Source organism: Silene latifolia, chromosome 7 (genome assembly GCF_048544455.1).
Source record: "Silene latifolia isolate original U9 population chromosome 7, ASM4854445v1, whole genome shotgun sequence".
Lineage (NCBI taxonomy): Eukaryota > Viridiplantae > Streptophyta > Magnoliopsida > Caryophyllales > Caryophyllaceae > Silene > Silene latifolia.
The window spans coordinates 24,388,020-24,460,108 of NC_133532.1; the positions used below are offsets into that span (position 1 = coordinate 24,388,020).

The window sequence follows — 72,089 nt, forward strand, 5'->3', positions numbered from 1 at the left end:
AAGGCAAGATTCGTTAGACTCACGAACAATCCACGCAAATGAGAGGGAGATTTGGAGAGGATTAGAGTTACGTTGTGTAGTTTAGGTTTTGTAAAATGTTTAGAAACTGTAAAATGCGTCTCAATATAACTCTAGTCCTTTCTAAATCAACCGCGGAAAATATTACCCTTCAAACCGGATACTCGGTCGAGTATAGAGTATACTCGGTCGAGTATCCTCTACTCGGTCGAGTATTACCCATACTCGGCCGAGTATTCCTGGGCAGTAGCCAAACAGAATACCCAACACACTTTGCTCGACCGAGTAGGCTATACTCGGTCGAGTACCAACCTATAAAATCCGTAGTGTTACATTTAATTCCCATGGAAATAGCGTGCCCTACATGCTTATGATAATTCAACGATTCAGTAGTAGAACCTGCTACAACACTCTGTCTGGAACTCTTCCAGCTGACCTCAGCACCATTAAGAGTGAAGACGAACCCGGACTGAGATTTTGAATCATCTCGATCCGTTTGGAAGCTAGCATCTGCGTAACCGATTGCGCATAGCTTAGTATCGCTTCCATAAGTCAATACCCTATCCTTAGTCCTCCGTAGGTACATGGATTCTTTTGGTACCGACTCGTCATACTCAATGTATATGCCACGTCTGGACGTGTGCATATCATGACATACATGATTGATTCTATTGCAGATGCATAAGGAACACGACTCATGCTCTCAATCCCTTCAGGCGTCGTGGGTGACTGAGACTTGCTCAAATAGATCCCAGACGTCATTGGAGTTGGTCATGCTGAATCTTATCCAAATAAGACTCCTGACTAAGTGATAACGTCCGTCGTGATCTATCTCGGTAGATACGGATTCCCAAAATGCATTGTGCCTCACCCAGATCTTTCATCTGGAAATGGTTCTTCAACCATTCTTTAACCGAAGATAGGAGAGGAATGTCATTCCCAATCAAGAGTATGTCATCGACATACAATATCAAGAATACAATCTTGCTCCCACTCGACTTGATATATAAGCATGGTTCTCCGACCGATCGTGTGAAACCATACACTTCTATCACCTGGTCGAAACGATGATTCCAACTCCGAGAAGCTTGCTTAAGTCCATAAATGGAGCGCTTAAGCTTGCATACTTTCTTAGGATGTTCAGGATCTATGAAACCTTCGGGTTGCACCATGTACAACTCTTCCTCCAAATAACCGTTTAAGAAGGCGGTTTTCACATCCATTTGCCAAATGTCATAGTCATGAAATGCGGCAATCACTAAGATTATCCGAATGGAACGTAGCATGACTACAGGTGCAAAAATCTCATCATAATGCAATCCGTGCACTTGAGTGAAACCTTTTGCCACTAGTCGTGCCTTATAGTTATCTGGTTGCGCGTCTACAGAACGCTTTATTTTGTAAAGCCATTTGCACTGTAGAGGTTTTATCTTATTAGGTAAATCAACAAGATCCCATACGTCATTCTCATACATGGAGTCCATCTCGGATTGCATGGCTTCGAGCCATAGCTTTTAGTCGGAACATGCCATAACACCTTTATAGGTAGCGGGTTCATTACTCTCTAGGAGTAAAACGTCATTCTCCTCGACCATACCAATGTATCTGTCCGGAGGATTAGAGACTCTACCCGACCTCCTAGGTTCCTCAGGAATACTAACCGTATCATCAGTTGGAGGAACAACTTCCTCCATCTGTTCCTCGGTTGTTGGTTCTGGAATCTCCGACAGCTCGAAGGTTCTATTACTTGTCTTGTTCTCGAGAAATTCTTTCTCTAAGAATGTCGCCCTAGCCGCAACAAAAACTCGATGTTCGGTAGGCGAATAGAATTAATGACCAAATGTTCCTTTTGGATAACCTATAAAGTATGTCTTGACCGATCGCGGGCCGAGCTTATCCTCGTGTCTCCACTTGACATAAGCCTCGCAGCCCCAAACCCGAATAAAGGACAAGTTAGGGACCGTTCCCTTCCACATTTCATATAGAGTCTCGTCGACAGCTTTAGTCGGACTTCGGTTAAGTATAAGAGCAGCTGACAAAAGAGCAAAACCCCATAATGAATCAGGCACTACCGTGTGACTCATCATGGATCGAACCATATCAAGTAAGGTTCAATTTCTCCGTTCGGACACACCATTTAATTGAGGTGTTCCAGGTTGAGTTAACTGCAAAACGATTCCACAGCTTTTAAGGTGTTGATCAAACTCATTTGAAAGATATTCGCCACCCCGATCTGAACGAAGAGCTTTAACCTTTCTACCCAGTTGGTTTTCAACCCTGTTCTGGTATTCCTTGAATTTCTCAAAGGACTCACTTTTATGCTTCATTAAATAGACATATCCATATCTACTCAAATCGTCCGTGAAAGTGATAAAATATCTATAGCCATCTCTAACAGTAATTGACATAGGTCCACAAACATCAGTATGTATGAGTCCTAATAGGTCACTAGCGCGCATTCCAACACCTTTGAAGGAAATTCGAGTCATTTTGCCAATGAGACATGATTCACACGTGCCATATGTAGAAAATTCGAATGCGGGAATAGTCCCATTATCGACGAGTTTCTTTACGCGTTTCTCATTTATGTGTCCCATTCGACAATGCCATAGATAGGTTTGATCTTTGTCACCAACCTTTAATTTCTTATTATCATGTGTAATACTTCCGTGATTTGATCTAAGATGTAAATTCCATTCATGGAAACTGCTTTGCCATAAATCATTTCATTGAAAGAGAAAATACAGCTATTATCCTTTATTAAAAATGAAAATCCGTCTTTATCAAGTACGAAAACTGAAATAATGTTCTTAAACAAACTGGGTACATAGTAACAGTTATTTAAAAATAACTCAAACCCACTAGGGAGCTGGATTACTTATGTTCCTTTGGAGACAGCAGCAACTCGTGCTCCATTTCCAACTCGCAGGTCCACATCACCCTTTCCGAGAGGTACGATGTTCTTTAGGCCCTGCAAATGATTACACAGATGAGAACCACAACCAGTATCAAGTACCCAAGTTCCGAAACTTGCATGGTTAATCTCAATCATATGAATATAAGATGACATACCAACAGGACCGACGCGGCCTGCTTTTATGTCCTCAGGGTACACGGGACAGTTCCTCTCCAATGTCCAGTCTTGTGACAATGGTGGCACTCAATGTCACCGCCCTTGCTCTTTGCCTTTCCCTGTGAGCCACTAGTCTCACCAGGCCCACTCTTACCGTTTCCTGGCTTTTTAACCTTTGTCTTACCTACAGTTAGGTCGCCTGGAGCTTTGGTCTTACCTTTACCCTTGTTGGAAATCGTGAGAACATCCTGCTTCATGCTCCCACTCAATTTCATATCCTTCTCGGTCTGTACGAGAAGGGAGTGTAGCTTATGAGGACTCTTTTTCAAGTCATTCATGTAGTAGTTCGCCTTGAAAAGGGCAAAACCACCGTGAAGAGAATGAAGCATTCAGTCAATGACAATGCTCTCACTGATTTTGCAATCAAGTGCCTCCAACTTCTCGACATTCTCAATCATGTTAAGAATGTGTGGGCTAACTGGTTGGCCCTTTTGGAGTTTCGCATCAAATAAGCGACAGGTATGCTCATAAGTAACGATCCTCGGTGCTTTTGAGAACTCGTTAGTGAGCGTGGCACTTGGCATTGGGATTTCGTTATTTCCAGCCATTTGTTGTAACAGTATTAAAAAATAATCGTGTTCTACACTGCGAAAAGAAGAATAAAAATAATAAGCATGTCCATCGTTTTGTTTTTAAGTCTAATGATCTAATGTCATAACGCGAAGACTCAAGCATTTATACAATTGACCTTCCTCAAGAATTATATAAATGATCCCAAGACTCAATTATCTGTAAATTGATAAGCCAACCTTTTGGCTAATTCTACTGTTAGAATTCTTGGTCGATAAATTTCTGTAAATTCTATCTTTAGTCCATCATAATCACGACAAACTCTTCGGACTATAATGTTAAGATAAACTAAGTCAACACAAACTACTTACCCAACGTAGAAGGGGTCATATTATGCCTACCGACGAAGAAGGGATTCATAGTTGTTTGCCCTTATAAAGACTAATCTCAATTTCCGTTTTAGAGGAAGATCCCATCAACTTTATTTTAATTCATTTTAAGTGAACTAATATCTAGCATGCGTGAATGATTAAACTAAGGTGATGGCTTAAAAAGCATGTGACATCTGTATGTCTATGAAAACTAACATACAACCTATATGTGTCAATTTTCATGCATTTTAGTAGTAGGTGGTTTGGTTTTAGGCGGAAAATGATCCATAAACTATCATGTGAACGAAAAGCAATAGGAATGAAAAACGTAAAAACAATAATAAAGTCCTAGTGTGGCCTATCCTATCAAAATGAATATTAAATACAAATTTGGAATCTATCCTTGGACCCGAGAAGCTTGTCTTGATGTTCCATCTTGATCCATGTAGCGGGAGTGAGCTCCAATCTTCATCTTTAGTCTTCTTTGAAAATTACAATAAATAAATTTACATATTAAACCTATTTTGTTACATTCTAATTTCAAAACCCAAAAACCAAAGAAAAATAAAGGAGATTCGAGATCTCATAATTACATAAAAATTATGTTTCCTTCATTACGAAAACATAATTAACTAAGGCCACACTAGGTATTACAAATTACAACCGATTGCAAAAATATGTAATTAAATTCATTCAACGATTCATTCAACAAAAGAAAAGCATCAACTAAATAAAATTAAACATGCAAGATATAATTCTTTAATTATGATGATTAATTTTCCAGATCACCTATTTAAATGATCAAATTAAGTGGCAATTCCTCAATTAATCACATTAATTTCAATCTTAATTCATATTAAACTTATAATATGAATTTAATCCATCAATATTTTAAACTGCTTTAAAATAATTAGATATCTTTTAATTATGAACCGCTTCACAATAATTAATTGGCCAAAATCAAACAAAAATTTTCTTTAAAAATTATCCCGGTAAAAACCGAAACAACCCAATAAAAAGATCTTTTCTCGGTTTTACAGCTAAAACCGAATTTTTTTTTTTTATTCTGTCTTGACGTGAACAGTAACCGAGACGTGAACAGTAACAAAAAATTTCCATGGCTAAAAAAAATTGACAGTCGTCCCAATTTTTTTTTTTTTTTTTTTAAAATCGGCATTATGCCCTAAATATCAAAAACATGATTATCGATGAACAAAATCGTTTATTGTTGCTATTAACAAGATTGGCATATTCATCTTATAATTTAAACATGTAAATTTATGAAACATGATTCTAAACAATAATCACAAAATCTCATTAGTGACGGCACGTATCCGTCACTTTGGAGTGACGGATACCATTTTCCCTCACAAATGACCCAAATAGAGGAGAGAGGGAAGCACATGGGGGTGCCCCCACCTTGTCCCCCCCTATCCGTTTTGTAAATGACATTATCCGTCACTTGCTTCGACCCGTCTTTAGCAAGACTAATTGAACAATAATTTAGAACATTTATGCCAAAAACAATACAGCAAAAAAAACAATTTATCATCAACAACTTAGCAATTCCATTTACATATCAATTTAATTTTTATTAAATCAACACATCTACAAATTCATTATATTATCATCTTAACCTATTAAAACAATAATATGAATAAATCAAATGGAATCATAACAACAAAACAAGAACAAACACGGCTGCACAAAAAAACTTCACGGCTCAAAAAAAATTTCCAACCGTTTTTTTTTTTTTTTTTTTTTTTTTCGGAAACCCTAAATGTTTACAAACAATTTTATGAGAATCATCAAAATTAAAATTCGTGGCCTTGTCTCTGATACCACTTGTGGGATTTATTTGTATGCATCCCTTTAAATTTAAGGATTATAACGAATTATAATGATAAATACTAGTCATAAAATTAAATTACATAAACAAAAAGGTAAAGAGATGAAGAATCAACCTTCGGTCCTAGCAAATTCGGCCTAAGAACAATAACGCAATGATATTCGCCTATTAGTTGCACCCAAGACGATATGAGATATGCCCTTCACTTGTTGCTAGAATCGATCCCTCAATTTTTGTAAATTAATTAGGGTTTTCGGTTTTTGTGTTGAGATGAGAGGCAAGAATGAGTTAGGAAAAGTTAGGTTAGAAAAATTCCTCCTTAATCTCCCTGTAAACCGATTATTAGGAGTAATTAGGGTAGATTTTTCTTCTTCTAATGTTTCGGCCCATTTCCGAAATTAGGAGAATAAATTTCTCTTTTTTTCGGTTTTTGTACTTACCCAAAATAAGGAGATTAAATCTTCTTATTTTGGTAGTATGCAAAATGTATAAAATGTATTATTTATAAATCTTCTTATTTTGGTAGTATGCAAAATGTATAAAATGTATTATTTATAAATTGTCATTTAGTGAGGATCGATCCCATAACCTCTTGGTTTGAATACCCTTACTATTACCACTATGACACATTCATCTTGTTGATTAAATATAACCGATTACATTTAATTACAAATTAACATATTAATTCGTCCAAGCTTAACATTATATACATTAATTGAATATAACATATTATATTCAATTTACGAATTGACAGTTAATTCGTCTCAGCTAATATTATTTAATCGACATTAAATAATCGTCTCATCAACACATTGACTAACTGTTTAGTCATATAAGGCATCAATGTGATTACATTTCCATAACCACATCTCTCAAACACATCCTTTAGGTGTGACCTTTAGGGACCAGTTGATCACCGCCATCTGTATGATAATAACGTCAAACTTTCTAGCAAGCCAACCGTTATTAGGTAATCGTTAATCAACTGATAAAATACGAAGTATACCCTTGTGAACCTGTAAGAGATTTACAAATGTTATCACACTAATTTGTGGAGGACACAAGCTCCAACAGATGGCCCTCGTTTTGGACTACATCTTAATGTCTCCAAGACGGAGGTCTTTTGGCTTGTTGAGGATCCTCGGAGTCAGCTTCCTGGGGTTTTCCCCCCCTTCTATTTCTCGGCCATTGCGTGGTGTTACAGTGATAAGTGCATATTTTATTCATTTTAACCCCTTATATTAGTTTGATTTTACATATCATTTAGCACTTATCAAAGTGTTTTTAAGCTAATATTGTGTTTCTAGTGCAATTGTGTGTTCAAGTGTGTTTTGTAGGAAAATGAGCTAAATGAGCTAAAGTACTATAAAATGTGCCAACACTAGAAGCAAGGCTAAGTATGAGAGCAAGATTGGACTAAGTGTTGGAAGTGCATGGATTTTGCAAGAAGAAAGTGTTGGATCAAAATGAAAATGCAAGCAAAGTCAATATGCAAGTCAAGCCCAAATTCAAGTCCAAATTATGGTGGAAAATATTGGATGCTAAGAAGCTTTGGATGCTAATATCACATTTAACCATGTGATTAAAGAGACATTAAGAATTTGCATGGGATTCCTTTTGGCAATTACTCAAGAATTGAAGGAAAATTAAGAGTGTGCTTAGGATACCATTTTGGGATTCCTCTTCAAAGTTTACTCTCTTAATTCCTATATAAGGATTGTTAATCACACACCTACACACCATCTTTTCTACACACTTTTACATAGAAATTCTCTCTAAATTTAGTAGTTAGTTTAGGTTAGCTCTTAGTTTAGATTTAATTTATGTTATTTACATTTCCTATTTACATTACAAGTTATAAAACAATTTACATTTACAAGTTATTTATATTACAAGTATTGTTCTTCCATTTTCATTTCCAATTTCAAGGTAATTTCTTATTCATGTTTTCATTTATCATTAGTTTAATTTACATTTCCACCATGTTAGAGTAGTATCTTTTGTCTAGGGAATGAAGGGAGTCATACATAAAAAGTATTTGTAAAATGTTAAATTAGGTTGATATAATATTGTCTAAATTGTTTCTATCACATATTTGCACCTTAATGTTTAATCTTTGTTTAAAGGCCTTATTCATTGATTAAGTTTGTTCATTCGTTCTAAAAGTCGAGAGGCACGGAATTGAATTAGACTAAACATGTGTAGTAGGACGACCTAGTCATGGACGAGAGTTTCTCTAGGACCCGGTCTATGGTTGACACTAATGCCGTAAGGTGGGTGTCTCTAAGCCTAAACAATTAACATTTATCAACTCCTATGTTTAATTTAAGCATTTACATAATTTGTATGTGTGACCCGAATTCCCTAGACTCCTTTTATCATTTATTTTATTATTTTCTAATCATCAAACCATCCAACAAATCAATCCAAAACGTAATCGACCTAAATAAAATTCACTTCATAACAACTAATTACCAACTCCCGTTTCTTTGTGGTTCGACCCCTAAGTACTACATTTATTTGTTGTCTAGGATATAAATATTATCTTTGCATAGGTGTGCGATAGCCTATCAAATTTTGGCGCCGTTGCCGGGGAGACGGTTTTGTTTGGTAATTAGTTGTTGAATTTTATCTTATTTTATTTTTTCTCGAGGAACACTTGTTCCTTGGGATCATCTCACGGTTTCTTTGTAGTTTTAGTGCCTATTTTTATAGGTGATAAAGCTATTGGCCTTACATAATGAGTTACGAATTCATCCCACAACTCCAAGATGAGCCTTTTCCTGACTATCTTGACCGATTCTACTATTTTTGCGATAGTCTCATCTCCTTTGGAAATGTCCTTGATGGGGATTACTTGGGTCATTTCGTGCTTGGCGGCATGGATTCCGAGACCCGTGGATTGGCTCTAAAATTGAGTAATGGGAGTCTCTACTACATGATTGGGCCGGAACTTTGGAATTTCTTAGATTTCATGGCTTCCGAATGTCGGGAATTAACACGCCAATTCTATTATTGGCGCATTGAAGAAGAGCTTAAAGTGTTACAGGCTCGTTTGGGAAGAAATTCTCAAGGGAAACCGAGATGACGTGAGCCTATCTTCTCTCATTTTGCTTTTCTACCTCCCCATTGTGAGTCTTTTGCTATTAACGATTTTGAGCTATTGGATGATGATGATGGTCCGATTTTATCTTTTAAAATCCCCCCTAGTGTCATTCAAATAGAAAATGTAGAGACTCATGTTGATGACATTAACCCCATAGTAGATGAGTCACCTTCTATAAATGAATTTGTCGAGATTCTTTGTAATTCTAACGAGGTTTCTCCCGAGTCTTTTGACCCCATTGACAATTTATTTGTAGAAGATATTGTTGATCCATTTGAGGAGGATAGAGGTCTAAGCACTTTCGACTTAGAAATTAAGTGGGATAAACCTCCCATTTTAGATGATCCTCTCCTCTTTCATTCTACTTACCACCCATTTGAGACCATTTATGATTATAATTTGTGCTCTAACGATTTATTTTATGGTCTTAAGCATGATGATCCATCTCTTACTGACGAGTGGAGTGATACGGTGGTAATATTTGAAGTCTCTCTTGCGCCCATCGATAAGATTTATAAATTTTTACCCTTGCTCTTTCATGTTTTAATCTTATCAATTGCGTACATATGTTTTCATGTTGCTCATGCACAGGTATATGATTTACTTCTAAGGGCATTGACGTGCTTTTTAGAGGACGATGGAGGATCCATTAGAAAAAAATTGTTTGTTTTTATTTCACTTTTTACGCAATTTCATGTTTGATTAGAATTAGGAATAAATATTAGACTAATTAGCTATTTTGAGTTGTGATTTGTAGGTGTTGGAAGAGGAGAAGAGGCCTTTTGAAGAATAGCATACTACCCCTTGTTGTAACCCCTTTCGGGGTCGTAACATTTTCGTTTTCAAAAAAAAAAATATTAAAAAAAAAGTCAACGGTCGGGGTTGACCACCCCGATCGGGGTCGTGACTTTCTTTCTTATTACGCGTTTTTAATAAAAAGACGGGATATGCTAATCTTTTCCATATGCTTCAAAAGCAAAGGTCGGTACTCCTTCTCTCTATTTTTCTTCATTTCTCAATCAAATCACCTCCGAAAACCTCTATTAGCATCAAGGACAAAGTACCCACCGGAATTTTGACCCCTTTCTTGATGAGATGCTCAGTGGAGGAATCCCCCAATGTTTATGCTAGCTTGGGGGAGGCTCGTTAGTCTAGTAAGTTTTCTTTCCTTTGCATTTTAGTTTAATTTCTCGCAACCCATTCGACATAACCTCCAGTCCTTCTTGTTTTATGCTTTGAGCCATTTTTATGGTTTCGTTGGGTAGTTAAATTGTGGCACATTGAGGACAATGTTATGTTTAGCTTGGGGGGAGATTGCATTTGCATATTAGTTAGTTTGCATTTAGTTAGTATAGATTTAGTGAGAATTTTTGAAAATTTGTGTTGCTTTTTGCTCTAATCTTTTGCTCGTCCTACTTGTGCTCCTTTGTTTATCCCATGTTTAGCTTGATAGCTTTTGATTCACTATGTTCGACGGGATTTAGCATGCATGGGGATGTTTTGACATAGTAGGTGGAAGATGGATTTTGGACGAATTAAGCTTGATCTTGACTTTTGGCAAGCCACAAGATGGTAAGGTAGAACCTCGTTTGACCGACGCATCCATATCCGGTCTCTCTTAGGTGAGTGTAGGTGTCTCCTTATGATGTGTGTTTCATCAAAACGCACAAATATGGTTTTCTTTTCATCTCCTTTAAGCATTACTTTCATTTTGTTATGCATTTTTGAAGCCAAATTCACATTGATAAATTTGCCCATTTTCTAGCCCCTTTCACATGTTCTTATTCCCTAGCTACATATAAATTGCCTACCCTTGTTAAGCTAGTAGCTAAGTTCTTTTGGTGACGGGATGCTCAAAATTGGGATGATCTTTAAAATCTATATCATTGTGAAATTGATTTGCCGGATTTGTCATTGTTTTCCGGAGTTATGAAAGAAAGAATTGGAGCAAGAAAAGAAAAAAAAGAAAGAAAAAAAAAAGTCCGAAAAGAATGAAAAAAAAGGAAAAAGAATAAAAATGAAAAAGAATAAAGTATTGTAATTTGGAAGAAAGGAAGAAGAGGTTGTGTTATTAAGAATTCTCATGTGTTTATCAATATCTTATGGAGAATTTTTCATGATGAGTAATGTAAGAAATCATTTGTCAATTTGATTTCTATTTGGGTTATTTGGGTTGGATTGAGCATCTTTTTATGGTTGTTGCTAGCGTAACATTAGCTCCACATTCCATAATTCTTTTGTCCCCTCTTATTTTCCATGTCACAAAAAGCCTTCTTCTTACCCTTTGGCTTCACATTTTGCTTGCATTTGATTGTTTTGGCTTATGATTTGATTGTTTACCATATTAGATTGCGGGCACATTCTCATGAGTCGAGGATAGCTTGAGTGATTATTCACAAAAATATCTTTTACACAAAATTGATTTATGAGTGGATCGTGAGAGTCCGAAAGTCAAAAAATCATGCAAGAGCTGAAAAGTTTACTTGAAGTCATCCATGATACGCCGCCATGTAAATCTCATCCATGATTTTGCTTATCCTTATGCCCATGTTGTTTCGGGATTTGAATCAATTGCTTGTTAGCTATTTGGGATTTGCAATGTTGGGATAATCTTGCTTGAGGACAAGCAGGGCTTAGCTTGGGGGAGTTTGATAAGTGCATATTTTATACATTTTAACCCCTTATATTAGTTTGATTTTACATATCATTTAGCACTTATCAAAGTGTTTTTAAGCTAATATTGTGTTTCTAGTGCAATTGTGTGTTCAAGTGTGTTTTGTAGGAAAATGAGCTAAATGAGCTAAAGTACTATAAAATGTGCCAACACTAGAAGCAAGGCTAAGTATGAGAGCAAGATTGTACTAAGTGTTGGAAGTGCATGGATTTTGCAAGAAGAAAGTGTTGGATCAAAATGAAAATGCAAGCAAAGTCAATATGCAAGTCAAGCCCAAATTCAAGTCCAAATTATGGTGGAAAATATTGGATGCTAAGAAGCTTTGGATGCTAATATCACATTTAACCATGTGATTAGAGACATTAAGAATTTGCATGGGATTCCTTTTGGCAATTACTCAAGAATTGAAGGAAAATTAAGAGTGTGCTTAGGATACCATTTTGGGATTCCTCTTCAAAGTTTACTCTCTTAATTCCTATATAAGGATTGTTAATCACACACCTACACACCATCTTTTCTACACACTTTTACATAGAAATTCTCTCTAAATTTAGTAGTTAGTTTAGGTTAGCTCTTAGTTTAGATTTAATTTATGTTATTTACATTTCCTATTTACATTACAAGTTATAAAACAATTTACATTTACAAGTTATTTATATTACAAGTATTGTTCTTCCATTTTCATTTCCAATTTCAAGGTAATTTCTTATTCATGTTTTCATTTATCATTAGTTTAATTTACATTTCCACCATGTTAGAGTAGTATCTTTTGTCTAGGGAATGAAGGGAGTCATGCATAAAAAGTATTTGTAAAATGTTAAATTAGGTTGATATAATATTGTCTAAATTGTTTCTATCACATGTTTGCACCTTAATGTTTAATCTTTGTTTAAAGGCCTTATTCATTGATTAAGTTTGTTCATTCGTTCTAAAAGTCGAGAGGCACGGAATTGAATTAGACTAAACATGTGTAGTAGGACGACCTAGTCATGGACGAGAGTTTCTCTAGGACCCGGTCTATGGTTGACACTAATGCCGTAAGGTGGGTGTCTCTAAGCCTAAACAATTAACATTTTTTAACTCCTATGTTTAATTTAAGCATTTACATAATTTGTATGTGTGACCCGAATTCCCTAGACTCCTTTTATCATTTATTTTATTATTTTCTAATCATCAAACCATCCAACAAATCAATCCAAAACGTAATCGACCTAGATAAAATTCACTCCATAACAACTAATTACCAACTCCCGTTTCTTTGTGGTTCGACCCCTAAGTACTACATTTATTTGTTGTCTAGGGTATAAATATTATCTTTGCATAGGTGTGCGATAGCCTATCATACAGTTTTGGGTGGACCTGTCACTACTTGTCCTGGTTTTAGCAGTGAGATTGTGGCGAAGAGAGTAACTAAGACCATTGAGCTAATGGACTTGGTTGCGAGGATTGAGGACCCGCAGTGTGAGTTGCTTCTACTTCGAGCTTGTACTGGTATTTCTAAGCTCTATTTCTCACTTCGTACTTGCTCCCCTAGTGTTTTTGGGTCAGTCCATCTTCCTTTTGATGTCGCTCTTCGTTCCAGCTTGAACGTATTGTTATTCGGTAAGTGGGCCGGGTTTTGGGGATTGGCAGTGGTGCCTTGCTACGTTCCCTTTTCACCTCGGTGGTCTTGGTGTCTATGCGGCGGGAGATGTTTTATTCTATGCTTTTATTGCGTCCCGATTGTTGTCTGCTGGTTTCCAAGCTAAGCTCCTCGGCCCTTCTGGTATTGTAGCTGCTGGCCCTGCTTTTGATGATGTCGCGCGAGTGTTTACTGCGACTACATGTTCTGGTATCTTAGGTAACCCTAGTGAAATTGTTGCCCCCAAACTCATGAAGAAATTGGCAGACATTTATTTCGCGACGGTTGCTGCTGCCTTAGAGTCTGTTTTCTCTTTGACACCACGCCTTGACTTGCTTTATGGCAGTCTCAGCAGAGGTCTCACTCCTCTGATTGGTTACGTGCGGTTCCTATCTCGGGGTTGGCTCAGACTATGAACGGGAGGACTTACTGTAGTGTGCTTGGGTATCGTCTGGGTGTTCCGTTATTCACGGTATCTAGGCCCTGTCCTGCTTGCTCTCGGATTTTTGCTGAGGATGTTTTTGGGGACCACACTTTGTTTCTTATCTTTGTCTTGTGGGCGTTAAACATCGGTATAACCTCGTCCGGGACACTCTTTTCGATATCTGTTATAGATCTGGTATTACTGCGAGAAAGGAGGTTGATATCGGTTTGGTTGATGGGCATGGTGGCTCTCTTCGTCCTGCGGATTTGCTGCTTTATTCTTGGGACAGAGGGCGGGATGTGTGCGTTAACTTGACAGGGTGTTCTCCTTTGACTCGATCGGGATGACGGATTTTGTGCTGGCCGGGTTGTCGGCGATCTTTGCTCGGCGTAAGTGTGCTAAGTACGAGAATTTGTGCGCGGCAGCGGGTTATGGTTTCTTTCCTTTATCTTTCTCTTCACTTGGGGAGCTGGGTTCGGATGCTGTTGCCTTGCTCAAGCGGATCCAAAAATTCTCGGTATCTCAGGATGTAGGGGCTCGGGTGGCCGCTTACATTTTTACTAGACTTAGCTTTGCTGTTGCTAAGGGTGTGGGAGCCCAGATTGTCTCTCGGCTCCCCACCAATTTCATGTCAATTTTTATTTTTATTTTATAATAATAATAATAATAATAATAATAAAAAATAATAATAATAATAATAATTAATAATTAATAATAATAATAATAATAATTAATAATTAATAATAATAATAATAATAATAATAATAATAATAATAATAAAACCGTTTAGAGAGAAGAACTTTCTCTCTCTAAAACAGATTCTCTGAAATTCCCCGCCATTTTTACGCTTTCAAGCTTCTTCAGCTCTCTCCATGGCTCGAGGCCGAGGTCGTCCACCAAAAGGAAGACCACCAATGGCTTCTCCATCTCTTTCCGCACTGTACATCATTTGTTCCCAATTCTTCTACTTTGGATTCTTCTAGTGAAGATTTGATTTCTCCACCGCGTCAACCTGTGATCTTGAATGATTATCTTGTTGGTGCTGTTCGATCAACCCCCAAGCGTAATTATCCTGTGACATCCATTGTTTCTTCCTCGAATCTGGACAATCCTGTGCCCAATTGTGAAAACCCTACCGCCATTGTTGTCCCTGTTTCTGAAACTGTTTTGGTCTATCTGGTTACTGAAAATGCTTCTGATGAAACGCCTAGTACAATTGTCTCTGAAATCCCTGTGTTGGAGACTCCTTCTTTTATACAAGAGGTCCCTTCAGTTGCTCAGGAAGTTCCATCTGCTGCTCATGAGGTTCCTACTGCAGTTATACCAGACTCAGAAGGGCCAACTAAGGCTAAACCCACTTGGTCTGACATTGCTAAGCCAAAGAATCCTGTTGGAATGAGCTTGTTCATGCATCATGAGAGTAAACATGCTTTTGAAATTGATGTTGGCCTTGAGGACATTGCTGATGAATTGAAGTTCTGGCAATTTACCTTAATGGGTCACTTGATTGGATCTGGGCCTACCCTAACTCAGGTTTTTGATTTTGTGTCTAAGCATTGGGCATCTATAGCTTCACCAGTGGTTCAATACTATATAAAAGGATGGTTTAGTTTCAGATTCTCCTCTGAGGTTGAAATGAATACAGTCCTTCAGAAGGGTCTCTGGAAAATTGGCTCATCTTCTTTAATCCTGAAGCATTGGTCTCCCTCCTTCTCCTTTGAAATGGAAAGGGTTTCCTGGGTTCCTGTCTGGGTCCTCTTTCATGATCTAGATCCCTATCTTTGGTCTAATACCGTGTTAAGCAAGATGGCTAGTAAAATAGGTAAACCCTTGTTTACTGATGTCCTTACCACTTGTAAAGCTAAGCTCTCTTTTGCCAGGGTCTTGATTGAGGTTGATATTTCTTCTTCTCTACCAGTGAAAATTTCTCTGAACACACCCTTTGGTCCTTCCACCCAGAGGATAGAATATGAATGGCTTCCTTTCTATTGCTCTGATTGTGGCAAGATGGGGCACAAATCAAGTTCCTGTAAACTTCACAAAAAGAAATCTAGTGCCAAGCCTTCCACTTCTGGTTTGCTAGGTAGTACCTCAGGTTCAAAGAAGCAAGTGCCTACTCCCCAGAACCAGGTACAATCTGACCCCCTGGTTCCACGGACTAGCTCTTCTTCTCTGAATACTGTAATGCACTCAGAAAGCAACCAGAAGGAGAGTATGAATAACCCTCAAATAGCCTTCAAGAGAGGGTGTTCATCTCTAGCTACTATGGATATTCCTATGGCCAACACTTTTGCTTCTCTTGCTCCTATGGAGGAGGATGAGCCCCTCCCTATTCTCCCTTCTGAATATGACCTTGTTCTATATGTTCAGGAGTCCACCTCTGTGCCGGATCCTAACACCCCTTTACCTTGTTTGCTAGGTGGTACCTCAGATTCTCAGAAGTTGCATTCTGATTCACAGTGTCTGGTGCAGAGCTCAGAATGCTTGCTGCTAGGCTCTTCTCACCAGGCCTCTGAATCTGAATCTTCTTCTTTGAATGCTGAAATGCACTCAGAATGCAACAAGATGGACAAAGTAGATCAGCCTCAAATAGCCATGAAGAGAGGGGATCTAACTAAGTTTGCTCCCTTGGACAATCTTACTAGTTCTGTAATGCAAGGGCATAGCTCTGATACTCACTGTTTGGTGGAGGATACCTCTGGTGGCACTCAGATGGTTCTCAACTTGGCTGCTACTCCCATAGCTACTGACATTCTGCCCTCCCACACTTTGTTGGTTGGGCAAATAGGGGATGCTCATCCTTTTGATACTGGTGGTCAATAAAAGTCTCTTCTTGGAATTGATACCGTCGTCAGGTACCAAAAATAAATACCTAAGTACAACTAACAGAAGTCAGCGGTAAGTAGGGTCGATCTCCACTGGGAGGCGGTCACTATCTACTTGTCAACTCGGTCTGTCTAAGGTCAAAATCGGGGGTTTGAAATGTTTGAACTAAACTAAATAAGATAAAGGTAAGAGAAATATGGATAACAGAAATTAGCAAGAGAAAGAGGAAACTAGGATGTCGGTTCATCAATGAACGTCAGTCAATTGCAGTTAAAGTCACAGATTAGTCGATGTGTCGGTCTAAGGGGCAACGAATATCTCCTTCCGGTCTCAATTCGCCCTAAAATACTATTAGCTTAGCTTCCGCCCTCACTAAAGCATTCTATTGTTCACTGCGGGTCTCACCCTTCCAACCTTCCGGTCTAGGTCAAGGTTTACCAAAATTAAAAGGCTAATTGCATCGATTCAATCAGCAAGATACAATTATAAGCAGTGATTAACAACATAGACATAACAACAACAATCTATAAACTAATTAGCAATTAACATTCATTCATCGAATCCCCTAGTCCTAGCAGGGAGAATTAACTAGACATAATGAAGGGAAGAACAAAAACAAAGAGAGAAATAAACATAAGCATAAATAAAGGGAAAGAGAAAAAGTTACAGTAGATCCGGGAAAAGAGAGGGAAGAACAAAGTAGCAGCAATAACAGGGAAAAAGTATTGTAAAGTAGTGTATGAGATAGAGAAGATATCAGAGAGAGGAGGAGAGTTACAAATGACGTCCCTCTTCCTTTTTATAAGAAAATAAAACTTTTATTTAACCTAATGACGGATTAAAGCTAAAAAGGCCCGAGCCCAATATAAACCACTCGATCGAGCTCTTTTAAACTACTCGATCAAGTAAAATAAAGCTCAGAGCACTCGATCGAATAAAAACTATACTCGATCGAGTAAACCCTAAAATGAATTTGTTCGATCGAGTAAAGAAAGCACTCGATCGACTTCTTATTCCATCCAAAACCACTCGATTGACTAGTAAAGCACTCGATCGAGTGAAATATGACTCCAGCAGCTACTTGTCCGTTAGTTTCAACTTTTGACTTGTCTCTTAGCTCCCGAAATAGCATCACGCATCCCAAGACAGCTACATTTCCGCTCCAAATTCACTCTTCCTCCAAATGCATGTAAAACGGACGGTAAAAGGCTTGATTTCACTATTTGCTGGTCCATTCCTGCAAATAGAACAAAACAAACCAAAGTAGCATATTCGGGGCATTTCGTAGCATAAAACTACAATAATAGCATAGAAATACGTGCATAAAAAGGCCAAAAAGGACTATATAAAATGCACGTATCAGGAATATTAGAGGGTGTAATGACCCTCTGAAGTTGCAGGAAATCAAAGACTTCCTATGGGTTAATAAGCTGGATATTTTGGGTGTTCTGGAAACCAAAATAAAGAGGAAGAATTATGGTAGGGTTATTAACTCTTACTTTAGTAATTTGGGATCTTGTTGCAATCTTGATACCCATTCTAATGGTAGAATCTTGTTGCTTTGGAATGTTTCTACTGTTGTTGTTACTCTCATTCAAGTTCACTCACAATTTATACATTGTGAGGTCTTTCACAATGCTACTTCCAGCACTTTTACATTACTTTTGTTTATGCTAGCAATGATGCCAGAGAAAGAGATGGCCTTTGGGCACATTTATCTAGTATAAAGCCTGTGGTTGATAAATGGTTACTTTTGGGTGATTTCAATGTTATTAGGGATGTCACTGAGAAGATTGGTGGTACTCTCCCTGATTTAGCTGATATTATGGACTTTAACTATTGTCTATATCACTGTGAATTGAAGGATCTTAATAGCACATGATGTGTTTTTACTTGGAATAACAAGCAGCATACTGATTCTAGAGTCTGGACTAAGCTTGATAGAGTTATGGCTAATGTTCAGTGGCTCACTCAATTCCCTGCTTCTTCTGCTAATTTTCTTGAACCTGGTGTGTCTGACCACTCTCCTGTGGTGGTTACTATCTTTTAGGATCAATGCAGAAGGCCTAGATTTAGTTTCTTAAACTGTTGGCTTGATCACCCTGATTATGATAGCATTGTTCAGGAAGCTTGGAATGTTCCAGTTTATGCATGGTTCTTCCACTTACAAGCTGTTTGCTAAGTTGAAAAATGTTAGGAAAAGTCTCAGACTTATGCATAAGGAGAATTTTAATAGCATCTCTCTTAAGGTTCAGGGATTGAAGCAAGAGCTTAAGGGCTGTCAACTGGCTTTGCAAGATGATATTCTTTCACCTGAACTTATTTCCAAGGAAAAAGAGCTATTGTCTCTTTACTGAAAATTCAAGCATATTGAGAAAAGCATATCTCAACAACAAGCTAAGGTTCATAATATCATTCATGATGACTGCTCTTCAAAATTCTTTTATGCTAAAATTCAAGAACGAAAGCAACAACAAATTATTGGTCAGATCAAAGATAGGCATGGCACTGATAGAATTAGCTTGGACAATGTTGCTGCTGGCTTTGTGGACTACTATCAAAGTCTTCTTGGTGACAGTTCTCCTGTCTCCCCCTTGGATAAAGAATTCATTCAACTGAGTCCTATTGTTTCTAGTCAAGCTGTTGCTACTTTGATTCTTCCTATCACTAATAAAGAAATTAAAGCTGCTCTTTTTACTATTGGTTCTGATAAAAGTCCAGGACATGATGGATTTTCCTCTGCCTTCTTTAAACACAGTTGGCCTCTTCTTGGGGAGACTTTTTGTAAAGCTGTACACTCCTTCTTCTATACTGGTAGGATGAGTAAGCAGGCCAATTCTACCTTGCTTACTCTTATTCCTAAAAAGAAGGTAAGCTCCACTGTCATGGATTTTCGTCCAATCTCTTGTTGTACTACCTTTTACAAGACTATATCCAAAATTATTTCTACCAGACTCAGCACTGTGCTCCCTCAGTTAGTAGGACCTGAGCAGGCAGCTTTTGTGAAAGGGAGAAGCATTCATGAAAATATTTTGCTGTCTCAATCTTTAGTTAAAGGATATGGCCGTAAATATCTTACTCCTAGGTGCTTGATTAAAGTGGACATTAGGAAAGCCTTTGACTCTCTTCAGTGGTCCTTTATTCAGAATATGATGACTGTTCTGAATTTTCCCCAGCAATTCATTTGCTGTATTATGGGATGCCACTCTAGCTCCTGGTTTTCTATTAAACTCAATGGCTCTCTCCATGGTTTTTTCCAAGGTAAAAGTGAAGTCAGACAGGGTGACCCACTATCCCCTTATATTTTTGTCTTAAGCATAGAGATCTTATCTAGGTACCTGAGATGCCTCAAATCCCAACCTCAAGTTTCTCTACATCCAAAATGTTCTAAAATGGGGCTCACTCACCTCATCTTTGCTGATGATCTTATGGTCTTTATTAGGGGGGATGTGCCCTCTGTACAGGCAGTCTCTCAAGCTCTCAATAATTTTCCTGCTGGTCTGGGCTTCAAGCTAATGTAGATAAAACTGAAATTTATTTTGGTGGAGTTCATTCTAGCATCAAGTCTCAAATCCTACTCACCTCTGGGTTCTCTGAAGGATCTTTCCCCTTCAGGTACCTTGGACTGCCCTTGAACACAACTTGTACCACTGTGGCTATGTATGGCATTCTTATTAACAAAATCCAGGCTTCCATTCAACACTGGTCTTCCAAATTACTATCTTATGCTGGAAGGCTTCAGCTCCTTAACACAGTTGTCTTTGGCCTTGAAAATTTCTGGTGTACTAGTGTTTTGCTCCCCAAAAGTGTGATTAAAACTATAAACAAATTATGCAAGGATTTCTTCTGGAATATCCAAGCCACTGACAAAAAGATGGTAGCTAAGAGCTGGTCTAGTATCTGTTCTCCATCTAATGAAGGTGGGTTTGGGGTAAAGGAGCTACTTTCCTGGAATAAAGCTATAATCTCCAAATGGTTGTGGTTGCTGGATAAGACTCCTCAGGGGCTTTGGAGTGTCTGGCATATTGCCTATAATCTCTCTCATTGTTCTATTTGGGATGGTACTGTTCAGGACAAGTTCAGTGAAAGCTTCAGGAGCATCCTCAGTGTTAAAAATGATTTGATGTCTGCTATAGACTCCCCTTTAGCTGCAAAGGCTTTACTTAATAGCTGGTGTTCTGGTGATAAGTTCAGAGTTGCTGCAGCTTATAACTGGTTTAGGCCTTGCAGTCCTACTGTCCCTTGGTCTAAGGGTCTTTTTCATAAGGTGGTGGTGTCCAGGCATAGCATTATCTCCTCTCTTGCTTGTCAATAGAAACTTGCTACTGTGGATAACCTAATCATTAAGGGCTTCATTACCCCCATAGATGTATCCTCTGCAAGCAGGCTAATGAAACTCATGACCATCTGTTCTTTGCTTGCCCTTTCTCTCAGCAGTTTTGGCAGGAGCTACTGATCTGGGCTCACCTTACTAATAGGAGTAATAACTATAGAAGGGAGTTGAACTGGTGCCTGCACAAACATTCTAGACGGCATTGGAAGCACAACTGGGTTCTCAGCTGTTTTACCTGTGCCATTTATACCATCTGGAAAGAACGCAGTTGCAGGGTTTTTAGTACTCAGGAGCACACGGTGCAACAGCTGCTTTATCAGGCTAAACTAACAATTTCTGTGTCCTTGCTTTCTAGGTCCTCTACTAGATGCTCTTCTCGTTTTCTAAATGCTTTGCATTCTTATTAGCCTTTCTTTTTAGGCTATAGGGGCTATTCTTTTGTAAGATTTTATCCTTTTCTTTTTCCCCATCTTGTGGATGAATAAAAGGATTATAACTTCTTTCTCATCACTTGGGGAGCTGGGTTCGGATGCAGTTGCCTTACTCAAGCGGAACCAGAAATTCTCGGTATCTCAGGATGCGGGGGCTCGAGTGGTCGCTTACATTTTTACTAGACTTAGCTTTGCTGTTGCTAAGGGTGTGAGAGCCCAGCTTGTTTCTCGGCTCCCCCACCAATTTCTTTTTTTTGAGGAAATTCCCCCACCAATTTCATGTAAACTTTTATTTTTCATTTAATGAAAGCTGCGCGCATCCTTTATAATAAATAATAATAATAATAATAATAATAATAATAATAATAATAATAATAATAATAATAATAATAATAATAATAATAACTTAGAGAGATGAACTTTCTGTCTCTATAATCGTTTCCTCTGTAATTCGACGCCATTGCTACACCTTCTTCCACATCCATGGCGAGGGGAAGAGGTCGCCCGCCAAAAATTCGTACACCAATAGGATCCTCTCACTCCACTGATCCTGTTGATATCGATTTGGTGTGTAATTCTGTCAACTCTTTTGAATCCCCAAATCGCACTTCTCTTTCTCTAAATGATCTTATTGTTGATGCGATTCATACTTTTGCGATTAAACCTAAATCAATGTTAATTCGTAGTGTCAATCACCGCAATACTGCTATAAACTCTGCTAAACGGAATACTTCCTTGATAAATAATACTACTAAAGGTCCTTTAGGTGCATCCATGGTACAAAAATCTACCTCTGATGTTCATACTCCTGTAATTTCTCCTCAAAAGTCCTTGTTGTTGTAGTTCCTACAACCTCTACTGTGATTAATTCTGATGTTTATGGTTCTCCACTTTCTCCTCGAAATGTCCCAGTTGTTGTAGTTCCTGCAACTTCTACTATGATTACTCCTACTACTGTTGCTTCTGCAGTAACTGATAATGCTAGTACTGTTAACACATCTGTAACTGTTTCTGGTACTGCATCTGGGGAGGGTAAAACACCTTCTGAACCAGCTCCTAAGTGGTCAGAGGTTGTTAAACCTAAAAACCAGGTTGGAATGAGCTTATTCTTGCATCACACAAACCCTGATTCAAATGAAAATGAGGTTCAATTAGAAGATTTTCAGGAGGAGCTCAAAATTTGGCAGTTTACTCTCATGGGTCATGTGATAGGGCTCAAACCAAAATTGGACCAAATGATTGCATATGTGAATAAAAACTGGGGGGCCATTGCTAAACCAGTAGTCCAATATTTTAAGAATGGGTGGTTTAGTTTCAGGTTTTCTACTGAGGAGGACATGAATAATGTGTTAAACAAAGGGCCATGGAAAGTGGGTTCTAATTCCCTTATCCTGAAACAGTGGTCACCATCATTTTCTACAGTCATGGAGATGGTCTCTGCTATTCTAATATGGGTTATCTTCTCTGACCTGGATCCTTATCTTTGGTCTTCTGCTGTCCTTAGCAAAATGGCTAGCAAAATTGGCAGGCCCATGTTTGCTGATATCCCAGCTACTTGCAAAGCTAAACTCTCATTTGCTAGAGTACTGGTTGAGGCTGATATTTACTCACCCTTGCCTGACCTTGTCACTATGAATACCCCATTTGGGCCATCTGAGCAAAGAATTGACTATGAATGGATTCCACACTATTACACTGAATGTGAAAAAATGGGACACCAGGTAAAATTCTGTAACAAAGGGAAGCCTACTGGGTCTAAAAAGCCTCAGAAAATGATCTATCAACCTAAATCTGTTACTCCTAAACCTTGTCTGCTAGGTGGTAGCTCAGTGATTCAGACTAGTAGTAAGATTGCCCCTATCTAAGGCCTCAACCTCAAGCCTGGCAACCTCTAATCAGTCTGTTTCTGCTGTAAAGCGTCTAGAATGTAGCAAGAAGGGTAAGGTGATGGAGTCTCAAATGGCCTTGAAGAGAGACCAATCGCCCCTATCACAAGATCAACCTGATTCTACTCAGATGGAAACCTATAACAAGTTCTCAGTACTGGATACCACTGAAAATGCTGAGATTGTTGCTTCAACTGCTGATCAAATTTTGATCACTGACCCCTGCCTGCTAGATGATACTTCAGTTGTTCAGGGAGGGGAGGGTGCTTCCCTAGTTTACCCCTCTTCTCTGACCCCTGTAATGCCTCACAAGTGCAGTACAGAGGCACAGGTGCTTGAACCTCAAATAGCCTTGAAGATAGGTTCTTCATCTATTACTCAGGAAACTGCTTTGCTGGAAAAGGGTGAATCTGTTCTCCTTACTCCAGATACTGCAAACACTTTGGCCATTGACCTTTCTCTGCTAGGTGTCCCTTCAGTTGTTCCTAGGGAAGAGACTGTCACTCTGACTAGGTCTGCAGGCTCAGAATGTCTTGTACTAGGCCTGCAGCAGCCCAATCCTGTGACAGTTCTCTCCTCTCTGAATACTGAATTACACTCAGGATGCAGGAAGGAGGATAGGATGCTTGAGTCTCAAATAGCCTTGAAGAGAGCCTCTGCATCTGATTCCCATTCTGCCCTTGATACTGGACAAGCCACTATAGCTCATGATCCTGAGCTCAGTGCAACTGCTCTTAACATTTTGCACATTAAGGAAGAGCTTAATAGGGAGATGAAAAAAGGGGACCCTGATCCTAATATCCACCAATGAAAATTGCTACCTGGAATATTAGGGGAGGAAATGACCCCCTCAAACAAAAAGAGATATTGGATTTGATTAAGGACTACAAATTGGATATTCTGGGAGTCTTGGAGACCAGAATAAGGAAGAATAAAGCTGCTAAAATCATAACTAATAAGTTCCATGCTTATAATGTCATTTGCAATTACTCAGCACATACAAATGGGCGAATTTGGCTAATCTGGAGGCCCGACATTGTTACCATTACCCCCTTGATCATTCATGCTCAATTCATTCATTGTGTTGTTTCCCATCATGCTACTTGCCAAAATTTCCATCTGACCATGGTCTATGCTAGCAATAATGCCAGGGTCAGAGATGATCTCTGGGAAAATTTACTTAATCTTAACTCTACTGCTAATAGCTGGATAGTGCTTGGTGATTTTAATGTTGTTCGTGATGCTCTTGAGAGGGTAAGCAATACTCCTCCTTGCTTGGCTGATATTTTAGATTTCAACTCTTGTCTTCTCAAATGTGGACTGGATGATATCAACAGTACTGAATGTGATATGACCTGGACTAATAATCAAGATATTGAGACTCTAGTCTGGTCAAAATTGGATCGAGCTTTAGCTAATACTCAATGGATGGCTCAATTCCCAACTTCTGCTGCTCTTTTTCTTCCCTCTAGTGTTTCTGACCACTCTCCTGGCATTGTCACTGTTTTTGAGGACAAGCATGTGGGGCCTCGGTTCAGCTTCCTCAACTGCTGGGTTGATCACCCTAATTACCATGATTATGTTCAGAAAGCTTGGCAAACTCCTTTCCATGGCTCAAAATTTTTTACTTTATTCAGCAAGCTTAAGCATGTTAGAACTCAGATGAAAGTCTTGCATAAGCAGAGTTTTACTCAAATCCAACAAAGAGTAAGGGACAACAAAGAGGCTCTTCTTGAATGTCAAAGACAAATACAAGCTAATCTTCACATGCCTAGCCTTTATGCTCAAGAAAAGCTCCTTATGGATACCTATATAAAGCTCAAAATAGCTGAGGGTAACATCATCTAGCAAAAAGCAAAAGTTCACCATATAGCCTATAGTGATTCTTCTTCTAAATAATTCTTTGCTAGGATTCATGAAAGGAAGCACCAGCAAATCATTGGACAAATTAAAGACAAGGATGGCCATGATAGGGTAGGTCTTGACAATGTTGCTTTGGGTTTCATTGATTACTACAAACACCTGTTAGGCTCATCTACTACTACCCAGCCTATTGATATTCATTATATTCAACAAGGCTCATGTGTTCCAGCTGAGGACTTTGACTTCTTGACTAAGCCTATAACTGATGTAGAGATTAAAGCTGCTGTGTTTAGCATTAGCGCTGATAAGAGCCCTGGTCCTCATGGGTTCTCTTCTGCTTTTTTCAAGGCTTCTTGGGATTTGGTGGGGCCTGAGTTTTGCACTGCTGTGCATGCCTACTTTAAAAATGGTAGGCTCAGTAAGCAGGCCAATGCAACTCTCATCGCTCTTATTCCAAAGAAGAAGGTTAGCAGTACTGTCATGGATTTTAGACCTATATCATATTGCACTACCTTTTACAAAGCCATTAGTAAGGTTCTCTCTTTCAGACTTCAAGCCATTCTTCCTAAAATCATTGGACCTGAACAAGCTCCTTCATTAAGGGGAGCAACATCCACGAAAACATCATGATGTCCCAATCTCTTGTACATGGTTATGGCAGGAAATATTTGACCTCTAGATGCTTGATTAAAGTTGACATTAGGAAGGCATTTGATTCTCTTCAGTGGTCTTTTATCCAGGACATACTAAAAGCTTTAAAATTCCCTGAGATGTTTGTGAACTGGATAATGGGATGCATCACCATCTCGTGGTTCTCCCTAAATATTAATGGATCTATTCATGGTTTTTTAAGGGAAGAGTGGGCTCAGGCAAGGGGACCCTCTCTCTCCCTATATTTTTATTCTTGCTATGGAAATACTGTCCAGATACCTTAGGAAGCTCTGTGCCTCTCCTAATGTTTCCTATCATCCTAAGTGAACTAAGCTCGGGCTCACTCATCTTATTTTTGCTGATGACTTAATTATATTCACTAGGGGTGATGTCCCCTCTGTCTCTGCTGTTCTGGTTGTCCTTAAGAACTTCTCTGCTTGGTCTGGAATCTATGCAAACACTGACAAAACTGAAATTTACTTTGGTGGAGTATCTGATGCTATTAAACAGCACATCCTTCAGGACACTGGCTTCTCTGAAGGTAACTTTCCTTTCAGGTATCTGGGACTGCCCCTTAATACTGCCAGACTTACTGTGAATAGTTATGGGGTGCTGATAAAAAAAATTCAATCTTTCCTCCAACAATGGGCTACCAGATTCTTCTCTTATGCTGGGAAAGTCCAACTTATAAATTCTGTGATCTTTGGTCTCACCAACTTTTGGTGTGCCACTGCTCTACTTCCTAAGAACATCATCAAAAATCTTAACAAACTCTGCAAGGATTTTTTCTTGTCTATTGAGGCTGGTCAGAGGAGACTGGTTTTTAAAATCTGGAAAAGCATTTGCTCTCCTTGGCAAAAGGGAGGATTGAATATCAAAGAATTTTTATCCTGGAACAAAGCCCTACTGGCAAAGTGGATCTGGATACTTGAAGTGAAAAAAAGTGGTCTCTGGTATGAATGGACGCAAGCTTACCATCTCAACAATAGCTCCATTTGGACCCTGCAAAGTAAAAGTCACTATACTGAGAGCTTCAGAAGTCTTCTTATCATTAGAGATGAAATTCTTGCTAAAACTGGTTCTATAACTACTGTTATCTCCCTAATTAGCTCCTGGTTTCATAAAGGGAAATTCAGCATTGGTCGGGCTTATTCATGGTTCAGGAACAGTCTCCCTAAGCTACACTGGACTACAACTTTGCATCATCAATTTATTATACCAAGCCACAGCGTTATCACTTCTCTTGCTCTTCAACATAAGTTGGCCATTCTTGATAACCTTGCAGGGAAAGGATTACACATTATTAATCGTTGTATTCTCTGCAAGCAGGATAATGAAACCCATGCTCATCTATTCTTTAACTGTGCTTTTTCCAGACAGATATAAGAGGGTGTTGAGTTTATGGATTCAAGTACCTAAGAGAGGGATGGGGTGAATTAGGTACTATTTAAAATTTTTAACTAAACTTAATTGATTTAAGTTAGTCAAATGAAATGATATCACGAGTATCTAACAAACACCCCTTTTAAATGAAAGTAAAAAGGCGTATTGTTGAACTGACTAGAGCAACAGTGAGACAGACTATTACTGATGGCTTTGCAAATGTTATATTTAAAATGATGAATGAGTTTAACTTAAGATTTCAACTTAAATCTCTATTGTTTAAATATAATTTGATGAACAATGTTAGGAGCAAATGGATACATCAATTAAATGAAATTATTAACTGTGTATCACAGAAGCTCGAAGAAAATGAGTATTGAAATAAGAATACTTGCTGAAGCCTGAAGATAACAATGGTTCTGACTGTTGCTATTCGTCTTAGCATATGAAGTACAAGCTATAGAACGAATGTGACAGTATATAGAACTGTTACTCAAGAGTAAAGCAAATAACAAAACTTAACAAAACAAGTAAATAAGTTGCAGCGGAATAACAAGCGAAGAGATAAACAACACAACGATTTTGAATTGGTTCGGCTGACACTCTAAAGGCCTACGTCCAATCTTCTTTTATTGATAAGTGATGTAATCTACTCCGACTACTTTGAAACACTAACAACAAAAGGACCAACAACCTACTCCGGTTGCGACACAAGTTCTAAGACTACTCCGTCTGTGAACTACCAACAACCTACTCCGGTTGCCACACGAGTTAGAGGACTACTCCGTCCTAGAACTCAACAACTCACAACCAACTCCGGTTGCCACAAGAGTTAAAGGACTACTCCGTCCTAGAACTCAACACTCTAACTTAGAACGTTTACAAGGATCAAGTTTCCACGGACTGATTCTTTAACAAGAATTGATATGGACAACTTACAAGATCAAATGATTCATAAGTGAGAGAGTTTAATATTTAAAGCAACAGTTGTTATGACTGTAACACTTGAAGACTTTGAAAGCTTTGAAAAATATCAAAACGATTTGAAAACTTGAAAACAATTTTGCAAACTCTACACTCTAACTAGAATGTTTACAAACCAAGTTTCCTTTGACTGATTCTTAAAAAGAATTGAGAAGGACAACTTATTGGTGCAAACGATTTCTAGATGAGAGGATATAACATCGTGAAAATGTGATTTCGATCGACACACTTGAAGACTTAGAAGATTTTTTGCAAAGAAAATTTCGAGTTCTTTAAAAACTGATTTTGCAAAAATACTTTGATTTCTCTGAAAAGTCTTGCTTTCAAAGTGAGGAGAAGGGTTCCTTTTATAGAGGAGGCACACAAGATAGGTAAGCTAGGGCTTGTGAGTCAAAGGTCTTCACATGTGATGAAGACTAACTCTTCCCCAAACTTCCACAAAAGAAGGTACTCTTTCAAAAGGCAAAAGAAGAAAAGAAGGTTTGTAATTATCCAAAAGAAGCCTTTGATTTTTCAGAAAACAAAGAGTGAAAAACAAGTCATAAGATGACAAGCTTATACAAAAATGGCATAAAGCAAACTTTGTTTTACAAAAGACCAAGGAAACAAATTGGCACAAAGAAGGAAACAATTTGAATTGATAATTAGCTAAACCTCTTTTATAGAAACCCAACTCTTAAAAAGAAATCTGAAAGTCATTATTTAAATCCAAGCCATTTAAAGTGATGATAAGGATTTTCGAAAAGTGAAACCGAGTTTCAAGTGTTAAGGACCAAGGTAACAGTCCAGGCTATTGTTACTTGCAAGAGTAACAATAGTCTTGACAGTTGTTGCGTTTAAATACTTGATACCTGTCGATGTGAGTATCAAAAATAATATTTATAATTTCCAAACTACAACTAGCAAGCGGTAGTAAGGGTCGATCCGCAGAGAGGTAGGGAGTTCTAATTGTCTTAATTTTAGTCTAAGATTCAGGGGTTTTGGTTGAATTATAACTAAGTTTAAATGCAAAAAATAAATAAGCAAATAATAAAAATAGATGTGAACAAATGATAAAAAGGAGCTAAGACGGTCGGTTCATTATAGCTATGATGGCACATAATCCTAGGTAAGTCCGAAATACAGTCGTGTAGGATGGGTATAACATGTCCTCTCGGTCCAAGTTAACTAGTAGCTCCTTTTGGCCTATGCTACTAGTCCCTAGGTCTCACAAATACTAGCTCTCGCCCTAAAAAGTGATTCCTAAAGCCTAAATTACTTATCTTTCGATCTTAGCAATTTAGTCGTCATAATTCATTAATTAATGCCCTCCTCTATCTCTCGATCTACGGGTTGGTCAAAACTAAGCATCTAACATGTCTCCTCTCGGTCTCATTGTTAAATATTGCACTTAACGAATCAAACAATGCTAATCAGACACGAGTCTGGTCGATCGACCAACTACCTCAGTCGACCGACCACACGACATAGTCGATCGACCAGTTAAGCCAGTCGATCGACCATGCCCTAATTCGGGGTCACCTATTCTGCGCCATGTACGCTATAGCTCCCCTACATCTTAGCAAAGGGTACTTAGCTAATCATATAGATGATAATGACAACAACTAATTCGATGAAAACTATAAAGGAAAACATGATTAAAATTATTGAGCAATAATAACGCGATAAAGCAATTGAGGTTTCGGGATCTAACTAGCAATTTCTAGACTAAATAAAGCAAATAAAGGTAAACTGTCAATTAAAGAACAAGAATTACCGAACACTAGGAAAGATGAATAAGATCCGGAAGCAATGAACTTTATTAGGAATGCTAAAATTATGAACTAGGTATGATAAATCCAAATCCCTAATACAAATTAATGAATGAATGATGAATAATGAATATCTCCCTAAAGCAGCAGGAAGAGTTACGTTATATAGAAGTATTACATAAAACTCTTCTTAAAACCTAATTACAAATGGGCTTAGATTAAAAATCTTTTAATTCCCGTCAGGTTGCACAGGCAGTCGATCGACCATTGGCATTAGTCGATCGACCAAAGGTCGAGATTATCAGAAGCTTCTGATTTGGAAATAAAACTTGTTCGTCAGCTCACGTGGTCGATCGACCAAGGGACATAGTGGATCGACTGACTGCTCCTCCTGCAGTCAACTGTTCATCATTCTGACAGTCTATAGACCACGTAGGTCAGTCTATAGACTACTGTAGCTGGTAATCCGCTTCTGAAACTCTCGCAAATATATCTTTCAGGCCTTGCCACGCGCACCAAGTTCATTTCCCGAGTCAAATCTTCATGGCAAATCCCATGCCAAGCACTTAAGGACGGATTCGCCTCGATTTCCGCTGGATTCTTCACATTTCTGCAATATTTCACAAAAACACGAAAGTAGACGGAAATAGGGAAAATAGTAGCACAAACTACATAATTGAGCTCTGAAGTGCGTGTAAAAGAGGGTATAAAGCATCATATTTTAGACACGCATCAAACTTCCCCAAACCAAACCCTTGCTTGTCCCCAAGCAAGAACTAGACTCGATCCTAGGACCTAATGGAACGAGTTCAATCTCAGAGCGAAATGCAACTATAAAGCCTAAACCAGTTTAATGCAACAACTAACAATCAATTAGCAATATGAATCATGCAAACGAGTTATGTAGTCGTTAAAAACCGGTGAACCGTCAACTATAGAGACTTATCATTATGGACTCTCACGAGTTGCTCATATCACACATATGCACGGGAGAATATATGTAAAAGATAGAACGAAGTAATTTTGTAATGACACTCACCTAACTACGACTCATAAGAACATGCCTGCAATCTAATATGAAAAGGATCTCTACAACCGTACATATGCATTCCAATTTCCAACCATAAAAGACCATGACACATGCCGAGGTAAATTTGGATATGTGAGGCTATGGGTAAGAAGGGGCTAAAATGAATTTGGATAAAGGAGTTAAAGCCAAGCTAGTAACTACTGAAAACCAAACTATAAAATATTCCAACTTCATACTCAAGATTTCAATCGAAACGGTGCTAACAGTAAGCACAAATCTCACAATCTCCATACAAACTTAATTCCCCAAATGATATTAATCGCAACGTGTGAATATAAAATCACCAACTAATGAAGATTCAATCATGTGATTTTTTCGAATTTTCTTCCGCTACTGCAGCAAGCAGTCGATCGACCAAGTGGGACGGTCGATCGACTGACCTTTTTTTTTTCGAATTCCTGTTTTCTTTTTTCTCTTTCCCATCAACATTTCACCAACATATTCTCAGTACGAGACATAAAAACCAAAATGCAATAAAATATTCCCGAACGACTACCAATACTAGCTCAGCAAGGGTAGGCTAAATATGGAATGTAGCATATGGGACAAAAAAGGCAAATTTAGCTTTTGTGGGGCTTATGGGTAAAATGAATAAAGGGGAACCTCTTCCACATGTGTCAATAAACCACAAACCGAATGCATACAGGTATTAAGCAGATTAAGTTCATATTTATGCATATTGATATAACATGTCTCATAAGGAGTACTACTCACATTCCTAGATAAACCGGTCAGGAATGTCACCAGTTAAAAGGCTCTAAAACTCAGAAAATGATGTAGTTTGCCAAAAATTTAAGTCAAGTTTCAAGTCCAGCAAATAATATAACGAAAACTCGTAGGTATGCATATGTAATTCTACTAATAACATGTCAATTAAGCACGACTTAGGCATAAACAGCTGAAAATGCAATGTCATCATTGAACTACTATCGTTCCGACTCGACCTACATGCTAAAATAAACGTGCAATTTTTTTGGATTTTTGAAAATTTTCAATTTTTTTGGATTTTCTGTATATATATAGGAAATGAAATAAACAATGCAAGACAAAAACTAAACGTGAATGCAAAACAGAATGGATGCAATGCAAAACCCTTCCCCAAACCAAATCACACAATGCCCTCATTGTGCAAAATCATAGTATAAAGAAGCGAAAGGAAATGGGCAGTTGCGATAACTAACTAAACAAGACATGAAGTAGACACGGGGAACTCACAAGACTTTATGCGCAGCAGGAAACCTTCCCAAACCAGCGTGAGCTAGGAGGTTTCAATAGCCAGCAGTGCTACCATAGGTACCTGAAAAGAAACAAAAGCACCCCGCGTAATTCCGTGAAAGCAATTTACGAAACGCAAAATTATGTGCAAAATAAGAAAACAGAAGAAAACAGAAATGAATCAGAGAATAAAGTGGAGAAAAGACTCCCTCAACTCCGCAAATCGACCAAACACAGCAGGGGAATGGTCGTGAACAGATACATCAGCGAAGGTGGTCGATCGACCATACCGGCCAGTCGATCGACCAAGATGACAGAAACAGAAACCCCTGGAGTCGCGGCACAGTCGATCGACCACACAAGCTAGTCGATCGACTGAGATACCTGCTGTAAGTTTCTGATTTCTTCGAATTAGCTCAATAAATTGAGCTAATATGGTCTATAAACCTGCAAATACACATAATAACGCGCCCAAAATTGCGCTAAACCCAAATGTAAAGTCTAAAGCCTAAATAAATCCTAAGCAAACCAAATTAAAGCGAAGTCTCGCGCACACCAAAACAATAAATAGTTTTAAAAATGCAATAAAAGTGTCTAAAACTTATGAAATAAAAAGTGTTCATCTGCGAAAAATGCGGAAAATCTCCGACCATGGCTTCTGGCTACACGAGGTACCCTCCACGGTGCTCAACCTCTCAGCACTCCAATCCACCACATTGTCTGACGGGTCATCATCAGAAGCATCTTCCCACACTTGGACATCCTTATCAGTCTCAAGCTCCAAGTCTAAAACTGTAACTCGAACTGGCGCTTTCTTGGGCTCCTCGTCTGGCTCCTCATCTGTGCCATAGCTAAGACATCCTAGACCGCCTCTTTGAATGATTGGCTCTTTCACAGCTGGAGCAATGAACGGCTCTTCCTTCCCCAAACCATTTCCTGCGATATCCAAAATAGAAGAATTGTCCTCCAATTTGCTCCCAATCTGGGGCGGAGGTGTCACAACAGGAATAGGCACAGGTACTAAAGTAGGCATATAAAAAAGCACAAAATAAGATTTCTTTTCAGAAATCACATTACAAGTAACTGGCCACATATGGTCTTTCTTCCTAGGGGAATGGGCAAACATAATAGAGTGCTTCCCTACCTTAAAGGTCAAAGTTCTTTCCCCCACATCAATTACCGCACCAGCAGTGTGCAGAAATGGTCTTCCCAAAATAATTGGGGTGTTGACATCTTCAGGAATGTCCAAAACAACAAAGTTGACAGGAAACAAAAACTTCCCAATTTTCACGGGCACATTCTCTAAAACACCTATCAGCCGCATCTCAGACCGGTCAGCCATTTGCACAGTCATATCAGTAATAGCAAATCTAGTCAATCCCAATTTCTTAGCCAGACTCAAAGGCATAACACTGACACTAGCCCCTAAATCACATAATGCCTTCTCAATTGAGAAGGTACCAATATTACAGGGGGGAGAGAAACTACTGGGTCGAGACAGTTCTGAGCAAAGACAATGTGAGTTAAGTATGAACTAGACTCCTCGATTAATTGCAGACTCGACAAAGATTCAAAGACCTTTTCTTAGCTAGCAGCTGTTTCATAAACTTCATATATGCTGGTACTTGATTAACTAGCTCTAAGAAAGGTATTTGTACATTAAGACTACGCACTAAATCTTTGAATTTACCGAATGTTACCTCATCTTTGGTTAGCACTAGTCTTTCTGGATAAGGGGCTGTCAGAAGTAGCTTTGCCCTTTCCTCAACATCTCTCGTTCCGGCATCTTTGGACTTAGGTTTGAAGTCCACTACCTTATCTTTATTATAGCTTGTACCCGCTTCAGGCCGCATCAAGAATGAACCATTGACTGGCGCAGGGTCATATTTAGGATCCGAAATTGTCCCATCAGCATTGGGAGCTTCCCTCAAAAACTGCGGGGTCGTCTTACCCCGAAACAAGAAATCCCTCAAGTTATCTGGCATTGGAGGACGAAACGGTTCGACATCAGCATCATCATCAGTCGATCGACCAGTGGTGTCGGTCGATCGACTAATATCCTTTTTTCCAGAATGAACAGAAAGATCAGAAAGTGTCGCTGAGGAATGAGGGGTGGTCGGTCGACTGGGTGTGGTGGTCGATCGACCGTGATCGCTGTTGTTCGTCTTTTTCTCGCTCTTTTTCTTCTTTCCTTTTCAAGCAGCTTTTCCACCTTTTTCAACCATAACTCCCTCGGGTTCATCCCCTACAGTAACGGGTCCAGCAAGGGTAGACCCGCTCCTTAGTGTGATTGCATTCAGGGTCTCTTTCTTCTGGTCCGGCCGCGACGCAGAATCGCCTTGAGCTCTAGTAGCAAATTTACTGGCTAACTGGGCAATTTGAGTTTCCAACATCTTTGTGCTAGCCTCTCTAGCCTGAGATTCCTTCTACAGCATTCTCGTCAAGCTCTGAAACATGTTTTTGAGCTCGGAAGCCTCAGAACTTTGAGACTGATGCTGCTGCTGAGGGACATACAGAGGCTTTTGGTATGGCTGTTGTTGCCTATGAGGGGGCACATAGTTCTGCTGCTGTGGAGGTGGAGTCGGATTTTGGACATTCTGGCTGCTCCACCTCAAGTTTGGATGAACATTCGGCTCAAAATAAGTGTTGGTCTGCCTATAATGCTGGAAAGCAGCACAAACCTCATTGGGACTGATACAGAAATCTGCAATGTGTCCTTCTCCTCCACATCTCTTGCATGAGAAAGGGTCGTCTGACACAGCATTTACCTGATAAATACCACCCTTTGAAGCTCCTCCTAACTCATACTTGTCAAATCTCGCCGTAAGAGCCTCTAATGCAGCTACGGAAGAAGATTCAGCAGCTCTCCTTTGATTACCCCGGGAATTTCCATGCTCAGCTCTATGGATGGCCATGTCTTCAATAATCTTCCACCCCTTAGTTTCTCCAACATTCTCCTGGAATCTGCCATTAGCTGCAGCATCCAGGATAACCCTCTGATCATCATAAAGCCCATTATAGAATTGATTACATAGGCACCATTGCTCGAACCCATGGTACGGAATAGATCGCACCAGTCTCTTGAAACGGACCCATGCCTCATGAAAATCTTCATCAGGACCCTGTTTAAAGCTTGTGATCTGAGCTCTAATCGCATTGGTCTTCGATGCAGAGAAATATTTTTTATAAAATGCTAGGGCCAGCGAATTCCAATCAATAATCCCATTGGCAGCTCGATCCAGATCTCGGTACCACTCCCTAGCAGCATCACGGAGCGAGAATATGAACATCGTCTCTTTTATCTGGTCTTGGGTCACACCTGCTGGTGGGGGTATGGAACAACAGTAGTCAATGAATATCTCCATATGTTTAGCTGCATCTTCATTTGCAGCTCCCCCAAATTGGTTTCTCTCAACCAAGTTAATGTAGGACGATTTCGCTTCGAATTTTCTATCCGTCCCAGCTGGCAACGCGAATCCCTTATAGAGATTCTCAGCTTTTGGCTATACTCGCTTCTTCAACCATCTCTAGAAAATCTGGAGAAGTAACGGTATCTGTGGAAGAAACTGGAGATGGTGGTGGATTTTCTTCAAATAACTCGTTCTCGTAAAAACTAGACCGAGAACTAGGCTCTTCCCTGGACTGTGCTTCTTGAAATAGCCTTCTCTTAACTCGCAGGGTCCTCTCTAGCTCGAGATCAAGGGGAAATAATTCGCCTTTTTTAGACCTGCGCATAAGAATAAACTACAACAAGAAGGTAAGAAAAGTTTAAGGAACAAAAAGTTCCTTAAACTAAGAAAAAGACTAAAATAAATAAACAACTAAAACTAGCGCTGCCTCCCCGGCAACGGCGCCAAAATTTGATACCTGTCGATGTGAGTATCAAAAATAATATTTATAATTTCTAAACTACAACTAGCAAGCGGTAGTAAGGGTGGATCCGCAGGGAGGTAGGGAGTTCTAATTGTCTTAATTTTAGTCTAAGATTGAGGGGTTTTGGTTGAATTATAACTAAGTTTAAATGCAAACAATAAATAAGCAAGTAATAAAACTAGATGTGAACAAATGATAAAAAGGAGCTAAGACGGTCGGTTCACTATAGCTATGATGGCACATAATCCTAGGTAAGTCCGAAATACAGTCGCGTAGGATGGGTATAACATGTCCTCTCGGTCCAAGTTAACTAGTAGCTCCTTTCGGCCTATGCTACTAGTCCCTAGGTCTCACTAATATTAGCTCTCGCCCTGAAAAGTGATTTCTAAAGCCTAAATTACTTATCTTTCGATCTTAGCAATTTAGTCGTCATAATTCATTAATTAATGCCCTCCCCTATCTCTCGATCTACGGGTTGGTCAAAACTAAGCATCTAACAAGTCTCCTCTCGGTCTCATTGTTAAATATTGCACTTAACGAATCAAACGATGCTAATCGAGACACGGGTGCAGTCGATCGACCAACTACCTCGATCGATCGACCACCACGACATAGTCGATCGACCAGTTAAGCCAGTCGATCGACCATGCCCTAATTCGGGGTCACCTATTCTGCGCCATCTACGCTATAGCTCCCCTACATCTTAGCAAAGGGTACTTAGCTACTCATATAGATGATAATAACAACAACGAATTCGATGAAAACTATAAAGGAAAACATGATTAAAATTATTGAGCAATAATAACGCGATAAAGCAATTGAGGTTTCGGGATCTAACTAGCAATTTCTAGACTATATAAAGCAAATAAAGGTAAACTGTAAATTAAAGAACAAGAATTACCGAAGACTAGGAAAGATGAATAAGATCCGGAAGCAATGAACTTTATTAGGGATGCTAAAATTATGAACTAGGTATGATAAATCTAAATCCCTAATACAAATTAATGAATGAATGATGAATAATGAATGTCTCCCTAAAACAGCAGGAAGAGTTATGTTATATAGAAGTATTACGTAAAACTCTTCTTAAAACCTAATTACAAATGGGCTTAGATTAAAAATCTTTTAATTCTTGTCAGGTTGCACAGGCGGTCGATCGACCATTGGCATCAGTCGATCGACCAAAGGTCGAGATTATCAGAAGCTTCTGATTTGGAAATAAAACTTGTTCGTCAGCTCACGTGGTCGATCGACCAAGGACATAGTCGATCGATGATCGCTTCCTTCTGCTAAGTCAACTTCAAAGATTTCGACAGTCTATAGACCACGTAGGTCGATCCATGAGCTGCGTAGCTGTAATCCGCTTCTGAAACTCTCGCAAATATATCTTTCAGGCCTTGCCACGCGTACCAAGTTCATTTCCCGAGTTAAATCTTCATGTCAAATCCCATGCCAAGCACTTAAGGACGGATTCGCTCGATTTCATTTGGATTCTTCACATTTCGCAATATTACACAAAAACACGAAAGTAGACGGAAATAGGGAAAATAGTAGCACAAACTACATAATTGAGCTCTGAAGTGCGTGTAAAAGAGGGTGTAAAGCATCATATTTTAGACACGCATCAATACTCTACTCCCTAACTTGTACATTAGATGACACAATTGACTCTAAATCTTGGGTAGCAAATTATCAACCATTCTTGACTGTGACATTGATTAATTCTTGCTTGAGGAGGGTGCATTATTCCTGAAATGGTACACTTAGAAACACGATTAAATTGAGCATGTCATCATCAACAAATATGTCCTAACAAATTCCCCCTTTGATGATGACAAGCCTCATAAAATTAATGTTCCCATTGAGTTCCCCCTTAAGTGGTCAGTCCAAGACAAATCATGAAGGTAGAAATATAAGCAATGTAGACTTAAGAAACACACAAAGTCTAGAACAAGAATACTAACATATATTTTCCACCACATAGCAAGAGTTTAATCAATAAGCAAGTAGAAAGAACATTAATTTTCTCTTTTCCCCCTCTTGACATCATCAAAAGGTAAGAGGCTACCCCTGGACACAGAATAATCATGCATGAGACGTAACATGAAAGACAACCATGGTTGCATCATAATAACAAGGTCAACACAAACAAAGGTTTAAACATGAGTTCAAACACAAAGTTCAACAAGGTTAAACCATAGTTTAATGAGTACACCACCGAATGATAATGAGAGAGGGACAATAGGTGTAAGGCAAAAGACAAGTTTGATTATGGGTAAATTCAGGGTACGGAAGTTTGGTCATCGTTTTTGAGGATAATGAAGAAGATAGCAAAATGGTTAAGGTTTGACAATGAAGGTCTGAGTCACAGTCATCTCTACTGTTGCATTGGACTTTGTATATTGAAACCACCAAGGTATGCACCGATATAAGTTCTCAACATATGATGAAGGAACATCAACTTCTTATATTTTCCTTAGTACACAACATGTGATGAGGGAACATCAACTTCTTATATGTTGCTCTCATTTCATGAAGATTCTTGACAAAAATTGATCTTGACCTTTGAGCATAAAAACAGTGGCATACACTGTGACTTCCTTTCAATTTCTTCCAAATTTTTTGCTTTACTTCTTTTCTCAAGACCGTCACATTTTTCAATTTCATCTATCTCGTTTCCAATAATCACTTTGACATTTCGCATATTCCCTTCCCAATTTTTTTTTTTAATTTCATTTATCTCCGTTTTTTCTAACCAACTTCAATTATCAATTTCATCTATCTCCGTTTTTCTAACCAACGTCCCATTCATCTCTTGATGCATATGTAGAACATGTAGTTTTTTGGCTCTTTGTTTCACATAGACCTTTGCAACATAAGTGAATTGAATGTGAAGGGGTGAGGTCTTTGGGTATTGAAAATGAAGGATTTTGAGCAATTTGAAGAGTATAAGAGACATCCATTTGAAGGTGGTTGAAAGGGTTGGTTTTCGGATTGATTTGAGAGGGGAGGTGTCCTCATTCAATAGGGTATGTGGCATTAAACACAAGACTAGACATGCGGTTGAGTGATTATTAAGCACACACACGGTTTATCGATTATGGACATAACATGGAATGGATAAACTAGAATAAAAGATAGCAAACCCGTTCTAGTCAATCATATAAGGGATTAGTTAAATTCACACAAAGATTACATGCAATTAATTAAACCAATTTATAACCTAAGTTTTTCAAATTGTTCTCTTGCAAGTGGTTTAGTAAATATGTCGGCAATTTGATCTTCGGTTTTGCAAGAAATAAGTTTAATATGCCCTTTTTCTACGTGATCACGAATAAAATGGTGACGAATCTCAATATGCTTAGTCTTAGAATGTTGAATCGGTTTTTTGGAAATATTTATTGCACTCGTATTATCACACATAATGGGAACGTAGTCGTAAATAATTCCAAAGTCAAGAAGTTGTTGTCTTACCCAAAGAAGTTGAGAACAACAATGTGCGGCACTAACATACTCGCTTTTGGCCGTTGAAAGGGCCACCGTATTTTGTTTCTTTGAGCCCCATGAAATGAGACAAGGACCCAAGAATGTTGCAATTCCGAATGTACTCTTTCGATCTACCGTGCAACCCACATAATCCGCATCGGAAAAACCTATAAGATCAAATGGACAATATAAGGGGTACCACAAGTAGAGATCTTGTGTTCCAATCAAATACTGAAGAATTCGTTTAACGGCTTTAAAATGGGATTCTTTCGGATTTGCTTGGAACCTAGCATATAAACAAACACTAAAGAGAATGTCGGGATGACTTGCGGTCAAGTAAAGAAGTGAGCCTATCATACCTCTATACACCTTTTCACTAACATTCTTACCGAGTTCATCTTTGTCCATTTTGGACCGGCTACCATAGGTGTATCATGAGACTTACCATTAGTCATCCCAAATTTCTTAAGCATTTCCTTAATGTACTTTTGTTGATGGATCATGATTCCATCCTTTGATTGCTTGATTTGGAGCCCAAGGAAAAATCCTAGCTCACCCATCATGCTCATTTCAAACTCCGATTTCATTAGTTCCGAAAAATACACATAAAGGAGTTCATTTGTTGCACCAAATATAATGTCATCAACATATACTTTGACAACCAACAGTTCAGCAGACTGTGACTTTAAAAACAATGTTTTGTCAACGGAGCCTCTTCTAGAACCATTTTCAATGAGAAATTTAGACAATATATCATACCAACACCTAGGTGCTTGTTTTAGACCATAAAGAGCTTTGTCTAATTCGAAAATATGATTAGGCAAATCATTGTCTTTAAAGCCCGGAGGTTGCTCCACAAAGACATCCTCTTCCAAATATCCATTTAAGAAAGCGGTTTTGACATCCATTTAGAAACGTTTAATGCCTCTGTGAGCCGCAAAAGCTATAAGTAATCTTATGGCCTCAAGTCTAGCTACCGGTGCATAGGTTTCATCGTAATTAATACCCTCTTGTTGGCTATAACCTTGCACAACTAGTCTAGCCTTGTTCCTTACGATTTCTCCCGAGTTATCAAGCTTATTGCGAAAGACCCATCTGGTACCAATGACAGTACAATTGGATGGTCTAGGGACTAAGTGTCATACCTCGTTCCTCTTGAATTGATTGAGTTCTTCTTGCATAGCTATTAACCAGTCAGCATCAGTCAGGGCGACTGTCACATTGGCTGGTCCCACTTGAGAGAGAAAAGCATTGTGGGGACAATACTCATCAAGATGGGCAAGATTGTTGAGATAGGCTCTTGTTCGAATTCCAGAATTGAGATCACTTGTGAGATTTGAGAGTGGATGGGAGTTTTGATGTTTTCACTTCTTTGGAACAATGGTTTCTTGTTCCCCCTCAGCAATGACATTCTCAGTGACTGTTGTTTGCTGATTAGAGCTTGGGATTTCAATGGGGTCTAGATGCTCGTCTGTGGTGACAGTGTCTTCCACTGTTGCTGTTCTGGAAGTGGATGCAACAGTGGTAGAGTCTGTTACTGCTTGAGAGGAAGAACAAGTAGTATTAGTGTTACTGACTGTTCCCCCTAAACTGTTGTTTGACATTGGCAGGTAACAATCCGTCTGTCTGTTGTAGGGCGTCATTGTTTGGAGCTTCCTCATCCGCAAACACAAAGTCTTTTCTCACAAGACCAATCTCAAATTCATCCTTATCATCTTCATCCTTATTTTGTACCTGTCCAAGAATGGTAGATTCATCAAATATGACATGTACACTTTTTGGATTTAAAGGAGCTTCTAACATGTTTGAATCTAGCACATTCATCACATAACTTATCAAATTCAAACTTCATGTTAGGAAAACCTTCAACTAGGTCAAGTCTTCTAAGGGTATTAAGCGTTTTAGCACTAACATGTCCAAATCATTCGTGCCACAACCAAGAGTTATTTTTCATTACACTTATGCAAGACATAATATGACCGGATAGCATGTTCAAATCGGTTAAGTAAACATCTTTGACACGTCTACCTTCAAGAATCAACTCATGGGTTGTAGTATCAACAATACGACACAAATTAGCACTAAATTCAATAATATTACCCTTATCACAAAGTTGAGAAATACTAAGGAGATTATGCTTCAAACCTTTAACAAGCCGCACGTTGTCGACACAAAGTAACGATGACTTACCAACCTTTCCAATGCCTATTACTTCACCCTTTTTTGTTGTCACCAAACGTTACCGTGCCACTATCATAAGCTTTAAGTGAGAGAAATTAGCTTCTATCACTCGTCATGTGACGAGAGCATCCACTATCCAAGTACCAATTGCGGCCGCCTCTCACCAAGCCCTACACAAGATTAGACTTTGAGTTTAGGAACCCAAACAAACTTGGGTCCACTTTTATGATCAATATATCTCACAATGTCTTTCCTAATCCACATTTGTTTTACAACTCTAATGTTCGTGTTAATGTCATTATGTATTTTCTTGCAATCATTAAAAACATGACCATTCTTACCATAATAGTTGCAAATAATGCATTCGAGAAGACCAGCATATTTCCTTCTCCCAAAATCGGGTTTAGGCTTCTGGATGTAACAGTCGGACTGACTGTTCTATTTAAAACCTAGACCGGCAACCTTATCACATCTTTTGGGCTGATTTGTTGGAAAGTTCAAAACATTTTGGCCACCTTCCCAATTCTTTGAAACATTCTTAGCCTCAACAAGTTCCTTGTTTAGTTCCTCAACTTTGAAGGTGAGATACTTGTTTCTTTCTTTAGAGCTTTCAAGCTCCCTTTTCATTATGTCACACTCGGACTTAAGCTCCATGAAAGTTTCAGATTTTTGTTGAACATTAAGCTTAAGACCCGATATGAATTTATCTAGGTGAATGATTTTAGAACTAGATGAACTACATTCGGGAGAATCATGTTGAAATTTGATAAATTCTTCGTGAAGCATTCTAATTTCCCTTTTGTAGGCATCTATGTTAACCTTAAGACATTCATTCTCCTTGGATAATTTAGTGACAAGTTTATTTGAGACTTCATTGTTACTGTCAGAAGTGACAGTCTGAGACATTGTTACTTTAGGTTTTTCTACCTCATCAACTAGGTCATTAATGACTCCTTTGAAAACAGATTTTTCTTTTAAAAGTTCATCATTCTTTTCAACTTCTATAGACAATCTTTTTTCCACTATGAAGTCATGAGTGTGAGCATTGAGTTTTGACACAAGGTATCCAATTCTTTCTTTAGAATCCTCATACTTAGATGTCATTTTATCAAGACGTTTGTTTAGATCAACGAATTCTTCGGATCTTTTGTAAGCATTAGACTTAGAAGTGCTACATTCGGGCATACCCTTTTTTAAAAAGGCAAGCTTTTCATGAAGAACTTCTATTTCTTTCTTATGATCACATAATTCAATTTTAAGACGCTCCTCTTCATTGACAAAATGTTTGACATGTTCATTTGACTTAGCTAGATCTTTGTTGGAAGCAACAGTTTCAGATACTGTTTCTCTTAAGTCAATTATCTCAACCACTAGGTCATCCAATTCATCTTTGAGAACATCTTTGTCCTTCAAAAGGTCATCACGTTCCTTGGTTAGCAAGGAAACTTGCATCACCAAGGTGGTATTGACATTTTCAAGGCCAGAGACATCCGTGGGGATCATTTTAAGACACTCAAGTTCTTTAGTCAATTGTTTGTTCAATTTGTTGACTCTTTTTACTTCATCATAAGCCTCAGAGGTGACAGTGACACTGTCTGTTGCTTTCAATTCATTTTTAAGGTTAAAGTTTTCTTGAGCAGTTTCTTCAATTTCGTCTTGCATGACATCAAGCTTATCATTTTGTGAACGACACTTATCAAAGAGTTTGTCAAGAAGCTTACATACCTTTTCTTTGGAGTAAGATCTAACCTTGGCTTTTAGATGTTTTACCTCATTATCGGAGTCCGAGTCGGAATCATCGGGGTGAGCCATGAGACATCTAAGATGTTCAATTTTAGAAGTTTTTGAGACTTTGTCCTTGAGATGACTTGTAAGACACATTTTAGACTCTAGTTGCTCCTCGATGAGTTCCTCATCTTCCTCGGAGTCTGACATTCCCCAAATAGCGCTCATGACTCTATGCCTTTTTAACTTTATCTCATTTTTCCTTTGATTTGATTTCATCCCACGTGGGACATTCTTTAATTTGGTGAGTTTTATCACCACACTTAAAGCATCCCACGGTGGAACTAGGTCGTTTCTTAGGAAAGCGTTTTTTCGAGTAATTATTATTGAACCTTTTATTTTCTTGACCATTGACTAACCCGACTAGATTCCTTGAGAACATAGCAAGCTCGTCTTCCTCCTCGTCTTCTCCATCGCTTGGAGAGGACGTGAGAGTGAGACTCCTTCCCTTTGAGGACTCACTAGAATGCTTGTCAAGATTGAACTCGTGAGCCATTAGTGATCCCATTAGTTCATGAGGAGATAGGGTTGACAAATCTTTGGCTTCCTCTATAGCGGTAACTTTGGGTTGCCACTTAGAGGTGAGACTACGAAGGATTTTCCGAATGATGTCTTCAGACTCGAAATCCCTTCCTAGACTTTTTAGCTCATTAATAATACAATAAAAACGTGAAGAAAAGCTATTTATGGACTCGTCCTTTGACATTCTAAACATCTCATATTGTTGCATGAGAAGGTCAATACGGTGTTTTCTAACTTGGGAAGTCCTCTCATAAGCAAGTACAAGAGAGTCCCAAATAGATTTTGCCGTAGGACATCCAGAGATTCGACTAACTTCCCCCTCACCAACACAACGTTGAAGAATCGACATTGCTTTGGAGTTCTTTTCGGCAAGTTTGAAATCATTTTCATTGTAATTTCTTTCCTCTTTGGTTTTGGTGAAACCGGTTAGCATGTCGGTTTCCTCAATAACAAGAGGTCCATTTTGGATGGTGTTCTAACATTGATAATCGATACATTTGATGTAATATTCCATTTTGAGTTTCCACCATCCAAAATTCGAACCGGTAAAGACCGGGATCTTGGAGTGTTTCTCGGAATCCATTACACACGAATCAAACTCTAAGGCGATTAAACTCGATCAAGAGCACGAGGCTCTGATACCAATTGTTGAGTTTATGGATTCAAGTACCTAAGAGGGGGAGGGGGTGAATTAGGTACTATTTAAAATTTTTAACTAAACTTAATTGATTTAAGTTAGTCAAATGAAATGATATCTCGAGTATCTAACAAACACCCCTTTTAAATGAAAGTTAAAAGGCATATTGTTGAGCTGACTAGAGCAACGGTGAGACAGATTATTACTGATGGCTTTGCAAATGTTATATTTAAAATGATGAATGAGTTTAACTTAAGATTTCAATTTAAATCTCTATTGTTTAAAGATAAGTTGATGAACAATGTTAGGAGCAAATGGATACATCAATTAAATGAAATGATTAAGTGTGTATCACAGAAGCTCGAAGAAAATGAGTATTGAAATATGAATACTTGCTGAAATCTGAAGATAACAATGGTTTTGACTGTTGCTATTCGTCTTAGCATATGAAGTACAAGCTACAGAACGAATGTGACAGTATATAGAACTGTTACTCAAGAGTAAAGCAAATAACAAAACTTAACAAAACAAGTAAATAAGTTGCAGCGGAATAAAAAGCGAAGAGATAAACAACACAACGATTTTGAATTGGTTCGGCTGACACTTTAAAGGCCTACGTCCAATCTTCTTTTATTGATAAGTGATGTAATATACTCCGACTACTTTGAAACACTAACAACAAAAGGACCAAGAACCTACTCCGGTTGCGACACAAGTTCTAAGACTACTCCGTCTATGAACTACCAACAACCTACTCCGGTTGCCACACGAGTTAGAGGACTACTCCGTCCTAGAACTCAACAACTCACAACCTACTCCGGTTGCCACAAGAGTTAAAGGACTACTCCGTCCTAGAACTCAACACTCTAACTTAGAACGTTTACAAGGATCAAGTTTCCACGGACTGATTCTTTAACAAGAATTGATATGGACAACTTACAAGATCAAACGGTTCATAAGTGAGAGAGTTTAATATTTAAAGCAAACTTGATTGTTATGACTGTAACACTTGAAGACTTTGAAAGCTTTGCAAAATATCAAAACGATTTGAAAACTTGAAAACAATTTTGCAAACTCTACACTCTAACTAGAATGTTTACAAACCAGGTTTCCTTAAACTGATTCTTAAAAAGAATTGAGAAGGACAACTTATTGGTGCAAACGATTTCTAGATGAGAGGATATAGCACTGTGAAGTAACAGTGATTTCGACTGACACACTTGAAGACTTAGAAATTTTTTTGCAAAGAAAATTTCGAGTTCTTTAAAAACTGATTTTGCAAAAATACTTTGATTTCTCTGAAAAGTCTTGCTTTCAAAGTGAGGAGAAGAGTTCCTTTTATAGAGGAGGCACATAAGATAGGTAAGCTAGGGTTTGTGAGTCAAAGGTCTTCACATGTGATGAAGACTAACTCTTCCCCAAACTTGCACAAAAGAAGGTACTCTTTCAAAAGGCAAAAGAAGAAAAGAAGGTTTGTAATTATCCAAAAGAAGCCTTTGGTTTTTCAGAAAACAAAGAGTGGAAAACAAGTCATAAGATGACAAGCTTATACAAAAATAGCATAAAGCAAACTTTGTTTTACAAAAGACCAAGGAAACAAATTGGCACAAAGAAGGAAACAATTTGAATTGATAATTAGCGAAACCTCTTTTCTAGAAACCCAACTCTTAAAAAGAAATCTGAAAGTCATTATTTAAATCCAAGCCATTTAAAGTGATAAAAAGGATTTACGAAAAGTGAAACCGAGTTTCAAGTGTTACGGACCAAGGTAACAGTCCAGGTTATTGTTACTTGCAAGAGTAACAGTAGTCTTGACTGTTGTTGCGTTTAAATACTCTACTCCCTAACTTGTACATTAGATGACACAATTGACTCTAAATCTTGGGTAGCAAATTATCAACCATTCTTGAATTTGACATTGATTAATTCTTGCTTGAGGAGGGTACATTATTCCTGAAATGGTACACTTAGAAACACGATCAAATTGGGCATGTCATCATCAACAAATATGTCCTAACAAAGGGTATTCAGAGATGGTTGAAAATCTCTGGCAGGAGCTCGGATGCTCAAACTGAACTCCTCTGGAGCTCTGATAAAAGGCATACTAGACATTGGAATAATGGCTGAATGAGAGCTAGTATTGCTGTTACATTGTACTATCTGTGGGATGAAAGGAACTCTCGTGTGTTCACAGGATTTGAACGAACTTCTGAGCAGCTGCTACATGTCATTAGAGTCACTGTTAGTAGTCGTGTTCTAAGCAAAATCTCTTGCTTACATTATGAGTTGGCTACTAGTAGACTAAATCTTCTATAGATTTAGTGTAGCTCTAGGGGATATTGCTTTGTTTGGAGACTTGTCCTTTCTTTTTCCCTATATGGATGAATAAGAAAGGACTATACTTCCTTGCGAAAAAAAAATTAATAAATAATAATAATAATAATAATAATAATAATAATAATAATTATTATTATTATTATTATTATTATTATTATTTTATAAAAGGATGCGCGCAACTTTTATTATTATATATTATTATTATTATTATTATTATTATTATGATTATTATTATTATTATTATGATTATTATTATTATTATTATTATTATTATTATTTTACACAATCTACTTTGCATGAGAATGGTTTATAAATTATATTATTATTATTTTACACAATCTACTTTGCATGAGAATGGTTTAGAAATTATCTTCCGAAATTAAAATATGACATGCAGAATAATAATGGTAGATAGTATTGCTTGCTTTTTAATTATCTTATGGAATTAAAGTTAAATAAATAGGTAGATTAATAGTCAAATTTATGAGAGGAAAATAAAGAGTTTATATTAGTTTTAGTGTTTTGAGTGATTGCAACTACTATTTTTTTTTGTTCTTATAAGCATGTGACAATTTTGGAGATAATTAACTTTTTAATACATAGTTTTGCCTTTTTATAATATTGTTTAAAATAAATAATTAAGTAATTAATATAGATGAATTAGTATTAACCTCTATAAAAATGTCATGTGAATTAAAATTAAATGTTTAAGTAGCCTTTTAATTATATTGTATAGATAGATTTTACCTCAGCTTCATGCCTTTTGTATTTCTTCCCTCTTCAGATTACCTACATGATGTTTTGTCTTATCTACATTAACATACATTTCACGATGCTTTAAAATTCATATAAAAAATATATTGACCAAAAGGTAAAACATCAAGATGGCAAAAACTTCACAAACGAATCAACATTGTCACATGTAAATCATTGAAATTAAACCAAATGGAAACATAAATTTAAATATAAATCAAAGGATTTATATTTATCACGATACTTTGATTAGATGCAGTGAGATAAAGCGATTTTAGAGAGATAAAGCGATTTTAGAGAGCTTTCTGCGTTTCTAGCAATGGCGAGAACAAGGAGAGCTTCGTCCCCGAGTAGTACCAACAAAACACCAAACAATAATAATTCATCTTCTAATACCAAAAATACTTCAAAAAATAGTACTATTACGGCAAATAATACAATTAATTGTGATATTAATTCGCAATTAAATGAGACAGAATGTTCGAAAGCGGCTGAAATACGCGCGTTTAACCTAGATAAGGAATTGAGCTCCATTAATGAGGATAAATCCACAGATGAGGAGGACTGGACGGTGGTTAGCAATCGTCGGAAAGGGAAAGTCGAAGAATCGGTAAGACTCCTTCTCTGAAGATTGATATGTCAGACGTTACCCCTGAGTTGAAATACTGGTCGTCTGCGATTTCTTGCTTTGTCCTTGGTGCTAATCCCCCGAGTCAAGTTTTAGGAGGGTTTGTTAGGCGTATTTGGAAGGATTTATCTATCTCCACTGTCGCCTTCCAACCAAATGGTGTGTGTTTGATTCGCTTTAAGAACAAGGAGGATAAACAGCGTGCTCTCCAATCTGAACCCCTTTTCTTTGATAATAAGCCCTTTATTGTCAAGGATTTGACCCCTGGCATGAAATTTTCTAAGGATAAACCTGCTTCAGTACCTGTTTGGATTCGCCTTCATGATCTAGACATCAAGTATTGGGGCTTAGCCTTACCTAAGATTGCTGGTTTGGTGGGGAAACCTCTTCACTGTGATCAGGCCACTAAGGATAGGGAGTATCTAGGGTTTGCTAGATACTTGGTTGAAGTAAAAATTGGTGACCCCCTACCTGATTTTGTTGACTTCATTGATGAGAATGATGTCTGTCAAAAACAAGCAATTTATTATGAATGGAAACCGGTTATCTGTACTGTCTGTCATGGCATAGGGCATGAAACTGGATTGTGTAAGAAGAAACCAGTAGCTCAGCAGCCCAAAAAGGTGCAGCAGGTGTGGAAACCCAGAGCTGTTGTTCCTGCTAAAACTGCTCAACCTTTAAGTCCTATTGCAGAGATCGAATGAAACAAGTACGAGTTGCGCACCTCTTCAAAGGTCTTTGCACCTAATATGGTGGTTACACCCATGCCATATCGAGGCTCGGTATTTAATTCTCGACCCCTGCCAGAATTCTTAACAAATTCTCTAAGAGAGGAGAAGGGTGCCTCTCAGGCCCTACGTTTGTGGATGTCCTTAGCTATTCCATCAGGAAAAACCTTCTGAATAGCATGGGCAAGGGAATCTCTTCAACACATAACAATGGTTAGCATTGGTTTCTGGAACGTTCGTGGACTCAATAAAAAGAATAAGCAAGGAGATGTTAGACGTCTCTTGCACATCAATAAGGTAGGATTATTTGGGTTAATGGAAACTAAAGTGAAGACTAACAATATCAATAATGTTCAAGATAGTTTAGGGGATAGGTGGCATTTCCTAAATAATAATGATCTTCATGAGGGGGTAGGATCGGATACTTTGGGACCTACTCTCTTCCATGTTAATCTATTTGATGAAGTATATGCAAGGGATTCATGTGGTTGTGGTACATCTAATGACTGGATTCTCATGGACTTCTTCTTTTGTCTATGGGTTTAATAAGGATAGTGAGAGAATAGGGCTTTGGCAATCTCTGTATTCTTGCAAAGCTCACATTCTTGGTCCTTGGCTCATTATGGGTGATTTCAACAATGTTTTATATGCTGGGGAAAGGATTGGGTCTGATGTTACTCTAGCCGAGACCCGTGATTTTCAAAATTGTGTTGATACATGTGGGTTATATGATCTGGTTACTCAAGGTGCCTACTTCACTTGGAACAACAAACAGGAGGAGAGTCATAGGGTTTTTAGTAGAATTGACAGGGTCCTTGCTAATGATCAATGGCTGAATCATGGGCCTTCAGGGATTGCCTCTTTCCTTCCTGAGGGTCTCTTTGATCATAGCCCTTGCATTATTTCTCTTTGGGAGGATTTTGTTAGATTTAACTATTGCTTTAAATACTTCAATATGTGGGGTCAGGATGATAGGTTCAAAGAGACTGTTCTTACAATTTGGCAACAACAGATTAAGGGGTTCAAAATGTTCCAAGTGGCTAAGAAGCTCAAATTACTCAAACACCCTCTCGGAAGTGACAGAGAGGGTTTTGGGGATATCCTTAACACCACTAAGGTTGCTCGCTTAGTGCTTGAGGACCTTCAAAAGAAACTTCACCAGGATCCCAGAATGTCGGCCTTCAAGCGAGAGGAAAGGGTGCACTATTTCCTTCAAAGAATTAGATAAAGCCGTAAATTTGTTCCTTAACGTAGAAGGCCAAAATTCTTTGGATGAAATGCAATGATGAGAACTCTCATTACTTTCATAGCTCCATCAAAGCTAGGAGAGCACAAAATAAGGTCTTAACCATCAAGGATCATCATGGTTCTATCTCGCTCGACAATCAAGCCATTGAGAATGCCTTCCTTGATTATTACATGTCCGCTAGGTAGCTCAAAAGTCGTTGTCGGGTTAATCTTGGGGTTGTAAGGAGAGGTGCTTGCATTACTGATGACCAGGCTGCCAATTTAGTTCAGCAGGTTACTGGGGGTGAAATAAGGGATGCTCTCTTGTCTATCCCTATTGATAAAGCCCCGGGCCCTGATGGGTACACCTCAGGTTTCTTCAAGGATGCTTATGACATTGTTGGACCTGATGTGATTTTGGCTGTGCAGGAATTTTTTGATTCTGGTACTTTATCAAAAACAGTTGAATTCTACTGTGGTGACTCTTATTCCTAAGAAGGAAGTCCCTGAGACTGTCATGGACTATCGGCCAATAGCTTGCTACAATGTCTTGTTCAAATGCATTTCTAAAGTAATTTGTGCTAGACTTGCTCTGGTTCTCCCTGACATCATAAGCCCTAACCAGAGTGCTTTCATTCATGGGAGGGAAATAGTGGACAATGTCCTTATTTTCCAGGATTTGATGAGACTTTACAATAGAAGGATTTGCTCTCCAAGGATTATGATGAAGATAGACCTTAAGAAGGCATATGACTCCATTGAATGGAGTTTTATGGAGGATATGCTTGTGGCTTTGAAGGTCCCTGATCAGATGGTCACCTGGATCATGCAGTGTGTGACCACTCCATCTTATACCTTGGCTCTTAATGGCTCCCATTTTGGGTATTTTAAAGGAGGCAGGGGGCTCAGGCAAGGGGACCCCTTGTCCCCTCTTTTATTTACAATTTGTCTTGAGTACCTCACAAGGATACTTAATGTGGTGACTCTTAGGCATGATTTTCGTTTCCACCCTATGTGTAGAGGGCTTGGGCTGTGTCACCTAGCTTTTGCTGATGATTTATTGCTCTTCAGCAGAGGTGACACTAATTCAGTCATGGTTCTAATGCGAGCTCTACACACCTTCTCAATTGCTTTCGGGCTTACCATCAACAAGTTGAAATCGATATATATATGAATGGTTTGAATTACGATCATCAAGCTCAAATTTTAGCCATTTCTGGTTTCAAAAAAGGTAACTTCCCTTTTAGATACTTGGGTGTGGACATTTCTTACAAGAGGTTAACTAACCATCAGTGCAATAAACTGGTGGACAAAATGGTGCTAAGGATCCACAGTTGGGGTGCAAAACAATTGAGTTATGCAGGACGGTTAACCTTAGTAAAGGCTGTTTTGACTCAACTTCACTGTTATTGGGTTAGAATTTATCTCCTTCCTAAAGGCATCATCCAGAAAGTTGACAGCATTTGCAGGAATTACTTGTGGTCTGGCAAGGATGGGTATCATAGGGTCCCTGCAGTCTCCTGGGAAAGGTGCTGTCAGTCAAAACTTTATGGAGGCCTGGGGATAAATAATAGTCATGTTTGGAATATTGCTAGCATTGGTAAATACTCTTGGTGGGTTGCTAATAAGAAGGACAGTCTATGGGTGAAATGGATTCACCATTTATATGTCAAGCAACAAGACTGGTGGAATTACTCTCCTAATATCAATTCGAGCTGGGTTTGGCGCCAAATTTGCAAAGTGAAAGACAAACTGAAGATGTGTTTGGATTATCAGACCTGGCTCCTGTCACCTTATTCCACTCAGGAAACCTATGACTGTTTAATGGGTACCATAGAAAAGGCTAGCTGGATACCCTTTGTTTGGAACCGTGTATGTCTCCCTAAGGTCAATTTCATTAATTGGCTATATGCCCAGAATAGACTTCTCACTAAGGTCAGATTACTGAAGTTTAGAGTAATTTCTGATGGTGTCTGTTGCCTCTGTGCGAATGCTCAGGAATCCCAACAGCATCTTTTCTTTGATTGTCATTTCAGTGCCCAATGTTTGAGTCAGTTAGACATTGGTCGGGTGTGACCTGGTCTTTTTCAGTCCTTGATTGCATTCTGCGTAAACGCTTTAAGAGTTTTGCAGAAGGCAGTCTTAATGGCCGATTTTGCATGCTTGGTGTACCTAATTTGGCTGAGCAGGAACACGGCTAAACATGACAGTATGATCCCTCGTCCTGCAAGAATTCTTCTGCAACTTCAGAGTATGATTAAATTCAGAGTGCATGCTTTGGAGACTCAGGCTACTCTGAGAATCCGTGATTGGTTAAGTGATAGAGGCTTGCTTACTTCCTAATGTTAGACTTGTACTGAGTTAGTAGAGTTTGTTTTAGGGCCTTAAGTTATTTGGTCCTACTATGATTGTAATCATGTTCTTGATTTGATGAGCTTAATGAGAATTTTCACATTCTACCAAAAAAAAATCAAAGGATTTATAAAACCAATAACATAACAACTTAAAATATACTTTATTGGACATAACAACAACAATACTCAATAATAATACTCAATATACTCTCTATAATCAGATAAATAAATTAAACCATAAAATATAATCCACAACATAGAAGCTCATGAGCAATAGATTTTAAATAAATATTGTGAATAGAAACTATCATAGGTATTATAGGTTTTATAGCCATCACACAACCATTGACTCCCATATTTTAATTTTATTTTAAATTTATTTTGTGGTATTATTAAATTAGATAATTGATTACTGAGCAACTCAAGAGGTGAATTAAATAAGGAAAAATGTTAATGAAAATTATGAGTATTAAGTAGTATAAAGAAATCTAATCAATTTATTAACATATTATATTACAAATATTAATTAGATAGGAAAGAATTTTAACTAATTTGGTGGGTGTTAAGTGTTATGAAGAATTTTAATCAATTTATTATAATGTTTAATTAAAAAATGAATTAAATAAGAAAAAGTGTTAATAAAAATGGTGAGTGCATGTTAAGTAATATGAAAAGTTTTAATTTATTAACATGTTTTATTACCAAAATTTCAATTAAAATGTCAACTTTAATTATAAATCATGACATTTATTAACATGTTTTTATCATAAAAGTTCAATTAAAATGTCAATATTGATTATAAATTATGAAATTTTGATGTAAATTTGTAAGAGTTACATAAATTAAATTAATTTATAAAAAAATGAATTAAATCTATAAAAATAAGACAATTACGTGGCAATGAGTTTTGATGCTCACATTTACGTGGCATTTTTTGATCCTACGTGGCATTTATTAGTCATTTTAGGGTAGCCTTTTAATTATATTTTATAGATTCTTTCATTAATTTACCATAAATTCAAATTCATCATCCTCTTTAAAAGCACAATCTTTTACTTTCATAAAAATAAGTATATTAATATGAGATATCGTGGAGAGTCTTATGTGTCAACTTTATTTTTGTTATCGATTCATAGAAACGACTTATTTTCTTGCTCAGTAAAACATACCTAAAATATGAACGACTGGAATAATTATAGAGATAGACCACGAATGAAAAATGGAAAAATCATCAAAAAAAACTAAAGGGGAAAATGCATGAACGATCCTTAAACCAAACCCGTGAATTTTACAGGTCACAAAACTAGTTAAGTAATAAAAATGAAAAGTAAAATAAAAGAGAATAAGTTCTAACAAAAAAAAAAAGAGAATTAAAGTGCAATTGGTGGAAACAACTAGGGCTATTGTGAGAAAGAGCAATAACAGAATTTCTACCATTCTATTACATATATGTAATTTTTTTACCTGGAAACAACTAGGGCTATAGCCCTAGTCAAACGGGCCTAGATCCGCCCCCTGAATGTGAAAAGAAAAAAGAATATTGACTACTTAACAAACTAACGATAAGGAATCTTTATTTTTCTCTTAAAATAATAATTTTTATTATTGTTTAGTTTATTAAGAATTGTTAACCATATGAGAGTACACGAATATACGAGCTTGATTCTCCCTCAGAATCTAGACATTTTGACGGATGGATTCTCTATAACACATAACTTAATTATCTTACTCCATGAACATTTTACCTACCTCAAATAATACATCTTATTTCATCATCAAATCTAATTCCATTTTTCATACCTTTTTCATTTGTTCTCGTGCATCAACCCCCGAGTATCTATCTTCAGTATCATTATGTCTAATTATTCCAGGCAATTAAAGGCTAATCGTGAATGGAAGGTTTTAGTCATTAATTTTGATCCAATTTGTCTCATGATTCTTGAGAAAATGCTCCGAACATGTAATTATCAGGGTACCTATTCATTTTCATTTTCAGGGTACCTATTCATTTTCATTTTCATGTATTTCCTTTATCTCCGTCATTTATTTGCGTTTTTTAGACAAGTGAATAATAACATGGAGGTATGATAGTGAATAAGATGGAGGTGTGTAGTATCGTTGTTTTATTCGTTTTATTTTTATAATCGCATGGTGAGTCGTCTCACGACCTTTTATCGTGACATAGGCCTTAGCTTTAAGACTACTAATGTACAATTTAAGTAGGATGAAATAATGAGTTTTTTTTGAGATAATATAATTATTTACATGAATTAATAAAAATTGTAGCACATTCCTAGCAAAAATAAATTGATGAAAAAGTTTATTTATTTTCACCTAATTATTTCATTTGATTTATTTTTCAACACTTCTCATATCTTTACTTTGTGGGGAGTAGGAATCAAATGGATAAGAAATGAAGAGAGAAGAGAGAAGTGGAAGAAAAATGAGGGATTTGACAAGCATTTGTATTATATAGTTCGTTTTAGGCATTGTCAAATGTTTATGAAGACACTCGAGGTCGTAGATGATTGAATATAATCACTAGCGAATGGTGCTCAAACTTTGGCGAAGAAAAACCTAACTTGACTAAACTGTAACTTAAGTTTTTTAATCTCGCATTTTTAAGAGTGCTAGATTTTTTTGCGGATGTTTTTATAATATATTCATCATTGTTAATTTGTAATGAATTTATTAAGATTGATATTAATAACAAATTACAAATATGACTAAGATAAGTTTTGTGTAAATATATTATTCTCTATTTATTTAATCTATAAATACTATTAAAAGACTAGACATTAAACGCCACGTAGACAAATGTGACATGACAACAATTAATTGTGATGTGGCAAAATATATTCCACGTGGAAATACTAGCATAGTAGTACACATGAAAAAATAATAATTATCAATTTCACATTTAAAAGTTACTCTCATAATTAATGGTAAAAAACTAAATTTAGATAATTTTAATTTCATAGGATAATTTTTAAATCACTCTCATGCAAAGTGGATTTAATAATAATAATATTCTGTAAATATAATTAAAAAGTAAGTCAAACTATCAACCATCAACTATATGTCTTATTTTAATTTCATAAGATAATTTATAAACCACTCTCATGCAAACCTTTTACATTACATTTCTCCTTGCTCCATATTTATGTATGTAAAATGAATAACTCTATAGTCTAAATACAAAATCTATATATCTAACTTAAAGGCATGCTAAATTACCTATCATAATCTACATGTCATATCTGTAAAATAATATAAAAAGGCTACCTTGAGCATATGTATAAGACATGCGACATTGTAAAATCACTAAGAAACTTTCATTTGATAATATGTGACTAATTAATAATATTCATTCATAGAATTAAAATACAATACTTGGTATCACGTTTATGATCGCTTATTCATCTCTAACTCTTCATTTTCTTTTTAGCTCTCCCTTTTCCTTTTTAATGATTCCTTTCTGTGGACAGCGGGCCGCCCACGGGGGCGCTTGGTGAGAAACGAGGGACAAGCGTTTGCATTTTGTAAGGAGTCGCCACCAATTTTTATGGGAAATTGGAACCGTTCGAATACCTCGTGTCATGTCAAGACACAAAGTAGTGACATGAACACTAAGCAATCGTTACCCTTAGCATTCTATGTCTAGAATGACTCTCGTGGATGCCAATGAACACGGGTGCTCACGGAGATCTGGAGTAAGGGGTGAGGGTACGTATTAGGAAGCTCTTTTGATCGAACACCTAATCCCGCCCGCCTCGATAGCAACCTCTACTAATGATTAGGGAATTTATTCGTACTTGATATATCGTCGGCTATATGCATGCAATGCAACATCCAAGTTTTAATCCTAGCATGTGAAGATTTAACTAAGTCGGTTGACACGTAATTTAGCATACAATTGGGTCGAAGTAGGATTTAATGCTTATTTACATGTGAAAACATACAAATAATAAAAGAAATACAATAAAGGAAATTACAATAATTACATTGGAATAGGCGATTTATGTCGAAAATACCTTTAAAACGGACGATTTAATAAAAAGGAATAAAAGAATAAAAATTAAGAAATTAACGAACAGGAATTAGCGATATTACGGATATTAGTCAAATAATTACGTAACCTAATTAGACTAAGTCAAAGCAGAAACGGAGTTCAGGGGCAGAACTCATCCTGGAACAGCGCATCGTAAATCGCGCCCTGGGAAGAGCGCAGCAGATTCTTGCGTCTGTTCCAAGGGTGAGTTTCGTCGTGAAGAATCGCAAATCGTTAATGTGAATTGATGAATTTAAGGATTGATTACGACAATTGATTTCGGATGAAAGTGATTTAATGTATTAATTACATGTGAATGATGGTCATAAAAACGGTAAAACATGGGTAAGACGGAATTAAACGGATTAATTACGTGAAGGGACGATGTTAATGAATGATTAATTAGTGACATCGGTGAATGGAACAAACTAAACATGACGAATTAACAATGAATATGGATGCAAATATATCAATGACGAATCTCAGAAACCCAATATGGACAGATTGAATCTCTAAAACCCAGATTTGAATGTAATGACGAAAAAAACCCGTAAATATCGATTATTTAGGATCTAAGTCGGATTAACAACGAATAAAATATATTAATGATGATGATTAATTATATACATGTGAATTGATACGTTATTATGAAAAATTAATGAACAAAAGGAAACAAATAAATCAAACAAACACGAATTACAGAGGACGGAGGAAGAAGAAAAGAAGCAGGAACTGCGGCAGCCTCACGAAGAGGCGCAGCAGGGACTGCGCTCCTTCGAAGAGGCGCAGCAGTTGCTGCGTCTTTTCTCGACGTCTGTCTAATGGAAATCCGCAAAAACAGGTTTTAAAGCACGGTTTTAGAAATCGGTTTTAATGGTGTTTTCGACATAAATCTTACAATGATGATTACAATAAACAAAATACAATAAACAAAAGAGGATTATACACCCTCAGACTTACATGTTGACGGAACGAGATGAACTAAGAAAATCGACTAGTGAATGCTCGACGCGAATGCAAGGAAAGAGTGCCCTCGTAAGAGGAAAACGATTGATTAATTAAGTTGATTAAGTGGAGTTGGTCAAATTGGTCGGTCATGCAACGGAGAGGCTGGTACCCGGAAAGATCCGAGCTTACGTGGTCGGAAGTCCAAGCACGTAGGCGCCAATTAGTAAGAACGAAGTCTAGAATGCAAAGGGAGAAGAGAAGGGCGGACACTCGCGTGAGAAATATGAGGAACGAAGGCTCCTATTTATACTAAACACGTGAAGGAATAGGGTTTCGGAGACTCTTTGGAAGTGAATCTCGGAAAGATATAAAAAAGATACGTAAATCATGCAAAAAAGGGCCTGGGAAGAGGCGCAGCAGCCACTGCGTCCCTTGGAAGAGGCGCAAAGACTGTCTGCGTCTGTTCCCGAGGAGGTTTCCTCTCCCAGGAAGAAAGATTTATGCGTTTGAGTTATGGTAGGACGGAAATAATTCGGTTATCTTTTGAATATTACGGGATATTATTTGCCAAAAGATAAAATTTGTGAAATATGGAATAGAAATATCCGGAACATTCCAGAACATTCTGACTCGGGATTTAACAGCTATCAGAAAATGGAGACGGTTTCGACCCGGACCGAATATACTCTAATTACGCCAAAACGACCGTATCAGGACGTAGATGACAACTAAGAGGTTGACATTAATATTTGAGCAAACACTTGACGATAATCTTACGAATTGTCACAAATCGTTCCGCGAATCAAACATGCGGCCCAATCATCACCGGGTGGTTTGCGAGGGTGCGAAACGAGGTGTCTCTGAGCCCCCACTTTGACCGAGGCTTGGACAAGGCGAAAGTCAAAGTATAGCCATCAGTCAATCGAAGATTACGACCGACGACTATGGCGACGCGAGGCGCTCAAGGGGTCCGAACCAAGGACTGTCGTCGGGAACATTTTAGAGTCTGTCGACTATCGGGGAGGGTCGTTTAAAGTCCATTAGACTACGTAAGGAGGCTCGCCAGCCATAAGAAGAGACCATACCTGAGACTTCTTTCTCGAGATGCTTTCGGAGGTGCATAGGAGCTAAGGTTTGAGCTTGGGAGCTAAGGGTAAGACCTAAAAGTTATAAAAGGATTGGTGCTAGGGCGTGGGACCCTAAAGGAAAGCATTGTCGGGAAGGAGGCCAAATATGAGTTTCGACCTAAGGGTAACTAAGTTTTGGGTATAGGAACTTCTGGAGAACGACACCCTGTCGGACTCCGCGGGGAAACAAGAAACGTTGAAAGCAGCAGGACGTCGGTAGAAACTGCTGGGGAACCCGCTTGCGTCGGTCTCAAGCGAACTCTTGTAAAAAAACTTGAGGTTGAATCTGCTTGCGTCAGTCTCAAGCAAACTCTTGTTGGGGAAATATTGACGACTAGGAGCATCTTGATCGTCGCGAAAGGAATCTTGAGTGAGCAATCATCAGAAAAAATTCTTTGCTTATTTGGGCAAAATTAATCGAAAGCAAATCTGCAAAATACTGCTGCGCGGGATAAAATGAACCTGGACAATACTGCAAAATACTGTCGCGCTGGATAAAATGCGGACCGAAACGAAAGAAAATCGTCGAAACGGACCAAAAGAATATAATAGCGTTGAAGAAGAGGCGCACCAAAGATGGGCCCACAAATAACGAACTCATAACGAATTTTTGAAAATTCGTATGGAGGGAACAAAAAGAAGAAACGCAGCAAGAGCTGCGTCTCTTGGAAGAGGCGCAGCGCCTGCTGCGTCTTTTCCCCAATTTGGCAATTTCCGCGTAAAAACGCGAAATCAGAAGGTTTATGTTTCATTATTTCGAAACTCATTTCCTTCAATTTCTCTCTCAAATCTTCACCATTTCCGTCGAGGTTGGATTCAAAAGCTTGCTTTAAATATGACTAATCGAGGTATGTGTCTTAATCTTGCATTAATCATCCGCATTGGTCGAATTTCGAGCCGCAAGAGTTAGGGTTTTCGACCCTTTGGATCGAAAATTTGGGGCTTTTCCCCCAAATGGATTTGCTTTGCCAAATTGATGTTAGAAATGGATAGTAGGCAATGTTAGGAACACAACCATGTATTTACTTTTAATTTTCATTGAGTTTTGAGCCTTTGAGTGAATTTTGAGACGGTTTTACAGCTGAACCGTAAATTGCTTCGAAAATAGCCTTAGGAATGCCCATTGGCGATGAAATTTGATATTTGGGATCCTTGAGTGATGGGTAATCTTCCTGTCATTTCGAAATTTTGGTTTGTGACAACTTTTTCAGGGCACCTTTCTAGGGCATAATCGTCGTTATAACGAAATGCTGCCGAATTTTCGACTTGAACCCGGGACTAGGCTTTGACTTGGACTTGATTTGACCCAATTTATCACATGAGCGATCGGGTTGGCGGGAATATGACCAAAGATGGCCAGAAAGGACGGTTTCTGTGGCTCCGGAGGCTCGAAAACTCCTTAACAAAGGCTTGCCGTCAAGTGACGCGGCCTAAATTTACTTTAACGTTGCAGGTGAAGAGGCTTCTTCTTCCGGGAGGACTCCCATGGAGGTAGACGCCAGTGCGGTTGAGGAGGCTTTGGAGTAGGTCTTCACCGACGCGGTGATGGCCACTGGAGGCGAGGCACACGAGGAGGTGGAGGAGGAGGAGGCCCCGAGACGGGCCAACGTCAGGCGAGGAAGTCGTCAGCTGAGAGGAGCTCCTGCGTGGGCTGAGACTTGGGAGAGTAGGCACCTCGTGTGGGCTGCAGAGGGTCACCTGTCCTACAGGACGGTGAAGAGCTTGGTAAATAAGAATTCACTACTCATCACCTATTCTCTTTCATTCTTTTTGTCCAAATTTCTTGCAAATTTCATTCAAAACTAAAGATAGCCTTGTTTCAAATCATAATAGGAGGCCGGGAACATCAGGTCGTTCTCGGGTTACACGACAGCGATGGAGCACTACGAGCGGCTGTCGGCGGAGGAGAGGGCCATGATCGAGCGCGGAGCGTTTGGTCCTCGGGTTGGTCCGGAGGGATATCGTGAAGAGGAAGCGGGCTAACCTTAGCCTGGTCCGCGCTTTCTTGGATCGGTTCTGGGATACGACTTCCACGTTTCACCTACCTTTTGGTGAGGTGGGAGTCACTTCGGAGGATTACGGCATGATTTACGGTCCGTGTGGGGACCGAGGAGATGGTGTGGCGGAGAGGCGCTATGAGGGCGGATTCGGCCGAGGCGAGGAGATTGATCGGTCAGAACTTGTCGCCGAAGGTGTTGCGATCTTGGGCGGGCTTGGTACCCGCACCTACGTCCGCGACTACTTTGCGGGGAAGACCCGGAGTCGGTGACGATCGATGGGAGGGAGACGGCTCCTCCTCCTTGTACAGCTGAGCAGAGAGTTCGTCTGTGGCTTTGGTGGTTCTTGTCTTCGATTTACCCCGGAGACAAGGGCGAGAGGCTATCGACGAAGCTTCTTCCCTTCCTTTCGACCGAGTTCCCTAGGACGTTGGGACCGGGTCATTGCGGGTTTTGCGGTCCTCATCCGCTTCATGAGGGCCATGGTTCGTCGGGAGTTGATGGAGAAGGGGACTTCTCCGGCGCCGTCGGACCGGACTCTTGTTGGAGGTATGAACCTTCCTTTGGACCGAAATAAATTCTTTTCTTTGTTGAATCACGAAAGATCGTTATTGATTATTCTGTTTATAGGCATGGGTGTATTCTTACTTCCCGAGTCTCGCGCCGAAAAGGACAGAGCCGCTGGAGAAGGCCTATCCCGTGGTGAGGGATTGGGTGATGTGTCGGACGAAGAGCAAGCGCTCTTCTCACAATGTCTACCGGCGGGATGTGAATGCCCTTCAGCTGAGCAGCGTGAGTATCCTACTTGTATTTATATCTCTTGTACTCTGCCTTCACTTGATCATAGGAATGATCTTTGCCTTTATATTGTCGCAGTGGGTGCCCGGACTTGGGCGGAGTACTGGAGCGCCTCCTTTTGTCGCCGAGGTCCTTCGACCTAGGAGCCCGAGTCATTTGTTGTTGTGGACGTCGATGGGTCTTGTGTGGTATCCGGGCGAGCGTTTGGCTCGTCGGTGCTCTCGGGCGCGTTGACGGTTCCCATTGACCCTCCGAAGACGATGTTCGGGAGCCCACCGAGGCTGAGAGGGAGGCGGACCTGGCTGGTGCCAGTGGCGACGACCTTCTTCTGCCTGACGAGGACTACTCAGCGTTCCTTTACGGGAGGTTGGCGTGCTGGCCAGTAGTGGTGAGTATCCTTTACTTTTCTTGATTTGATTTCGAGAGTTACGATGAAAGATCATCGATTAATGAGAGCTTATTTGTCTTTGCGGGGAGGTCGAGGCGGCGGGCGTCGAGCCCCCGGTGTACCCGAGACTCTTGAGTATCCGACGCGACCGGGAGGACGACGATCTCGAGTTGCGTGACTTTGACGTAGCGTGACGGATCTTTGGCTTAGACGAGCGGCAAGATCGATTCGGAGGGTGAGCCTCCGGCTTATGTACCTTTCGTGTAAGAACACATTTGATTGACCTTGTTCACTTTCGAGAATTTCTTTTGAAATGCGGTCGCGCCATCTCGGTTTGTGGCACTATGGAGGGTGGCCAACCGGCTACGAGCTACCGCCATCGAGGCACTTGTCGGTGGTCGAGGTCGTCAGGTATGAACCTCGTTCGATTTCTTTTGATTGATTTTGATTTTCAGTTTTGTTTGAGCTGATTGACATGAGCCAATTTGTTGTTTACGGGCGGCCGCGAGTTGGAGCGAGAGTTGGCCCGGATCTCGGGAGGAGACGGCTCGCTTGTCGAGGAGCTCGAGTTTCGGGACGCCAAGATTCTTTGCTCTTACGGCGAGGGTTGCTTTGAGTTGGAGGGTGTCCACCAGTAGTTTGGCACGATTTGGTAGACTTGTACATCCGATTTTGAACGTTTTTGGACTTGTTTGGGCGCAAGCCCCCGCTTGCTTCTGGACTTTGGATTCGGTTGGGCGCAAGCCCCGATTGCTTGTACATTTGTATATATGATGGCCTGAGTGTCTTTGTTTTGGGTTGTGTTGCTTGTACTGCGCAGTTAGTTCTTGGACAGGTTTGGTAGACAACGGTTTACGCGTCATGCAGAAATTTACATGGAAATCACGCAAAACATACATTTTATACACATATGGCCTTAATTAGCGCAAAAGAGACTCAAAAGTATACAAAAGGTGCAAAAATGCAAAAAGCAAAAAATTTTGTCAGAAATGACCGGACGGTAGGGAGGGTTACCCCCTAAAAAAAAGAAAAAAAAAAGAAATCTGTAAGTGTAGAAATGAAAATGTTGAAATGAAAACAAAAGAGAATTTATTTCCTAAAAAAGAAATTAGAATAACCTTATGAAATTTAATTAAAATGAAATTTTTATTTCCTAAGAATAATTAAATGAATTAAAATAAAAAAGAATTAAGTGCGAAGAAAATGGCGAAGGTGTCGACGTCGCCTCGAAATGCGTGCCCGCAAATTTAGGAAGTTGGAAACATGGTAAACTGCTCGTATTTACCAAAATAAAATCCCGTAGGAATAGGAATATATTCACTATAGAATTAGGAAAGATCCAAACGCGGAAATCGCAGAAAGTGAGCCTGGGGAAGAGGCGCAGCATGAGCGGCGTCACTTTGAATAGGCGCAGCAGGCGCTGCGCCTGTTCCCAAGTTGGTCTCTCCTGGCGGATTTTGGAAACAGCAATTAGTATAAATAGAAGCGTTGACGAAGCTTTAAATCATATAAATCTTCCGTCTTTTCTCCGTTAATCTTATAAAAACTCCCAAAATAAATTTTCAAGAGAAAATTTGTCATCATGAATGCTTTGGAGATCCGTTTGAAGGAATGGACCAATGAATTTTCGAATGTTGAGAAGCACGATATGGGTGCTCATAACCTTGGGTCTCTATTGAGTTTAAAACTTATTAAGGTGGTAAAACCGTTCCTGGATGCTTGCCTTGGCTACTGGGACCCAAATTGTCATGTTTTCGCGTTCCCAGGCGGTGATATTTGTCCTTTTCCGGAGGAAATTGCTGCCATTGGTGGGTGGGATCCCGAGCACTTACCCGCTATTCCTTCCACTTCACAAGGGTATAAGACCAAATTCAGAGACTTGCTCGGATTGACTAGACTCGAGGTGGATCGCTTGGTTACCCCGAAAGGCGTGAGAATGTTGGATTTTGTAGACCGATTCATCAACAGAGTCGACCCTACAGTCTCTTATGTTGCTAGGAGAAGAGCATTTGGCTTCTGTTTGCTGCATGTGTATGTCTTTCATGGACATGTTGATGAAGATTTGCGAGGTGATCCCCGTCTTTTGGGTCTTATCGAGCAAATGGAGTCTGCGCAGAGCACTTGCTTGTGTTTAGGGGAGATCATCTTGGGTTTGGATAATAGGAAATCCAACCGCGATCTTCCATTTTCGGGGAGTCCCGTCATCTTACAGGTAAAAAGACACCCTTTTTCCTCTTTTTGTTTTTTTTTTTTTTCGTTTTTTTTTTTTTTTTTTTTTTTTTTTTTTTTTTTTTTTTTTTTTTGTAGGTGTCTAATTCCTGCTTTTGGTAGGTTTGGCTTATGGAACGACTCATCGCTCGAGCCCCGGTTCATGCACTTTCCTATCATTCCGTATGATCGCGATGAGGACGCGGTTGTACATGGTGAACTTCTCCCGGGTCTGTGACTATTGGAAGAACAAGTTGAAGAGTGATGATGGCCCGTTGATTAGGTGGGTCGTACCGTGGTGGCATCTCAAGTCTGTCACCGGAGTGTCTTCTTTGGATCCTACTAGGTCCGTGCGCATTCCGGGATTAGAGTTCATGGTATGCATCTTTCCGGAGAGATTGATGAGGCGGAGTTGGCTGAAGCGGACTATCCCGAGGCTTGATACCGTTCCAGAGGCTCGTAGCGCTTACCACCGAGAGTCGAAGAGAGTGGGCCATCAAATGGGCCCAAAGGAACATGTGGTTCTTGAGCTTCTCTGCCAATGCTTTGTGGGTGTCGGATTCCTACCTGAGGTGGAGAAAGGCTGCAACTTCGGAAGAACGCGAGAGACTGAGGAAACGCGAGCCTGTCGACTACAAGGTGCGCGAGGGAGAGAAAGAGAAGGAGAAGCATCTGACAGAAGGAGAAGAAGAAGCTGGATTTCAGGTCATTCATCCTTCGAAGAAATCAAAGACTACTCCTGTTGCGGAAATGGTGGTTGGCAAGAATGGAAGAGTCAGGCCTCGAGAAAGACCGTTGGTGATTAGGTCTGAAGTGGTGCAAGAGCGTCCGGCTCGAGGTCGTGACAAGAAGTATGACAAGACTGACAAGGGCAAGGGGAAGATGGAGGAATAGCCCGAGTCCTTATTTATTATTTGGTTATTATTATTATTGTTGTAATAAAAAGGAGGGATTTTTAGAATCCTAGCCTATTCTATTTTTTATTATGTAACGTACTATTATTATTAGAAAATGAATGGAATAAAAAAGGTTGAATGGTTAAGAAACCATTGTGATTTTCTTTTATTATTCTTGTCGAATTTCAAATGCAATGCAAATGTCCTTCTATTTACATTTTAGGTATATTGGGTTGAATCCGGTGAAGGATTGCCTACGTATTCACTTAAAAAAGCGAAATCAAACCCTTGCGCGTAGTTCGAGTAAATGTAAAAGAATAATTGTTCACAGCAAGAGCTTGTAATGAACATAGAAAATAAGCATGAGCTTTTGTTCTCAAGGTGCGAATTTAGTTTATTTGATGATATGAGGATAACAGTCTTGTCAAGATGCAAGAGCATGGTGACACTTAGCTTATTTCAGCTTGGCAGGGGCCGTTTATTTAGTGCCACAAGAGCGACACATGGGTTTACGCGAGGCGCGTTTTTGTCCTATTCTAGGCATAGTATTGTTTCAGTTGGTCAAGGTTTGTGGGGTTCGAAAACTCATTCCCATCTAGGTCTGTGATTCTAACCGCACCGCCTGGGAGTATGGATTTGACTAGGTATGGTCCGGCCCAATTAGGTTTGAATTTTCCCCTTGGGTCGACAGGTAAAAGAGCTCTAACCGATTTGAGTACTAAGTCTCCTTCTTTGATGTTTCTTGGCCTAACCCTTTTGTTGAAAGCTCGTTTGATACGTGCTTGATATGTTTGGACATTATGCAAGGCGCGTAGCCTACGTTCATCCAGGAGGATGAGTTCTTCATATCTATCCCTCTTCCAATCGGCTTCAGGGATTTGACTTTCGAGTAGAATACGCAAGGATGGTATTTCTAGCTCGACTGGTTGTACGGCCTCCATGCCGTAGGTCAAATAGAAAGGAGTAGCCCCAGTGGGCGTCCTAACTGATGTACGATATCCCCATAAAGCAAAGGGTATCTTGCTTGGCCAATCTCTATAGTTGTCAATCATTTTCTTGAGAATTGTGACAACGTTCTTGTTTGACGCTTCTACGGCGCCGTTAGTCTGTGGTCTATACGGCGAAGAGTGGTGATGCTTAATCTTGTATTTGGCTAGCAATTGCTCGGTTTCGGCTTGGAAGTGTGACCCATTATCGCTGATGATCTCATGTGGGCAACCATACCGACAGATGATGTTGTTCTGTATGAATTTTGCCACATTTTTAGCCGTAAGAGCAGTGTAGGAAGCCGCTTCTACCCACTTGGTGAAATAATCAATTGCTACTAGAATGAAACAGTGACCTCCTGTTAAATTTGGGGTTATCTTCCCGATTATATCAATTCCCCATGCGGAAAATGGCCAAGGAGATGTCATCGTGTATAGCAACGAAGGAGGGACGTGTTGTACATTCCCGAAGATTTGGCAATTGTGACAATGTCTCACGTATTTGATGCAATCGGATTCCATTGTGGTCCAATAATACCCTAAGCGTGTGATTTTCTTTGCCATCATAGGCCCACTCATGTGGGGACCGCATTCTCCGTCGTGGACTTCTTCCATCACCTTTCGTGCCTGTGAATGATCGAGGCAACGTAGGATTACACCAAGAGGTGTTCTTTTGTATAACTCTCCTTGCATCAGGACGTATTGGGAAGCTAGTAGGCGTATAGCACGTTGTCCCCTTTTGTCCATATCTGGTGGATAGGTACCATTAAGCTTGAAATTCAGGATCGCTTGGAACCAGGGTTTCTGTGCGATTTCTTCTTCGTCGGTGATTTGATGGACATAAACCGGTTCTGATCGTCGTTCGATACACAAAGGCATTTCCACCATGTGATCTGGCATATTTATCAAAGATGCAAGTTTCGCAAGAGCGTCTGCAAATTGATTTTCCTCTCGAGGTAGGTGTAGGTAGGTTACGTGGTCAAAGAATTGAGCCACTTGGTCTATCCTAGCTTGATAGGGTGCGAGGCTCTCGCTTCGGATTTTCCAGGATCCTGTAACTTGATTGATGATCAGTGATGAATCCCCATGTACTCGGAGGTTTTTGATGCCTAAGCTACTCTGCTTGAAGTCCAATGAGACAAGCTTTATCTGCGGCGTTGTTTGTCACCTCGAAGTCGAGTTTGACAGCGATTGGTGTATGCTCACCTTCAGGAGAAATGAGCAATACTCCTATTCCGAATCCTCTTAAGTTTGATGCTCCATCAAAGTATAGGTCCCACGAGTCTACGTCTGTTTGGAGTATATCCTCGTCGGGAAATGACCAAGTGCCTATGGTTTGCGCATCGTTGATAGGATTTTCTGCGAAGAATTCGGCGACGGCGCGACCTTTTATGACTTTCAGTGGTACATATTTGAGGTCGAATTCTAAGAGCATCAGAGTCCACCTTGCAAGACGTCCGTTGAGGACGGGTTTCTCGAAGAGGTATTTGACTGGATCCATTTTGGAATATATCTTGACAGAGTAGCTAAGCATGTAGTGACGTAGCTTCTTCGTTGCCCACACAAGAGCGAGGCATGTCTTTTCGAGTTGCGAGTACTTGCACTCATATTCCAAGAACTTCTTACTTAGATAGTAAATAGCTCTTTCTTCACTTCCTACGGTTTGAGCTAGCATAGCACCCATGGCAGTTTCAGTTACTGTGAGATACAAACCAAGAGGTTGATCTCGTTGTGGTGGCATGAGCACTGGTCGTTTAGCTAATATCTCCTTGATTCGGTCAAACGCCTTTTGACAATCATCATCCCACATGGTGTGGTCTGTTTTCTTGAGTTTCTTGAAGATAGGCTCGCAAATCATGGTAAGTTTTGATATGAATCGACTTATATATTGTACCTTTCCCAGGAATCCTCTGACTTCTTTTTCTGTTTGAGGTTGTGGCATTTCGATCAGAGCTTTGATTTTCGAGGGATCTATTTCTATACCGCGTTGGCTAACGACGTATCCCAGGAGTTTTCCGGATGTTACCCCAAATGTGCATTTCTGAGGATTAAGTCTCATGTTGTACTTTCTTAGCCTTGCGAAGAACTTGCGAAGGTTTGCAATGTGTCCCTCTCTTTCCTTGGATTTGACGATCATATCATCTACATATACCTCAACTTCTTTGTGCATCATGTCATGTAGGAGTGTAGTTGCGGTGCGTTGGTATGTAGCTCCGGCGTTGATCAATCCGAATGGCATTCTTTGTATAGCAATAGGTTCCCCATTGGGTGACGAAAGCTGTCTTGTGCATATCTTCCATGGCCATCTTGATTTGGTTATAACCCGCATACCCATCCATGAAGGATAGTAATGCGTGGTCTGCAGTATTGTCCACCAATATGTCAATGTGAGGTAGAGGGAAGTCATCTTTCGGGCTCGCTTTGTTTAAGTCCCTGAAGTCAACACAAACACGGATTCTCCCATCCTTTTTGGGTACGGGTACTATGTTAGCTACCCAGTCAGAGTACTCGGAAACTTTGATGAACCCGGCTTTGAATTGCTTATCAACTTCTTCCTTAATCTTTAGAGCCCATTCTGTTCTCATTCGTCGAAGCTTCTGTTTCACGGGCTTGAAACCCGCTTAATCGGAATCCTATGTTCGGCGATATCCTGTCAATCCCTGGCATGTCTTTGTAGGACCAAGCGAAAACGTCTTTGAATTCATTTAGGAGGTCTATGAAATCGGCCCTTTCGGTAGAGCTCAAGGTAGTCCCTATCCTAAGTTCTTTGGGTTCTAGTTCGGTTCCTACGTTGATGGGTTCGGTATCCTCTATTCGGGTCCCCCTTCCCCTTCCCGTAATATTTCTTTGGCTACGTAGGGAGGTATTTCGGTCAAGTCGGGGTCTTGGTCATCCTCGGTATCATCGTAAACAGAATTGCACTCGAAAGAACACAGAGAGTAAGCGAGAACCGATTTATTCATATTAAGATTTGAGTAAAGTTGAAACAAAGAAGCCAACCGATCCATGGTCGGTGGCGCAAAAGGGGCGATGGTGGGGCATTCCCGAACTACCGCGACTACTCGAGGCTAAGCTAGGAGAAACGAAGGGAGTGGGGATGACAACAGGAGTAGACTCTCTAATAACTTCTCTAGACTCCGACTCGACTCGACTCCGACTCGACTCGAATTCGTCTTCTTGGTTCTCCTTTGAACATCTCTCCTTCTCCAGTAGTGAGCTTGAAGAGTCTTCCTTGGTTGTTGGTCCATTTGATAGATTTTCTCCATCCTTTCTGCTGCTTTGTGTCGATTTCTGTGATCAATGCGGTGGGGTTGAAGCGATCGTCCTGAAGTATCATAGTAATGATCTCATCTGCGTGCCCTAATGAATCGGTCCTCTCCAAATAATAGGCTAACGGCTTGTTCGTCAAGGCAAGGTGCTTGACGGGTTTTGACGGTAGGAACCGTTTCGGGAGGAATGAAGTAGCAATCGTGAAAGATCTCGATTCCGGCTAACTTCCTCTCAAGATAATGCCAAGGTTCGGGAAACCCATGAAAGAGTTCTGAACTTCCTTCTTGAACGAAGTATCCATTTAAGGTGGGGAGATATGGCCTCATTTGGACTCCTACGTACTTGCGATTTTGGACTTGAGCGAGCATTTCGAGAACTTCTTCAGCTGTGGGTTTGTATCCTAACCCAAGTGGTATCCTTGTCGAGTTTCCTTTCTTGTATGGTGCAAAGGTGTTTTTCCGAACTGGTTTAAAGGCATTCCAGGGAAGTATCCCTGATTCTTGAGTATGTGGTTGACCACCAAGTTGGAGTAGGGATTATAGTACAAGGGTGCCAACTCACTTTCTATGACGTTCACACTTTGGAAGCCCCCAAGTTCGTATATGGGATCCGCAAGGACTTGATTGTTTGATTGCTTCTCAATTATTGCCTTGATAGGTGACGAAGTGATCGTCACAACTTTGCCATTGAGTGGGATCTTGATCTTTTGGTGAAGGGTGGATGTCACCGCTTTGGAAGCGTGAATCCAAGGCCTTCCCAGAAGTATGTTGAATGAAGCTTCGATGTCCACTATTTGGAAGTTGACTTTTCGCTCGATTGGTCCCGTGGCTATGGTTAGGCTAGCAAGTCCAACCACTTTTCGTCGTGTACCGTCATATGCACGTACACCTTGATTGGTGGGAGTCCAATCCGACTCTTTCATGCCTAGTTTATATGCCGTTTTGAGGGGTATGACGTTGACCGCGGAGCCATCATCTACCAAAGTCATTGGCACATTCTTCTTTAGACAAATGACGGTAATGTATAGAGCAAGGTTGTGACTAGCGCCAAAAGGTGGCAAGTCTTCATCTGAGAAAGTAATAGGATTACTTAGTCTCGGTGATTCTTGGAAGACCAAGTTGACTACATCTTCGGGAGTAGAGTTATGCGCTACATTCAATTTGGCCAAAGCTTGCAGTAAAGCTTGGCGATGCGGAAATGAGCTTGCCACTAGTTGCCAGACTGAAAGATCAGCCTTGGTTTTCTGTAATTGCTTGAGCAAATGATCAATGGGGTCGTCTTCGTTGTCATTTGGTGTGATGACATTGGTTGGACCGTTTTGAGTGGTGCTTTGATATGGGCGACCCGAACGAATTAGGTGATCCACATCTTGGTCTTCACCATTTTGGACTATTTCCTTGACCAAGGAGTTTTCAATGAGATATTCGTCTTCATCGTCATCGGCCCAAACTCCATTGATTGCAGCTAGTTCCTTCATTCTCATGATGTCACTTTCTAGTTGTATGATTTGATCGACTAGCTTATCCACCACGGCGACTACTTCTTGCATAGTAGCATTTTGAGAGAAGATCAATGGTACACGTTTTTTAGGCGTTGCATTGGGATCGCGTAAGGTCGTTACCATGTTTTCCAGTTCCCACACTTGTCTATCTACACTCCTTGCCCATGCGATGAAGTCGGAAATGGTAGGGGAGATGGTAGAGTAGAGTCTTTCTTTCTCAATTGCATGAATTTCATTTTCGGTGGGAGAAAGAAGATGTGAGCAATCCAAGATAGATTCGTCACTTGTAATCACTAGAACTCCAAGAGGATTCTGAGTGTTGTTGGGCTTACCTCCTGGTGGAATTGGAAGTCGACCGTCTTCAATCATATCCTGAAGCACGTGTTTCAACTTGTAGCATTTTTCTGTGTCATGTCCTTTGCCCCTATGGTACTCACAGTAGGAATTTTCATCCCAGAATTTGGACTTCCTTTCAGGTTCGGGAGTAGGTCCAATGGGTTGAAGTTTACCTTGCTTCATTAGCCTTTTTAGAGCGTTGGAGTACGTGTCCCCAAGGTTTGTGAACTTCCTCGGTGGGCTAGTCTTCTTGGATGGCTCGAGAAGGTTAACTTCGTCGGTCTTGCTAGTAGAGCCGTATGAACGACTCGTGGACCCTTGATATCCTCGACCTACCGTTTTGGACAAGAGTCCTTTACGGATGTCGTCTTCAATTCGTGTCCCTAGTACAGTTAAGTCCTTGAAAGTCTTGATGTTTTGATATCTCAAATGGTTGGCATATATGGGCTTGAGATTATCCACAAACTTTTCCACAAGGGTGGCCTCATCCGGGCGTTCAACTAGTTGGGTACTAGTCTTCCTCCACCTACTTAGAAAGTCGGTGAATCCTTCTTTGTCATTTTGGGTAAGAACCTCTAGAGTGCGCATGTTGACTTGGATCTCGGCATTATCCGCGTATTGTTTTGAGAACTCGATCGCGGCGTCCTCCCAAGTAGCGACCTTTTTGTGATCTAAAGTGTAGAACCATTGCTTTGGGATGGTGTCAAGAGATGAAGGAAAGATCCTTAAGAACATCTCAGGTTTGATGCCTTTGATAGACATGTAGTCCTTGAAGGCGCGGATGTGGTTCAAAGGGTTCTCATGTCCTTTAAACTTAGGGATATCCGTCATGCTAAAGTTAGTGGGCAATTTGGAATTGACGGCTTCATACTTGCGATTGTTCTCCCTGTAAATGTCATCCCCCTTAAGGTACATCAATTGCTCCTCTAGGTATTGGAGTCTTTTCTCAGCTG

General features: G+C 39.3%; 3 protein-coding genes across 3 annotated transcripts; all 3 read left to right on the forward strand.

Moving 5' to 3' along the window:
* Positions 1 to 23,989: 23,989 nt before the first annotated feature.
* On the forward strand, positions 23,990 to 25,675 carry LOC141589880 (uncharacterized). The gene is made up of 2 exons (XM_074410500.1): positions 23,990 to 25,016; positions 25,212 to 25,675. Exons 1-2 carry the CDS (start codon positions 23,990 to 23,992, stop codon positions 25,673 to 25,675), a joined length of 1,491 nt encoding a protein of 496 aa, XP_074266601.1.
* On the forward strand, positions 25,675 to 27,082 carry LOC141589881 (uncharacterized). Its single transcript, XM_074410501.1, has 2 exons — positions 25,675 to 25,817; positions 26,080 to 27,082. The coding sequence occupies exons 1-2, from the start codon at positions 25,675 to 25,677 to the stop codon at positions 27,080 to 27,082; spliced, it is 1,146 nt and encodes a 381-aa protein (XP_074266602.1).
* Positions 27,083 to 48,329: 21,247 nt separating this feature from the next.
* LOC141589882 (uncharacterized) lies at positions 48,330 to 49,025 on the forward strand. The gene has a single exon (XM_074410502.1). It carries the CDS (start codon positions 48,330 to 48,332, stop codon positions 49,023 to 49,025), a length of 696 nt encoding a protein of 231 aa, XP_074266603.1.
* The last annotated feature ends 23,064 nt before the right edge of the window (positions 49,026 to 72,089 follow it).

Excerpts from the sequence above, each read along its gene's own strand:
- LOC141589880 (XM_074410500.1), top strand. The coding sequence starts at position 23,990 with ATGAAAATTGCTACCTGGAATATTAGGGGAGGAAATGACCCCCTCAAA. Across the intron at positions 25,017-25,211 it reads AAAGCTCAAAATAGCTGAGG|GCTCATCTACTACTACCCAG; the intron begins GTAACATCATCT and ends AACACCTGTTAG.
- LOC141589881 (XM_074410501.1), top strand. The coding sequence starts at position 25,675 with ATGTCCCAATCTCTTGTACATGGTTATGGCAGGAAATATTTGACCTCT. Across the intron at positions 25,818-26,079 it reads GCTTTAAAATTCCCTGAGAT|GGGTGATGTCCCCTCTGTCT; the intron begins GTTTGTGAACTG and ends TATATTCACTAG.
- LOC141589882 (XM_074410502.1), top strand. The coding sequence starts at position 48,330 with ATGTCAGACGTTACCCCTGAGTTGAAATACTGGTCGTCTGCGATTTCT.